Below are 52,056 nucleotides of genomic sequence, written 5' to 3'. Positions count from 1 at the left end.
TGTACGCTTCATAGACGTTTGATATATGATAAACTTTTGCTTGATGATAACGATGAGGGCAGAATAGCACAAGAACATTAAATAAATGTGTGTCGCTGAGTTTTACCTAATAAACAGTAATTGCCTTTAATTTCTTAACTACAACAACAGGTCATTATTTTAATTTCCTTTAGTTTTAACATCATTTTTAAAAATCAGTTCTTTATTTAAAAAATTATATTCATGCATACTTGAATAATGAAAGCAATGGGTATAATATGTATAATATTTTAAAATCATGACACTGAATTTGTTTGATTCAGCAGTAGCTGACTCTCAAAACCTGAAAGTCAATACAATAATACATACATATATATTGATGCTACTGCAAATTGCAAATCCTCTTTTTATACACACCTTAGATGAAAAGTCAATTGTGCATGAAATTGTTCAAACATCAAGGAAACTATCATATACTGTTTTACTTTGTGAAATTAATATGCTGATTAATTTTCAAATGGAATGACTCACAGATGCATATTTTCCAAAATTGCAATCATCAGAGTTGTCTCGACAATGCAAATTGGTTGGTTTCTGACTATAAATGAATTGCTTTCAAAGAAACCACTTGGGCACAAGTGAATGTATGAATAAATCAGCACACAACCCATTAATGCCAGAATGGCACTGATAGCCATCAAATCAAATGTTAGCAGAGGTAGCATAGCATAACAAGTTTGCAAGTTTTATCTTGCAATGTAAATTTCAAAACATTATCAATATCCATTTCTTTTGAAATCTATTGTTTGCACAGTGGATATGCTCCATACACACAGCAAATTTACATAAAATCACTGGTGTATTCACCCCATGTCTTAAGTCCACTTTGTTGACTCTTAAGTTCTCACTTACTGTTAAAATAATAGATCTCAACAGAAATGAAATAATGATGCTCTAAAATTATGGAGCAGGATCACAAATTACAAGCTGGGTATTCCACTTTTAGTCTCACTGCAAAATTAGGCATGTTGAAAGCATCAATGAAAGTTGGTGCACAAGATATTTATATTGCTGAGCTGTTTTAAGTTTTGTATATATGTAAGCTCTAAGAAACCTTGGCCAACAATGAAGTAAAAAATTAATGCATGTTTTAATCCAGAAGAAACAATTATTTTAAGAACTGAGCATGGCAAAACAAACACTCAAATGAATACCAGCTCCCCAAACTGCTGAGATTGCTATATCACTGTTGGGCACAATCATTATGACTCTAAGATGCCATAACACTTCTTGTATTTCGTTTGCAATAAATATTTGATGAACCTACAAATTTTTTGGAAGATACATCAACAAAATATTTTAATTTGTTAACACAAATAATGTTAACAAATTAAAATATTAATATTACTAATTAACAAACTTTACAAATAAATGAGCATGTGATATTGAGAAAAACATACTGAGGAACAGCAAGGTATCATGCCAAAGGTTTTAGTCCCACTATATAATTTTTACATTGACCATGAAAATACCCTTCTTTTTGATGGTAAACAGTTTACAGTTTAGCTTGCCAGATAGAAAATCTTGTACACACTTACATATGTAAATTGTTATAGTTTAACTTGTCAAAGAAAAAATATCTACAGTATCAGATTGACATGTATTTTGCAGGTGATCACAGCAACATGATAAGGGGAAGTATTTAAATTAACTTGAAAGAACTTTCTTTTTCAAAATATAACTCTTTTGGACAAACTTAAGTTACTTAGTATTTAAAACATTGTAATCTTGAAGCTTTTTGTTTCTTACAATCCATATTATTCAAGGTTACCTTAACTTGTGGACTGTTCCTGTCAGTCAGGTGTAGCTAACTAAGCTAAATCATATCACTCATATGTGCATGCTATTGTTAGTTTTGTATAGTAATTTCTATCTGTAAAATAGTGTACTAGAGTTGATGTTTGCTCATTAAGATGCATTGATGACCAAGAAGGGAATGGATAAGCACTCCTGTTTATCTTTTCAAAAAGCAAACTAAGTTTAGGTCTCCTAAAAGGTAACATAGCCTTCAATACATAAATTAGCCACTGGATTGGCCTATGTATTTCAGTATTTGTAATTTTATGACTTACGTATAATGTGTAAAATTACTTACCACTATCATTGTTTTCTTTCATTTCAGCAATAACGCAACTTAATATTAACGTTTAAATTGATTTTTAAAAAAAAAATTCAATCAGAAGAGCATACACTTTACATTAAACGATTGAGGATATCCAAAACTTCGCGGGATAGTAGATTGCGGTAAATGATAGGTTGCGTGGTTGCGACCAGGCAGGCAAGTCACCAGGCCTTTTGTTTGAATGGACGTTTCAAATTGACTTATAGAGTCAATTTGAGGGTATTTTCACAATTAGCGTATAGAGTTAATTTAAAGCCCGCCGCACACTGGTGAACTTGCCGTGCGTACTTGTTATTCGAGACAAGTGTGATCGACAAAAGTTCCTAGTGTGCGGAGAGCAAGCAGCAAGTGCGCTGTAAATGACAAAATGCGCAGATTGAGAAAACAAAATGGCAGACCAAACCTCGGAACCTGTGGCGGACGTTATATTAGAGGTACAGCTTGTTGATATTTGGCCTAAATATCCATGTCTTTACGATGTGAGATCGTCGGAATTTAAAAATCGAGACGCAAGAGATAAGGCTCTGCAAGAGATTGCAGAAAATCTTGGGCAAACAGGTTGTTATTTGTTAATAATAAATATCGATTTTATAAGTGTTTGTTATATAGTCATTCTCCAATCTTTTAGTTCTTTTATTCAGTCCACGCTGTTGAGCAGAAATTTATTTGCTGGAAAATATAATTAATAGTCGCAATGGAACTTACACGTCAATTTCTTACTTAGTTGATTGGGTCAAGGCTAAAATAAAAGCATTGAGAAATGCTTACACGAGTCAAAACCTCCTCCAAGTGGTAGCGCTCGCAAAAATCTTACGAAGCAAGGTAACTGGTTGCTGGATAAACTGAAGTTCCTCTCTCTTTCGTGGAAACAAGAGTTCCCATTTCAAATATTGATACTGTAAGTGAAATTCTTGTTTTTTTTTGATTTTCCAAACAATTAATATTTAGCATAACATATATATATATATATGTTATGCTACCGTACGTCCTGTGTCCCAAGTGCAGGAGTCACCACTTTACTATGTTGATAGCCGGGAGGGCACATTGTTATACACTTTGTATATATATATATATAAGTTTGAAAATTTGTAATCCAGGCATTGAATATATAAAAGATAAACGTTTCTCCGGATTTTTAAATGATTTTTATTGAGCTTTCGACTCGTTGCTTCGAGCCTTCATCAGAATGAGGATATTTATTTACACGTGCTTTTAGCTTGGAGACGTTTAGAGCGTCTAATTGGATTAGTGGGTGGATTAATGTGATTGGATGGAGTGAAATGCGTTGCCATGGGTTTTGGTGTGTTGTTAATATGGTTGGTGTTAATAATATTAGAGTGTAGTGTTTTAGTTTTGGTGTTGTTTGTAGTTTTTTTGTCCTTTTTCTTTAGTTGTGAGTATATGATGGGTATGTCGATATGTCTGTTTATTGTGTCGTTGTCTTCACTGTACCAAGCTTCTTTAAATTCGCGTGCGTGTTTAGGCTGTGTGCGTCCGAGTACTTTAGTTTCTGTCCAGTCGAATGTGTGGTTGTTTCCGTGGGTATGTTCTGCCGGTAGTGAGTTCGGATCTCGTCGTTTTATGGCGTTTTTGTGTTCTGTGAGTCTTGTTTCAATTTTCTTAGATGTTTGTCCTATGTATTGTTTTGAACAGTCTTTACATGGTATCATGTAGATCGCGTCAGTTGTATCATGAATTGTTGTTTTGTCTTTATGTTTGGTGAAACATGATTTGAGTTTTTGTAGGTTTGTGGGCGACGTTAATATTATGTGGTCGAAGAAGTCTGGCAGTCATTTCTGATGTTCCGTTTATGTATGGTAATGTGACGATTTTACTGTTTCGTCCGGTTTTTGTTGTTTTGTCGGTTTGTGTTTTGTTTTGTATTTTGTATATAGTTTTGTTTATGAAGTTTCTAGGGTAATTGTTTTAATAAATGTGGAGTATAAGTACTTGCATTCTGTTTTTTTGGCTTCTTCCGTATTACAATGAGTGTTTATCCTGTTGAAAAGTGTTCGAATGCAGCTTATTTTGTGTTGTGTTGGATGATTGCTGTTGAAATCGAGTATTTGGTCTGTGTGGGTGGTTTTGCGGTATACTTGTATGTTTAGTGTACCGTCATCTGTTCTCGTTAGTAGGATGTCGAGGAAGGTAAGTTGTTTGTCGTGTTCTTCGTCTTTAGTAAAGGTAATGTTCTTTGTGGTATTGTTTATGGTGTGGAGGATTTGTTCAGTTTTGTCTTTCTTGACTATGGCAAAGATGTCGTCGACATATCTTTTCCATAGTCTGATGTTTGTGTTGTTTAAGACTGATTGTGTTTCGAGGTGTTGCATGACAGCTTCTGCGAGGATGGTGGATAGTGGTGATCCCATTGGTGTGCCTGAAATTTATCTGTAGTATGTGTTTTGGAAGGTGAATTCAGTGGAGAGGCAAAGGTTGAGTAAGTCTAGGATGTCATTTTTGTCTAGTTGTGTTGTAGCTTGCCAAGTTTTGTCGTTTGTGAGTAGTTCGTTTGTAATTTGTTTGGCAATGTCTAGTGGTATGGATGTGAAGAGTGATGTCACGTCGTAGGATATCATGATTTCGTCTGGTCGTAGTTTAATGTTTTCAATACTGGCGAGGAAAGTAGTGGCATTTCTGATGGTGTGAGGTGAATTTTTGACTAATGGATACAGAATGTTATAAATATATTTTGAAAGTTCATACGTAGGTGATCCTGGAAGCGATACGATAGGTCGAAGTGGGTTGTTTTCTTTATGGATTTTTGGTAGTCCATAGAATTTGGCGGTGGATGCGTCATTTGGTCGGATTCTTCTGTAGTCGTTTTCGTTTGGTTTCTTTTTGTCTTTTAAATGTTTCAGTTTCTGGTTGATGCGGTTGGTGGTCGTTTTGCTGGGGTCTGTGTGGAGAAGTTCGTAGGTGGTGGTGTCTTGTAGGAGGGTTTTGGCTTTGTCGATGTATTCTGATCTGTCCATGATAACTGTTTTGCGTCCTTTGTCAGCTCGTAATATGATTATTTGGTCGTCGTTTTGTAGGTTTTTAATTGCTCGTAGTTCTTCGTAGTTTAGGGTGACAGGTGGTTTGTGGCAGAGGTTATTTGTGACTTTGTGACGAATGTCTTCTTTCGTTTGGTCTGTTAAGTTGGTGTACTTTAAAGCGGATTCCAGGTCGGCAACGTAGTCAAGTTTAAATGAGATATGATCTTTGCACTTAGCTGGACAATTTAAGCAATCGTCTCAGGACCTGAAAAAATCAGGTGACTCAACGGGATTCGAACCCATGACCTCTGCGGTGCCAAACATTCATATGACATTCATTTCACGAGAAAACATGAGCCCAACAATATTGACCTGCTCACCACTGTGTGACTTCATAGCTCAGTGGTCAGAGCACTGCACCGGCGTGCATGAGTTCGTTTCGTTTATTGAGCGAGCTGAGTTCTGGTTCATTTCCGCATGCCGCCATCGTAAAACTTTAAACACTTACTAACGTCATTAATGTAACACTATATCACCCAAACACTTAATTATTCATCTTTGTGTATAAGTTCCGTTGTGCTATAGTGCTATATTTATTCTCCTGACGAGTGTGGCAAGTTAAACAACTGCCATACGAAACAGTTCTGTAGGGAATAAATTTCGATGAAGTAATTCGTGGTTTATTTTATTTTCAATTATACCGCTCTGCCGTGGCATTGAGCACTCTATCCGTGCGATTTTGTTTGCGATAGTTTCTATCACAAAATCCCATTATATATATATATATATATATGATAATATTAAGGATTCTCTGGATTTATATTTTGAAATTATTATTAAGCTTTCAACTCGGTGCTTCGAGCCTTCGTCAGAATGTAAGAATATATTATTTACAAAGATTTTGTAGGCGTTTGGAGCGTCCGATTGAGTGGTTAGTAGTTGAGTTGATATTATTGGATGGTATAAGATGCGTTGTCATGGTTTCGGGTGTATAGATTGCGATAATGAAATTCGAGTGTTTTATTTTAATCGTTGTGTTATTAGTTTGTTGTTTTGGTTTTGTATTTAGTTGTGAATAGATGATGGGGATGTCAATATGTCTGTTTATTGTGTTGTTGTCTTTGCTGTACCATGCCTCTTTGAATTCTCGTGCGTGTTTTGTCTGTGCGCGTCCAAGAAGTTGTGTTTTTGTCCAGTCAAATGTGTGGTTGGTATCGTAGGTATGTTCTGCTGGTAGTGATTTTGGGTCGCATCGTTTGATGGCATTCTTGTGTTCAGTGAGTCTTGTTTCAATTTTCTTGGAAGTTTGTCCTATGTACTATTTGGGGCAATCTTTACATGGTATCTTGTAGATCGCGTTGGTTGTGTCCAATGTCGTTGTTCGGTCTTTATGTTTAGTGAAGTATGATTTGAGTTTGTGTGTTGGTTTATGTGCGATGTTTATTTTGAATGGTCGGAGTAGTCTTGATGTCATTTCTGATGTTCCGTTTATATATGGTAATGTCACTATTTTTACTGGTTCGTCTGTATCTTCGTTAGGTTTTTCAGTTTGTGGTTTGTTGTGTATTTTGTTTAATACTTTGTTGATAAAGTTTCGTGGGTAATTGTTGTTTATGAATGTAGAGTATAAGTGGTTGCGTTCATTCTTTTTGGCTTCATCTATATTGCAGTGTGTTTTAATCCTGTTAAAGAAAGTTCGTATGCAACTAATTTTGTGTTGTGTTGGGTAATTGCTATTAAAGTTGAGTATTTGGTCTGTGTGTGTATTTTTGTGGAATACTTGTGTGTTTAATGTGCCGTCATGTGATCTGGTAAGTAGAATATCTAGGAAGGTAAGTTGTTTGTTCTGTTCTTTGTCCATGGTGAAGGTTATGTTCTGTGTGGTGTTGTTTATTGTGTGTAGAATGTGTTCTGTTTTGTCTTTTTCGACGATAGCAAAGATGTCGTCAACAAATCTCCATAGTCTGATGTGTGTGTTGTTGGTGACTGACTGCTTTTCAAGGTGTTGCATAACAGCTTCTGCAAGGAAGGTGGATAAAGGAGAACCCATTGGTGTTCCTGAGATTTGTCGGTAATATGAATTTTGGAAGGAGAATTCAGTGGAGAGGCAGAGCTCGAGCAGGTCGATGATATCGTCTTGGTCTAGTTCGGTTGTGATTTTCCACGAGTTTTTGTTAGTAAGTAGTTCGTTTGTGCCTTGTTTGGCTATGTTTAGTGGTATGGATGTGAAAAGTGACACTACATCATAAGATATCATGATTTTGTTTGGTTTTAGTTTTACATTTTTAGTATTGTTGAGGAAAGTTGTGGCATTTTTGATAGTATGATGTGATGATTTGACTAGTGGGTGCAGAATATTAGAAAGATATTTTGATAGTTCATACGTGGGAGATCCAGGAAGAGATACAATTGGTCGTAGCGGGTTGTTTTCTTTGTGAATTTTTGGTAGTCCATAGAATTTGGCGGTGGAGGAGTCGTTTGGTCGGATTCTTTTGTAGACGGTTTCGTTAAGTTTCTTTTTGTCTTTTAGTTGTTTTAATTTCTTGTTGATGCGGTTGGTAGTGGTTTTGTTATGGTCTGTTTGTAGAGGTTCGTACTTGTTGGTGTCTTGTAAGAGGATCTTCGCTTTGTTGATGTAGTCTGATTTGTCCATGATTACAGTTTTGCGTCCTTTGTTGGCTGGTAGTATGACTATGTCTTCGTCGTTTCGTAAGTTTCTGATAGCTTTTTGTTCTTCGTTGTTAAGTGTGACTGGTCTTTTGAGGCAGAGGTTTGTCGTTACTTTGTGGCGAATGTCTTCTTTGATTTCATTACTTAAGTTGGTGAATTTCAGTGTGGATTCTAGATCGGCAACAAAGTCTAGTTTGTCGGCGTCTTTGATACACGACAAACCACAAACTGAAAAACCTAACGAAGAGGTAAAGACGAACCATTAAAAATAGTGACATTACCATATATAAACGGAACATCAGAAATGACATCAAGACTACTCCGACCATTCAAAATAAACATCGCACATAAACCAACACACAAACTCAAATCATACTTCACTAAACATAAAGACCGAACAACGACATTGGACACAACCAACGCGATCTACAAGATACCATGTAAAGATTGCCCCAAATAGTACATAGGACAAACTTCCAAGAAAATTGAAACAAGACTCACTGAACACAAGAATGCCATCAAACGATGCGACCCAAAATCACTACCAGCAGAACATACCTACGATACCAACCACACATTTGACTGGACAAAAACACAACTTCTTGGACGCGCACAGACAAAACACGCACGAGAATTCAAAGAGGCATGGTACAGCAAAGACAACAACACAATAAACAGACATATTGACATCCCCATCATCTATTCACAACTAAATACAAAACCAAAACAACAAACTAATAACACAACGATTAAAATAAAACACTCGAATTTCATTATCGCAATCTATACACCCGAAACCATGACAACGCATCTTATACCATCCAATAATATCAACTCAACTACTAACCATTCAATCAGACGCTCCAAACGCCTACAAAATCTTTGTAAATAATATATTCTTACATTCTGACGAAGGCTCGAAGCACCAAGTTGAAAGCTTGATAAAAATTTCAAAATAAAAATCTAAAGAATCCTTAATATTATCATAATATGCCTGGGTTACCAAATATATATATATATATATACAAAGTGTATATACAATGTGCCCTCCGGCTATCACCATAGTAAAATGATGACTCCTGCACTTGGGACACAGGACGTACAGTTACACATTATGGATTGTATTGTAGAGTCACCACAGTGCTCAAACCTATAAAGGTGAGCTTTGCATATCGCGAACACGGTGAACGTCTCCATATGAGACTCTCTCTCTATATATATAGGAAGTTTTGTTTGTTTGAATCTCCGTAAGTACAGTGCTCGATGCTTAAGAGCAGAGCGTATATATTGATAAGAAGAAGAAAATACACAAAAACTACAATTTCATCCCGACAAGCCTGTTTCGTGATTTCTCACTCTTCAGGGGATAGTATTAAATGAATACAAAAGCATGTGCTAGATTATATATACAAGAGGAAGTTAGGGTAAAAAATTAAGATAGAATTACATAATATGTTGAGTGTACGATTACAAATTTGATAAAAGTGCTTGTGTCTATGGCGACAAGAGGAGATAAGTTCGTTACGTTTGTTGAGTGATGATAGTTGTGGTTGGTAGGTGATAAAGAATTTTTCTTTCAGGCATAGGTTGCATCTTTTGTTGGCGCTGTTGTACGGTTTGCTGTGAGTGATGATGTTCCATGAGATATCGTGAGCGATGTTGTTGTCTTTTAGTGTCCATATGTGTTTGCTCAGTTCGGTGGAGTTTCTTAGTTTTTTGTGGCGGAAAGAGGCAGTGTGGTTCCTGTGTCGAGTCTTAAAATCGTTTTTCTGTAAATCCGATGTATGTCTCAGTTGTATTAGTGTCCAGTCAAACCTATAAAGGTGATATATATATATATATATAATTAAGAGTAAGTGCTACTGCTAGATAATGCTATCCTGCCATGATACATCTCCGCAAGTGTTAAAATATGTCGTCAGAATTTCACGTTGCATTTTGGCACTATTAGAAGGATTTCTGTCTGTGTTGAATGGATTCAAATTTGTCATGCATGCATCTCTTCACCATGAGCCAGGTGTGACAAGATGATTGTCATCCTCTACATCTGCTGGTGCTGTATAACCTGATTTATTCTTTTCTATCATATAGTTATGCAAGCAACAAGCAGCTAGAATTAGATAACCTTGTCAGGACACAATCTTATTGTAGTTAGGAACACACACCATTTGCTGGCAAGAATCCCAAAAGCATTTTCTACTACCCGCCTTGCACGAGACAATCTGTAGTTAAAGAGTCTTTTTTCTTTATTTAAATTCCCGTGAGGGAATGGCTTCATCATTGTTTTGCTCAATGGGAAAGCAACATCACCCACAATGTGGTAATGTATTTTTGACGAAACTCCTGTAATTTCAATTGGTAGTGGTAGACCAAGACTATTTTCAAGATTAGCTTTTTGCAAGCTATACTCGTTATACACGCCAGCATCTCCTGCACGGCCTGCTGCTCCAACATTAACATAAAAAACTTGTAGTTTGCATCTACTAGAGATAGAAGCAAAACACTGAAAAAATACTTGTAGTTGAAAAATTCTGATCCACTACTATTTGGTTGTTGTATGGCTACGTGTTTCCCATCTAGAGCTCCAATGCAGCCAGGATAGTTCCATTTTTTTTTCAAATTGGTCTGCAACAGCCTTCCATTCTTCTGCACAAGATGGAGTCTGTAATTGAAGAAAATAAAAGCAATTACATCATAAATTTGCTTATGTTAAACTAATGCATGTTCATTTATTGAATGCTTCTAGGACGATTCCAATTCACCATCATGCATAACAATTGCTGATGAAGTTGATGATCAAAACGATGATGATGATGACGACAGTTTTAATGATCCAGCAACACCAAGCAACAGTCTTGAGAACGAGGTTGACTGTCCCATTTCTAGTACTAAACAGTCAACACGTATAAAGCCAAATAGAAGAAGGCAGGCAGACGAAGAATACAATCTCATGACTTGTTTGGCAAAAAACATCTCAAGAAAAAGAAACAGAGAAATGTCTCACAAGCAATGTAATAACCAGGATGAAGCATTTTTGGTCATTATATCACGCAGTCGTTGTCTGAACTTTCCCCCACTGTAAGGCACTTGGCACAATACAAAATTAATGAAATACTGTTCCAGGCTCAATCAGGGGAACTTACACACCATAGCACAAGAGCGCCAGTAGCTATGCACCAACATATGTTTCAACCACCTTATGCACAAAACAACATGCACCCCATCAGCAATCATATGACAAATAGTCAACGATACAACACATCTTCCCCAATAGATGGTGGATTGAGCCGTCCTGTTGTTAATATGTGGTCTTCACCAATCTCTAGAGAGCTTAATTCAGGTCAAGACTCATCTGCCTATGATAACATGAGCTCTTAATGAATGTAAACAGTTATTGTTAATTATACTGCCGATATTTGTTATAAATGTTTAATAACTTGCCTCTAAACATGTTTCCTTTAACGAGATATACAAAGTATGGCATGTTTCCTCAACAATATTCGAAATTGTATGCTCGCCAATTCTAAACTGGAATGACAGACTACGAAATGTTTCACCTAAAATGGGAAAATAATAAAACAGTAAGAGAACTGCTTTCTCCGAACAAGTGCTCAATCACTATACGTAATTCTACGTACATGTTGCAAGAAATCGCAGGGTTACTGCCAGTCGTTCGCGAGGTTTTAACGCTGTCCTCATTTGCGTGTCTTGTTTCACAATGTATGGAAAAACAATCTTCAAAATATCTTTAAATGATTGCCTGTTCAATCTATGATACTGACGGAACTGTTCAGGATCTTCTACTGCTCTCTCAATAAATTATCACAGACGATGATGATGAAACTTTATTAAAAGTGGGTAACACGTGACACAACAAGTGTGAAAAAAATGGCTAATAGCAAATGGTTAATGGCAAATGGCTTGCTAAACAGCAAAATGACGTTTTTTACTATCAAAAGATTGTAATTAATAGTACCAACGGCTATATCTGTACCAAGTTACATTATTTCAAGTGAGTATTTGTACATTTTGACAGTGTCAATTAGCAAAGTATAGACTTGATTATTTACGACGCCATTTTCTGTTCTTGACCATCGGAGTGATCGGTTGAACTTTACGAAGGTAATAAATAATTGTGTTAATTCAAGGTTAATGCAACAGTCAATTGAAACACCACAAATGTTAAATTGACTCTCCAGTCTATGAGGGTGAGCTTATGTCAACATTTCCGAGATTTATAGCATGATTTTAAATAGCCAATAAATTAGCAGGTGTTATTTTTTCTTGTTAGTATAGAGGCAGAATCACGAGAAAGAATTTTCAAAATTGCCATCTCCAGCTGCTAACAAAACAGTTGTAAGTAAACAGAATTCCTTGCTCAACATTTTTTTGTTTCAACTTGTTTCATCATTTTTGCATGTGGGCAAAATCAAATATTAACAACAATAAAGCAACAAATCAATGTTCTACTTATGTTTATATTAGATGTGAGGCAAGTTTGATGTTCTTAGCTCTGGTTACAAAAGTTACTTACTCTTTTTATGCATTTGGGCTGTTTGGGTTCAGCTTAGCTTTATCAATGGGATGCATCATGCAATTTGCCACTTCCCAGATCTTGTTCTTTATGACACCTCCTTCTTTATGATACCTCCTTCATCCTCTTTTATCCTACACCATCCTTCATTGTAATTTGCACTTCGTGTGACATTTTGTCATTTATTACAATGAAGGAGGGTTCAAGCTAACATTCATTTCCATGTTCTACAAAACATTTAAATGAAACTGATCATCGATAGCAGATTAAGCATAATTTCAATTTTCCTCTCTGTAAGAAACATAGACTAAGTAATAGTTTTATAATTTGAAACTCAAAGAAAATAAACTTTTAACTAATTTAGTTTTTTGTGTATTACTTGTAAATATACTTAAATATAATTTTTGATTCATCTTATAACCCTTAACTTTTACCTTCATGTTAAAAATAATTTATACATAATTAAGCAAACGGCAGCAATGATATATCTTAATACACCACTCAGTCAATCAATCAATAAATCAATCAATATTTATATTGACCACAGGGTTTATGTGGTAACTGGGAATTTTACTATTTGGTATTGGATTTAGTATGTAGTCTATCTTCATACTCATAGAGACATGTATTGGGAAATGTTCATCAAATAAATGTAAAAATGTATAATAAAAATCTTTGTAGAATATATTCAACAATGTTTGAACCAAAAAGGACAAACTATTACAACTACAAATATGATGAATCTAAACATCAACTATAAATTGTTGAAAGGCAAAGGTTATGCACTCTTAAATATGATTTCCTGCTAATAATCAACTTTTTATTCTTCGTAGTTTTTTTGAAAACTGATTTGACGGACTGTTTTGTCCAGAATGATCATTAACTATTTACCTTGTTGAATTGATTATATTCAACCAATGGTACAGCCACCCTGCATGTTTTGGTCCTGAAAAGTAAATTTCAGTTCATTAATTATCATTACACTTTCTTTGGTAATGAGTAAATGCAGAAAAATTCACAAAGCATGGCCATATTTTGGGGATGGCTATGCTATTATATTTAAGCAACATGGACAGCTCTTTAAAGGCTTCTCAGGCAATTTAGTTTTGCATACTATCGGGTCAATCCCTGAACCCACAAAAGGTATTAAAAAACCAATCACAATTTACATTGGATAGTATTCTAACATGAAAAAATAACATGACTAAATAAAGGAAAATATAAATTATATATACATGTATGCAAAGATGTTAGGCTCACTGTGCACCTGAATATCAACAATATGTGTTACCCTCCCCCTCCCCCCCTTCCCCAAACCTTCAAAGTATGCTCCATCCCAGAAAATGAAAATGCAAAGATTCTGAATACCCCATTATTTAATAGTCAATGACTAATGAGCCAGCTAGTTGTTTAATTAGCAATGAGAACAAGATCAAGGTACTTAAAAAGCAATAACTGTATACTATATATATGAATGTACCTATAATGAAAATAGTTAAAAGCTTATAAAAAGTTGACCACCTAATTCATTCACATGGGAATTATCATGCTTCTTACAGTGTGTAACTATTTTCTGTATATAGCCTTGAGCAATTGGAGAAGTATTTGTATGTTATATACATCTATACTTTTCTCTACATTAATAGTTCTATCTATTTGAGTAACTTATATTGGTCATTTTACATTTGTTAATTGCCGTACAAGATACAATTTTTGTTAACACAATTTTTATATGTTAAATCTTTATAAAACAGCCTAGAGCTACAGGTTGCATCATAATACATAAAAACAGTTCGCAAGCTTTTACACATGATATTACCAACTGTTAATTATTGATGCATTAATTTAAAATATTTTCAACACAAGGCAAAAAGAAAGAATAAAATGCTTTATTTAAAAGTGAATTCCTGGAAAATATATTAATAAATATTCTCGGCCAGTGCGACAATTCCTCTACTGTTTTGACCAACTATAAACGAAATTTTTTTGTTATGAAGTAAAGCAGTGTTATCTCTTACACATAAACAAACTATAGTATCCATTTACTCAAGCTATAAGACAACGAGGCAGAATAAAATTTGATTGTTGTTGTACTCCATCCACATTTAATGAATGTCTTCCTTGTCATTAAAAATATACCTAGTGGATCATGCAGTTAAATACATGGAATAAAGTGTGCCAATGTTAGATATCAAAGTACACAGAAACTTTTCTCCAAAAAATAAAATTTGACATCAATCATGTATCATATTATTACCTCAAGTGCAGTGCATTTATTTGTCGACGAGTAGAGATAAAAAAAATTCCGCCAAGTGAAATGTTTTTGTTGTATTAACTGCTTCACAGCAGGTAGTCAACAGATTTCGGTTTCAACTCTTCAAAATTGCTTCGTCGTTTATGTTGACGGTGAATTGAATACCTTCGGTTATGTCCTATTTATGTCGAGCACAGATGTCTTAAATAGTATGCCAACTCCAAATAAGTGACTGAATGTATGATAAATCAATAAAAGTGTATTCATTTCGCATTGTGCTGCAATGGGATTCACATGATTCACATTAACGTCTTCATTACTCTCGTCGTAAATAAACTAGACATATATTGGGGCTTCGCCCCCGAAGACAAAGCGAACTGACGTGGACCAATCATATGGCCAGAATTATAATTATCTTGTCTCTTTCTTCATGTCTTCATTCCATTACGACTAGCATAAAAGTGATGTAAAAAAGATTTAAAAAAATTGTATCCAGTGTTTCAGGTTTTCGTTTTAAAAATGAACTGTAACTTCAACTAAATTTTTTTATTTACGAACTTTTTACTTCGACTTTGACTCTGCTCTTCTCTGGAATCACTCTTGGAAAAAACATTTTTAGCGATCTTGACCATTAGTAACTTCCTCAAGCGCCTATGTCCCAGCTTCGACCACGGCATCACCAATGATTTCTTGTGTTCTCCTACTGAAATGGATTTCTCATTTCTTTAATTGCTGACACGATCGGCAAAACTTTATTCTCAAAACAAAGGATAAACAACTGGAAATTGTTCATAATGACCTCTTGCACGGTTCTTGCTTCTTATGGGGTGGCGTGTGGCGATCATCAGTCTTCTCAATACTGCCAGATTTTGGTCAGTCTCACATCTCCCGTGTCCCCTTTAAAATATGTATTCATTTGCGCATGTGCGTAGTCTAAAACAATGGAGAGGAAGCTCCTTTGTTCTTGTGAACTACGAGCGAGCCATTGGTGACTTCAAGTTAACAGATGTCAAGTTTTTATATAAAGTATGATGGCTCTGATGAAAAATAAGCATCTCTTTCTGTTGTCACTGCCACAATAACACTGATCCAGCTACAACTATTAAGTCAGTCACCAACAAGCTCTAACGCTGCCTTTTTTATATGTAATTCCCTAATGGCCAGAACAAACTTAGGGCTGTTTTCATGATCCCGGCTAACAGGGATTCAGTGAGGCGTTAAATGATTTTGGTAAATGGAAACGATTCAATACTTATCATCCGTGAAGGTCAGATCCACTGTATGACCTTGGCATTAATTGTTAAGGGCAAATAGTAGTTTATCTAGTGAAGCTCTTTACCTCGGATTGATGGGGATTCTCTGACACTTTAATGCTGACGACTTGTTTCAGCTTATGTTTTGCTGGCTAGCTGATTTGGTCTGATGCTTTTTGACTACACTAGCAAAAATGGTTAATCTCCCATGGAAATAACCTGCCTGCAATACGTAACTAGGCAATTTTTATTAATAGTGTGGAGAATCATTGAGATTAAATGAGTATATTTTATAGTACAACATGAGCAAAGTGATATACTTGTAGGAACACAATGAAATGTTGGATGAAGACATGCATTGAATACTGCTCATTCTTATTCTTAATCTTTTTCTTTTTCTTCTTCAAACTTGGAAGAAACAGGAAAGTTGCAACTTCTTAAGATATCTCTTGATTTAGAAATTGTTTACTAATAGGTTAACTAACGCAATATTTATCCTAGTTACAAGACTAACATAGAAATAGAAAAGTGTGCAAAATTGACATTATATATTTTTCGTAGGCTTATTGTAAAATGCACGAGAATATTAGACCATCAACTGAAGGGTTGAACATGGGAACAAATTATTCGGTATGTACATTTTGCAGTTTTCTCTTTGAATTTTGAAACAAGGACCAACTGTTTCAATTTGAACTGAAGTCAACTCCATGTTTTGCCAGCATTCGACTCATCATTCAAAACCAATAGTTGAAGAAAGTGGTGGACAAGCGATCACTCAGGTGTTGTAAAATTTAAATTCTACAACATAGTCTTTAAAGTCTAAAATGAAGGACCACTTGGCAGAACTGAGGAAAAGCTGTTGTTTTTATTTCCAAACAAAACACGGAGCACTTTTATTTCATTTTTAGATAATTTTATGGGTTCTAGTCGAGCCCATCAATCAATATGCAATTTATAATACTAAATATTGGACAACACCTCAACACAACTTTATGCCGTAACATCATTGTGTTTGGAACTTAAAATAATTGCTTTTTCAGTCCTGGAAATTTGATGATATCCCAAACACACAAGAACCAACGAACAGCAAATGTGAATCAAGCATTGTATTTCGTTTTCATTTTTTATTTTTATGTAGGTTTTTACGGAAACTTGAGTTAGTATTTTCTACAATAATCATTTTTACCTGTAGTTCGATGTGTTGAGTGGTGAGACTGCTATTTTAATACAAGAGGAAGACAATGGTAGTAGTACTGTCAATGATTGTCATTCGAATCGTTTGAGCAGCAATTACGGTTTGCTATCTTCCCTAAATTATGTAAAGATTTTCCTTACGGTAATAGCATAATTTTTAAAACATCTTTTCATACGACATTTTTAGCAGTCTGCTCGTAATATATTTTTTTCATTCCAGAAAATCTTCTGGGCTATTGTATCATTTTTATTAGCGCCATACTTTTTGATTGAGTCAAAACTACCGTGGTGTTCTGTTAAACAGGTAAAGGTTTTGGTTGAACCGACATGATGAAATTCTATTGCATTAAAGTGCATAATTTGGATACTCAGTAGCATCAGTACAATCAATTAAATGACATTCAACATCATTAGCTTTTTAACAAATAGATAATATTTAGCCGTAGTCTCTACAGTTATAGATGCACTGGTATGACGTCATTTGTGATAAGAACTAAATAAGTTAAATGGTTAAATGCTACCTATTTGTTTTATATAATAAAATAAAAAAATTTCCAAATTAAACTGTCAAGCAGCTTGTTTCTTTTTTTACCCCAGCACTTGAAAAAGTTAAAAATCATAATTTTGCAAATATTACTCGTAAATGATCTATAAGTTTGAAGAAATGGTATTGGCTAGCATAGCCACGTGAATTCATTCTTGATGTTTTGGTATTGTGTGCAAGGTTGTCTTTGATGCTCAGATGGTAGCTTCAGTAGATGTATCATTTTGTAGGAAAAAGGAAAGTTTATGCAATGTTTTAAAATGTAGCCAAGCGAAAGCTACTCAAAATTTGATAATTTTTCCCTTGAGTAAATTAGATGGTAAAAATATCCAATGTATAGAAGTGATTATCCTAAAATTTTGACTGTTCAAGAATTTTAAACGTCAAAAACAATTTCTCAAATTTTTATTGCTTACCGAATACAATAACAATTATTGAGCAAACAGTTATTTCGTTGATAAGAAGAAATTAGGCAAGTTACGGATTAATGGATCTACGTAACAAGCCAACAATTTTTTAGTGACATTTTGAAACTTTGACTCGAAACAAAAACCTCAAGAATGAATTGTGGGACAGTATCCACCCTGCTTGGAAAAATTCTTGCCTAATAATATAAGGGAAGGAAGGAGGATTAGAAGGCCTGCCATCTACGAAAAGTTAAAAAAGTTAAACATATTTCATTTGATTTATCGTTTTCATTGATTGTCTTTACATATTCCTGTAATTATAGCTCTATAATGACAAACTTGAGCAGTTATTTTTGACCACAGGTGTATCATACATCATTTTTTAGGTTGCCGGCGTAGTAGATCCTCACAAATTGCTGACGTGTAATCACTTGCCAAATGTGAAAGATGCTCTACTCCTGATGTTGAAACTTGAAAATTGCAATCTGTGTCCAGCAAAAGTGATGCAAAAAATCGGGTTGTATTACTATATTACAAAACTGGAGGAGGCAGTGTTATCAAAATTGGCCATACTATTGGCAAAACTAGCGTTGGGAAAGAAAATAACTGAGGAATTAATCTCTAAAGTAATGAATGATACCAAGGATGAACTGCAAAAACCTGATAGTTTGCTGCAATGTGGTGAAGAACTTTCTGTATTAAAAAAAGAGAACCTTTTAAATACAATATTCCCTAAACCAACTTTGGATGGACGGCTATCGTTGGAATATGCAAAAATTGCTTTTGAAAGTTGTAGGTGTAAAGCAGGAATTTTACTTTATCGCATTGATGAAAAGACTTATTGTGCGAATCTAATAAGGGATGAAAATGGTAACGTGAAAATTCACGACGCAACAAACGGTGGAGATGAGCTTGTACAGTATGAAAATATTCGTGAGGTGCAGGTTGTTGTTTTGGCTAAAGAAGCCGGTAAAGCTGTCATCGTTGAAAAATGGGCAGACTGCTCCTTGATTTTTTGCAAAAAAGAACTTGATGACAGTCATGCAAATAATAGGATGCGTGTTAATAAGAATAAAGACACAAATGGAGAAGAAGCAAGACCTGCAAAGGTAAAAAATTATGACGCTTGTCTTTTTATGTGCAAAACAATAAAACCTGTTTATAAAACTGAAGATTCCGTGATTTTTATAGACACCGTTAGACATGTCTGAATGTTGTGAGCACTCAGTTTGTGCGACAAATATGACAAACAAGTATTTGGTATGTATATTTTGTGTTGTTTTTTTTTACTTTATTAAACAACGACCACCTGACTAAACGGAAGTCAATTTTATGTTTTTGCTACCAGTTGACCGAGAGCTTAAAACCAGTGGCTGTTGATAGTGAAGGAAGCACAATCTCTCAGGTATAGAAAATTGTATAATGTCAAATATGTTCTTTGAAGTCCAAAATAGGGGAATGACACAATTGATGAAAAGTTGTTGACGACCAGAAAATTACGGAGCGATTTCTTGTTGCATTTTCAAATGATTTGTGTGGTCTACGACAATGCAAAAATCATAATATTACTATCAAACAACACCTCAACCCAGCTTAAGTTATTAAAATGTCACGATGTCGTGACAGCAGTTTGTTTACAATGTTTTATTGTTTCAGTCCTGGAACCGCAATCGTACTCCAAACACATTTAATGAAGGAGCGGACAGCCAAGTATTGTAGCTGAGTTTCATTCTTTATTTTTTCATGCTTGTTTTACGGTAAATTGAGTTAGTGTTTTCTGGAAGAATCAATTTTTACCTTAAGGTCGATGATTTGAGTGCAGGCAAAGATTATGCGGATGGTGAGACTGTTGTTTCAATACATGAACTTGCAAATTTTTGTCACGAAGACCTAATTCCAAATGACGAATCCAAAAGGAAATATTTGTGGTCGACTGGTAAAGTCAATAATTGTCATTTGATTAGCAATCACCTCTTTCCATTACTCCCGGATTATGCAAAACGTTTCTCAGAGGTAAATAAAGTGTTTTTGAAATATCCTTTCACATTCTTACAATTTTACTCTGCTATCTGTCGTGGTATAGTTCTAGGTGAAGTGTTGTTTTTTTTTTCATTTCAGAGCACTATGTTGTTTTTACAATGGTTATGGACTTTGATTATGTCAAATCTACCAGGGCGCTGTAGTTGCAAGGTAAAGAATTTTCTTTAAAACGTTTGAGAAGCAATTACGGTTTGCCATCTTCCCCTCATTCAAGTTTAATCTGCAGTCCTTTTCATGTAAAGAGTTCTATATGACATTTTTAGCAATATGCTCTGCCACTTGCCATTCGTTGATATTTTTTCATATCAGAACATCTTCTGGTCTATTATATCTATTATATCTACGCTATGCTTTTCAATTATGTCAAAACTACAATGGTGTTCTGTTAAACAGGTAAGTGTTTTGGTTAAACCGTTATGATGAAATTCTATTGCATTAAAGTGCATAATTTGGATACTCAGTAGCATCAGTATAATCAATTAAATGACATTCAACATCATTAACTATTTAAATAATAGATAATATTTAGCCGTAGTCTCTACAGTTATAGATGCACTGGTATGACGTCATTTTTGATAAGAACTAAAAAAATTAAATGGTTAAATACTACTTATTCGTTTTATATAACAAAAAAACTCCCAAATTATATTGTCAAGCCATTTGTTTTCTTTTTCCCCCAACGCATGAACAATTTAAAAGTCATAATTTTGCAAATATCACTTGTACATGATCAGTAAGTTTGAAGAAATGGTATTGGCTAACATAGTTTTAGGTTAAGTGTTGTTGTTTTTTCTTTTCAGAGCGTTTTGTCGTTTTTAAAATGGTTATGGACTTTGATTATGGCAAAAATACCAGGGCACTGTGGTTGCAAGGTAAAGGATTTTCTTTAAAACGTTTGATGGAGTTTTTTACGTTTTTCAGCTCATGAGTTGGATATGCACTAGTATCAAAATCATCAATTACATGATATTTATGATCTTAGATCTCTTCATCGATAAAAAGCAACTTTTTTTAAGTTAACTCATTAACGCATCTGCAATATATGTAACAACTTGCGTTTTCTTTTCGGAATTAAACTTTCACCAGGGAGGAGAAAAAACTCAACAGCAATTGATACTCGTCTTAATCTTTTATATTTATCATTTAATTTGTGCGTTGCAATACATTGTGCTTCCATATAAACCCTGATCATAAAAGTACTTAACCTGATTACGTATAGACAGCGAGACTTAATAGCAATTAAAATGGTTGGCATAAATCGAGCTACCTTAAGGGTTACTACATTTAACTCCTAGTCAGTGACGTAGCCAGAAAAAATACTAATTCCTGCCCATGTCACGCGGGCGGCGCGACCCACACTAGGGATTTATAGACGATCTGAAAAGACTATAATTTTTTTAATAGTATCTTTTATGCAATCGAAATAGTAGTTTTAGATGATTTGAGGATCAGTGCTTTGTTGGCGTTTGTTATTTGTGTTGCTCTCTTTGCAAAAATATTGTACTTTCACCGAAGACATACTCTAGGGGAAAAATTCGACGCGCACGGAAGTAGCGAATAGTTTTAGCGATTTTAAGTGTTAGTTAACTGACTTAAAAACGTCATATTTTTTGCCATCAGGCTGACTGATGTTAAAATTCTTTTCATTGCAGGACTTTATCGCAGCACAGACCTTAATATATGAATACACAAACCCACCTCCTTCAGTTTAAATTTTAGCGACGACCTTTTTTGTCGCCTTTTTCATGTTGCTAACATCAAGGGGTGGGGTGGGGCAAATGAAATGAATAGAGCAGACTGGCAAGTTGCAAAACCTAAGCTATTTCACATTCATAACATATGCCAAATGGTCACTTATTTCTAACTGAACTCCTAGAGTAGAGGTGCGGAGGTTAGTCTCTACGGCCTAAACCAGATGGCATAAATTCTAATGGCTATCCTGCCGAAATAATATTGTTTAAAATTAAATTATTCATGCTTCTTAGCATGCTGATGAGCTGTGACTTTAATCAAAACAACCAAGTATTTCTGCTTGATAGTATATCTGAAATTCGATTAGGAAAACGTAACCCATGCAGAACTTCTTTTTGCATTTGTAAACCTTACCCAAGTATTGGTGCCGTTGAATTGGTAAGAAGCATTCAAGGCGTGTTGTTCAGAATTTTTTTCTCCTCGTCAATTTTTAAATTACCGTTATACAGCTGAACTTCCAAATATTTGCGTTATAAAATGGAACATCTCGCAGTTAATTCGATTGTGTTATACCTAAAATACAGTAAATATTTTTATAGGTTTTACGCGTAGATCCTGAAAAAGTACTTACGTGTAAGATCTCATCATGTGGAATAAATGCGATACTCGTGGCGCTAAAAGATGAAAATACAGGTTTATGCCCGGCAAGGGTGTCCCAGAAAATTATTCATTATTTGTTCGACATGCGATTGGTGGAGATAACATGGAAAAAATTGAACTCTGGATGGAAGCAGACAGAGGATTTGCTCTCTAAAGTAACAAGTGAACTGGCAGATGTGTTGAAAAAAGAAGTTGTTTTATTGTCATGTACTAAGGTGCTTTCTTTGCTAGAAAAGGAAAAATGTTTAGATGTAATATACCCAAAACCGGAAATGGATGAACAAATTTCGCTTGAAAATGCAGAAAAAGCTTTTAAACTTTCTGGGCGCAAAGTAGGCATTTTACTTTATCAAACTGACGAAATCTGTCATTGTGAAAATCTTATCAGGGATAAAAATGGTGACGTGAAAATTTACGACGCGACTACCGGAAGAGATGACTTGATACAGTTTGAAAATGTTCGTGAGATGCAGGTCGTTGTTTTGGCCAAAGAAGATGATAAATTTGTCATCGCTGAAAAATGGTCCGATTGCTCTTCGATATTTTGCATAAAAGAACATACTGACGTTTATGACAAAAATATAATTGGTGATAAAAATCTGAAAGAAACAAGTGAAGAAGAAACAAGGCCAAAGGTACAAAATTTTTAAATTGTGGAGCTTGACCTTAGATAACACTGAAGATTCAATAATTTATTTTGTAGACACCATCAGAAATGAGCGAGTATAGTGAATCCTCTGCTCAAGAGTCATGTGGGGGAAACACCGCTTTGGTATGTTGAAATTAAGGTTTGATTAATAAAGAATTGGGAGAAGAGTAGTCTATCTCTCTACGTTACAATTTGTATGTTTTCTAATGCATTCTTTAAAGTTCAAAATTTAGAAACATTTGACGCAACTCAAATGAAACTGTTGATCTAAAGATTAGACAAATACGGAGCACTTTCTGCTAACATTTTCAAATTAGTTGAGCGATGAAGTGTGATTAGCATTTCTATGATACTCTAACTATTGAAGAACACCTCAACACAACTTTAGTCAGCTGAATGTCACCATGCCTTAATATCAGGGAACTTTGGAAGTTGTATGTCCACCACTACAACCTGTTTCCAGACCCTTGCGCACACAATGTTCCGGAAACATTAAGAGTAGAATCATTACACATGCGCCCATGAGCAAAGAGTCCTAACACATGACATGAAGTATAAGATAACTCGTGAATAATATTTGAATAATTTTCGTTAAATATAATGCAATTTTCATATACAGCCAGTGGAAAACTTTTTCAAGTGGAATTCAGTCATACCACGTGGTTGTTATTCATCGAGCACACCTCCTTGTAACCAAATATTGTTTGATGACCCTCAACAATTTGGAATGCATGGTAAGCTTGGTAATAATCAAGGTCATATGTATTATATATAGTTAACTTGTTTCAGATATACATTGTCTACCTCCTTTACTTAAATTTAGCCCCTCGAGGACAATCCAATCTTCTATCTCCTCTTCATGGACTACTGAACTCTGACCAACCACCTTCGACTGCTCAAATCACTCCATCTTCAAGATGGCAAGGACAACCAAGTATGCTCATTGAAAAATGTATAAAGTGCACATATTCATTTATTTATAACATCTTTGTTGTTTTAGTCCCATGGCAATTACATGGATATACACCTCAACCTCCACCTTCCGTTTTTAATTTTCAAGATGCACCACTTACAAGGGTAGGTCGGATAAGTCTTAATAATGAACCACTCAACCATCTTTGATAATGGTAACTGTGTAGTTTTTTTTCCAGAACCAAACAATGGTGCAAGCGTCACAGCTACCACCACGTCAAACCTAATATATAGCTTGGAAAATGTTGAGGATCATATTACTAGTAGGAAATGTATGAACTGTAGTTTACACACGCACATGCACATGCACACATATATAGTTCAACTTTTAGTCATGCACGTGTTCTTTTTATAATTACTTTACACACTTGTACTTACTCATAAAGTGTGTCTTGTGCTATTATATATTTGCTTTTGCTGAGGAATTTAGTTTAATTTTATTAACATGCACGGAATGCTTGGAAACTTCTTCTTTGACTTCAATCATTTTAGCATTCAACCTTTCCCGGTTTAGGAGTAAATTGCAATTAGATTTGTCTCAAGTTGTCACATTTTCAAATATTATGTCGTATTCACATTCAGCTAGGCCTCAGCAAGAACGTAAAGATTTTTTATATTAACCTCAAAAATCTATGTAATTTGAGCAGAAATTTCATCGGAGAGCAACCTAGTTAGGAAAACTAAATGGTTTTCTTACTCCCTTGTGCAATGTGCACGTAGCTGTACTTACATGTCTGTTGTCTAGGTTTCGGCTTGGCCTAGCTGGTTTAACATTCTTTGAAAGTCAAAAAATTCTTGACCTTGCTGTGGAGATGGGAACATTCACAATTAAAATAATCTAGAAATTTCCCAAAAGTGAGTCAGAAATGTGTAAAAAGAATAAGGCCAAAAAAGTCTGATTGTTTGAAACAAGTATAGTGATGTGGAACAGATACTTCCCGCGAAGGGTTGAATGCTGTAAACAAAGGAGGCAACTTAATAATTTTTGTTTATTGAAAAGTCTCTTGCAGTACTAACCACTGAATCAAAAAGTTCAAGAATAGTTAATTTTACATAAATACCTCTTACATACTTGATTACATACGAGATCAATCTATAACATGATCTTCAAACCGACCTATAAACTAAAAGCGACTAATAAACCTCTTCTTTAAAAACAAATAACTCGTTTGGCACTTGTTGATTTGTGCCAGAAGGTAATAGGTTTGTGAAGATTTCTGTTATAACCAAGAAATGACCGTTAACTTTATGTGCAGTGCTAATACCTTTATATCTCCATTGTCTCTCAAGAATTGACAGTACCACTCCTGTTGCGTAGTTCCGACCCATTAGGTTTTTAATTTGTTTCCACCTTTTACTTGTGTTGTTCTGAGGAATGCTGCAATTTCATGAGTATAATAATACGATTTTGCTGTTTTAATTCTCTCTTTGGTTTTATTCCTTCATTATAGATGATTCCTTGCCTTGTCATAGGAATGGCATTTGTCGTTTATAACTCATATCTCATTTTATTTTTCATCTATGGGCTGTAAATTGTTACAGTCTTCTTTGATAGATTAGGGTCAAAAGCTTGCATAAACTCTGTGCGAATTCATTCACAAACAGGCTGACCGATTTAACCGATCTTTATTGATATATGACATTGATAGATTTAAATCATTATATTAACATTACTTCGCAGCCCAAAGGCTGAATTACATTATTTTTTAAGAAACATTTTAGTCTTTAGTACCTTAAATTCTAATTCTACCTCTTCTCTGGTTTTCGACTTTGCAAAATAAATCATTTGAAATTTTGTTATCTGGATGGAACAGCATTAAGAAATAAAACTTTTTTAACTCACTTGACGAGTGTTCCTTCTCCGAGTCGCACACACACACATAGTTTTTTTATAATTTTACGTTGTACAAATCTTTTTCTGTTTGCTTCAGGAAATTTATTTATGTTTTTGTGAAATTACTTTTAACAATGCGTTGCCTTGTAGTCAAGACCATTTTTCCAAATCTTAACATGTAGCGAAACTTGGATTTGCCAGATTTGGATTTTATAAGATAATTTGGTGTTACATGTTTGTAGATGTAAATCGTCCAGGTTAGTAAAATCCGGAGGACTGTTGATGTTGACTGAAATTTCGACAACCTAAGCGGTACTTTATCTTCAAAACGTCAGTCAACATGAGCATCTAAAGTCTTTCTCAGGTTTCTACTAACCTGGACGATCTACATGTAAAAAAAAGAAACGATTGTCCTGTGCTTAAACCATATACTTCATTAGTATCGAAAATTCCACCATCAATAATTACAATGCATCGAGCTAAAAAGTAAGCGTGCGGGGGCTGATTTCAAAAAGTAAAACGTCGGCAACATTAATAAGGGGCGGGGGAGGGGAATAACCCTCCTCTGTCTCTGCTGGATTTGATGAGAAATTGTTTGTCTGATTCCTTATCTTATGTATCACTCGGGTCGTTATATTCACAAGTTTCGTCTTAACACTACATCATTCGAACACGAAAAACGAAACGAATAAGATCTAGAAGGATACACCTCGGGAAACACTAAAACTACAGGATACAATAAAATACTCTCAAAGAAATAGGATTCACTAAAAATATATCGAGTACACAAGTAATAAGTTACACTTTCCAGTTTTAAAGAAATAACATCATTGAGAAAATGAAAAGCAACATGAAATTACTGCTACTGCTGTTTGTGTTGGACAGAACTTCGAGTCAGGTGAATGGTAAGTGCACCTAAGAGTTTAGCACGAATATTGTCTTAGAATAAAAAACTAGCTTAACTGAGAAATGTTTAAAACAGTTAAAATTCTCATATAGGTTGGGAAAATGTACATGGAAATTGTTACTATTTCAGTAATCACACGACCAGCAGGCTTAATGCAAGAAAGTATTGTCAAGATAAAAGTGCTGACCTTGCAGTTCCCTTTTCAAAGACAAACAATGACTATCTTTATTAAGAAATGAGTAAAAAAGGGATAAATAAGGCTTTTATTAGTTTCTTCAAGACGGCTCCAGTTTTTGTTGTTATTGACTGACGTTTCGACAACCTTAGCGGTAATCATCTTCAGAGTCAAAACATTCCCGGGTTCAAACCATTTACTTTATTATTGTCTATCATTATGGTTTTTATGTAGGTGGCATACATAACGATCTGCCATGTTTATATAAACGCCATTTTATTTGTCATATAATAAGCAGCAAGAAAGCTGGTAACTAAATATTGTTACGTCGAATTGCGCGGGTAACTATATGATTTTTAGTCTTTGTGTGAAACTTTATGTTATTCTTAAATGCGTGGCACAATTTAGACGTCATTGCTACCTTTTTCTCGATAAAAACATAGTCAGCACATGCTGCTGTTAAATAAAAGAAGAATCACTGTAAGTTTTTGAGTTTTAATGTCTGCCTTTTTTGACGATTTACGGTGATATCGACATTTATTACGCTTAGCGTACAGAAAGCTGCGAGAAAAGTTGATTTTTAGCCACGTCGTTTTTTTTAAACTGAAATGAAAGTGAACTGAATTGAAATAAACACCAATCATCTCGATTGTGATAAAGAGTTTAAACATTTTTAAAACTGGCTTTATTTCAAATACTTGGCTGTAAAGTCTTTTTGGATGTATTTGATATCGATGTATCTTTTGTGTATGTATTTTGGTCTCGTGCTTGTACTTATCTGCGCTCAAGTTCTCCCTCGGTTTGCATAAGTCTTATCAAACAATAGTAAACATCTTTTAAAGCTTTTCATCAAAACTTGAATCAATGTAGTTTCACGCAGTTTTAAATACTAAATGTAGCAAAAATCGATACAAATGGGTTAGATGGTAAGAAAAAAAGTCAATTAAAATATTTTTCGTAGATTTAGCCTTCTTCAGTAAGTAAAGAATTACCTTAAGATGACATGTTTACATTCCACGAAACTCTTCAATTTTTCAGCAATTATTAATGCGCATTTAATATACACGACGAGTTTTTTGAGAATAGACATGTTTCGACATCTCATGATGCCATCTTCAGTATGAATGAAATAATAAATGATACAAGGTTTAAAAAAAAACTCGTCGTGTATATTAAAAGCGCATTAGCAATAGTGCTTTTACGAAATTATGTCAACAATTATTATTATAATTTATTTCTTTAATTTAATGCAGCTTTTTGTAAAGTTGGAGGCCATGTTGTGCTCTAATCAAAATTTTCGCATACATATTATAAGCTTGGTGCAATAGATGCTAACATCGAGATGGTTCGTAGAATCACTTTATTGAAAGTAACTGTTTGTTTTTCTTTCATCACTGTCAAAAAAATCCCTTAAGTATTGTCCTTAAAGAAACTTAAAGGAAAGAAGTAAGTACTTGATAATCCATTACTTTTTGTATCGTCGTTTTATCCCAGGTGAACTGTGAATTAGTGCTGCGCAATTTGCAATTTGTGTTTCCAGTTTGTTGTAATGTCGCATGAATTTCTAATTCTGTCGATCGCGTGTTAAAGACTTTATTCATTAATCAGCAAACAACTTCACAAAGCTAGATGAACTAGAAAGTATTTTCGTCTTTTGAAGAAGCGGAAATCATTCTCTAGCGATTTTGGGTTAAAGACCATGAGAAACAATTCACTCTGAAAAATCTTATTTCTACATGCTATCTACAATCCACAATCGCCTTGTTTACAACTTCAAAATTGTTCATTAACTGAAATTGAAAATTTATTAAAGCTAAGCATGAAATATGTCAGGCAAAACTTTTAATGCCAGTAAATTGTGTATACCATGAATAGTATCTGGACAAACCATATGTAATGGAAAATGTCTGATCCCCTAAATTTCCCATGGAGCAATTTAATCATATAACTTTGCCTTTCAACTTTATGACACCAGTAACACAGAATATCTTTGTCTATATAATCATTTGGAAAAATCAAATGAGCATCAATAAAGCTTCAAAACAATGACTACATCATGTTATGTTTATCTTCAATATGAGGTAATGTTTGATGTTATTTTTCTGGGTTGTAGCATTTTCTTATCCTTCTGAGGCTGTTGGGCTTTCTATTTTAAGCATTTTGCTCAACTTCACCAATGTGAAGCATCATTTGATTAGTCACGTTCTGAATACTGTTGTCTATGAGTTTATGTTTTACACAAAGTGTAAATTTTTGTCATAAATGTCGATGAAGGAGGATTTAAGCATACACTCACTCTCTTTGTTTTTACTGAGTTTATGTAGTGACTTGGTGTTTTGGGATCTGGCATTGGATACGTAGGTATATACTTTATCTTCATAACACCTGGAGGGAGAAAAAAATGAAATTGAGAAATCAAAACAGCCTATTCTAAAAATTTGGAATTAAAAAATGGATTTCAAAAGCAAAAAAATAAAATTGAAATTAAAAATGCTTTAACCACAAATACATTTTTACATTTGGTAATGTTGTGGCCCTAGTGATTTTTACATTTTACCCATAAATTCTTTGACTGCAAAAGAATTCTGAAGTAAATACACTTTGCAATGCAATTTTATGCAATGTTTGAATCCTTGTCTTTAGATAAGAATCACTTTTCTTTTCTTATTTTAACATTTGCAACCAGCATGAAAACTCTTTTAAAAGGCTTTTCCAACAATTTATTTCAACTTAAGTTTCAAGCCATCCCAGTTCATTCTAATGGTCTACCTCCATCCCAGAGCCCCCATTATGTAAACTAATCACAGTGTACATTGAATAGTATCACTATAACATGAATAAAAAATATGACTAAATCGAGGAATAAATGGATTATGAACCTAAGTTTCTGTGTAAAAGCTGTGTAGCTCAACTTAAAATGAATATCAACAATGCTTTGTTGCACCAGAAACTAGAAATTTTTAATCCGGGTGAGCTAGTTATCTAATAATCAATGACTTATGAGCCAGTAGCAATAATATATATGTAATATATATATTCTTCTTTGAATTTTTTCATTGTCTTATTACATCCAAACTACATTTATTGTCTTTTTTCATTAGATGTGCTGTGGGATGAGGAAAATTTGGTATTCTCAAGCATAGATGAGCATACGATAAACACACTTGCAGTCCTGCACACACATTTGCAAACAAAACACTGAAACAGAGATTTATGATTTATCTTAAAAATTATCACCTTTCTGAACTTTGCTTGCTGGTAGATACAAAAATTTTCAAAATCTCTACCAAGAGAAACTTTTTTTGTCATAATCATGACTGCTGCCCAGCTGTTAACCAACAGACGCTTTAATCGGTTTCAATTCAATTCAAGCGTGCACTTGATTCTTTAATGTCGACTATGTCGTTCAGAAAATGACTATCCTCGACATACATAAACACTGTCGTACGTAGATATTTTAAATATCATAACATCCAGTCAAATAATTGACTGAATGTTAAAAAAAATCATAAAAGGCTATTTCTGTATTGCACATTTCAGATTAAGGGCCTGTTTATATGGAGCCGAGTTACCCGGCTGAGCGAGCTACTCGCCTAGCCGGGTTTGACAAAGTGATCTGTTTATATGGCACCGGGTAACTCGGCTAGCACTTCCGTTTATTAATCTTAAATGAAGTTTTGCTATGCTAACTTCTAGTTAAGGCGGCGAGATTTTAAAAAGCCTCACAGTTTCGCTGCAAAAATGGAATGGGTGAATATAAAATTGAAATGTATGTTTTGTTTATAATACTGCAAGTACAAGGCTTAGTACGCATGCGTACCAACAGAGACAATTTTCTCGCCTCGCCGAGTTACCCGGCAAATGCGTTTATATGGAAAAATTCATCCCCTAGCCGGGTAACTCGCACAAACCGAGTTACCCGGCAAGGCGAGTTACTCGGATGTGTCATATAAACGATTCACCGGGAAATGCATTCATTTTATATAAGGGCCGAGTTACCTGGCTAGGCGAGTAACTCGCTCAGCCGGGTAACTCGGCTCCATATAAACAGGCCCTAAGAGTGTGTCACTGTGCCTGCCATTATTGTTTAGTTTTATACCCCCCACGAAGATAAGCAAAATAATTATCATCACACCGTAAATAAATTTGTGTTCTCGAGTTGCGAATTGGCAGGGGGGTTTGCGGTACAGGAATTAACTCGTAGTAGTGACAACCACTCAAAAACCTAAGTTTTGAGACAAACCTTCGGCTAGTAAGTTTTTTGACGAATTATTTACCAACATAGGAGAAGAAGGGTCGTTCTCCAATGTTGGTAAAGCTACATCGAAAGAGCTAGAGGACGATAGTATTAGGTTGGCATTGATCGAGATTTGAGAGTCGTATTTTCAGTGGAACTCGAGATGTATAGTTTGGTTTGAAGTCTTTACCAAATGAATACAACAACGTAACACTTGAAGCAAAGGATTGGCTTTTTTAACAGGCGCAGTTTTATAAGCAGCATTTTCTATTTGCGGAATGGAGAGGATTGTTACAAATTTTATGTGCATAGGAACTTCACAGTTAATTTTTATCTACTATTTCGGACTATGCAAGCTTTTTTTGAACGTACATTCGGTCAGAACATATTAAGGGTCATTCGCATGGTTAACTCAGCAGAAAAAATGATTGGAGGCAACATACCATGTGAAGATCATAATTGCAGTTTTTGAGATTGCAAATTCAAGTTAAGCTAATCCTGTCTGCTTTGTCTCTTGCTTCCGCTGTCCCTGTGGCAAGTCGCTAGATCTTTTTTATACCAACATATGCATGCTGTGTAAGATGTAGCTAACACTGACTTGGTCCTTTAAAATATCAGTTTCTGCAATATATCATAATATTAAACCGCTAAATCTTAGATTGCAATCACTTACTATCTACTGCTATCAATCACTCGAAAATTACTATGCCAAGCTTCCCAAATCACCAAAATCAACAAAATATTACCAAAAAACAAGCATCTAAGGCACTTTTCTCGCACCCTCGTTTGTAAGATACCCTATACCAAGTATAGATACTTGTCGATATTTACAAAATGTCGATTTTTACACGAAGTATCGAAAAAATTGGATACTGTTATTTGCAGGCCTTCCATAGATTAGATTCACAATTCAACCATTTTAGAGCATAAGTTTCTTTAGATTAGATTTATGTGCATTTCAATTCACTCTTTTATAGTATAAATTTCACTTGTTTGGATTCAAAATTTTCATAAAATTAACTGCACGAGATTAAATGGACAAATTGACATGCCCGAAAAATTGACATCTCAACAAATTTGACGGGGGTTTAGGTGGCTGCTCGCCCATAAAAGTTGTTCCTTGTACCAAAAATCTTGAAAATTCTTCTATTAAAGAATAAAATCATATAAGAATGCCTTTTCAAATTAAATAAAACCCCGCATAATAATCCAGACATAATGACGTAATGGTACGTTCGTTCACTATGATGTACTGCTTATACTCCATGCAATAGAGTACATTCTCTACGTGTTCCATATCATAGGTCTTTATAATTTATTCCGATGTTTGAAGTTGAAATACGGATATTTAGAATTTTTTACGACAAAATTTTTTGATTTTCTTTATTTTTTACTCTTTTTTGCAGCTGGGCTTGAAATTCATTCAATATAGTTGGGAAGATCTACGAAGTAAAAAAAATCAAAGTGGTAAAATCTTAATTTGTTTACATGTTTACATGGCCAAGGCGCAAGATACAGACTTGGACAGTTTTGAGGTATACATGAAAAGTTGAGAATAAACAGAAATTTGATGAATTGTTGGGGAAGATAAAATAAATCAGCAGTAGCATTGTACGACTATTTTTGCTAGAAGATGAACCATGACAACAAACATTACACATTTTTAAGAAAAGGGTATAGTTTAGTTATAGGTTATGCAACTCCAAATCAATTTTCCGTTTTTCTTACAATTTTAGGCTGTTAAAGGGTTTTAGTACTCTTCTTGACAGGAATATGGAGAAAAAATTGTACTTTACTCCGCCATGGCATATTATGTTTAAAAACAATGTATTATTACCCGTATGAGCTTGATCCTTTTTCTTTTTTACGCATAAAAGCGTACGTTTTATACCATTTTCAAAGGCTTCTTTTGTAATTACGAAAGTGGCCCATATTCGTCATTGTTAAATTTCAGTCAGTGTATTTTTAAATAGATTCCTTTCTCTCCCTAATGAATATCATTAAAATACACATACATATTTTATCATTTCTTAGTTATTTTTTTATTGTATCGAAAGATCGCGTACAGACTAAATAAACCTAGAACATGCAATAAAGTATGCTCATACATTATTATGTTATAAAACCATGTGCATTATGTAAATAATGGTTAGTAAATATAAACACAAATAAGTTTCACTGAATGACCTGTCAGTCGTGTGTTATATTTCTCACAAAACAAGACACCTATCAGGCATTTACTCGGGCTACTCGAGAACAGTATTTGGTTATATTTGTGTATTATAATGATTTCAAATGTGGCAACATATTGTTAACATGCAAGTAAATCATGTTTTATAATAATACGTGCCATAAGTGACACTCGTGCGTTTTGGTCAATTGCTGGACGTCAATGGCCTATTGATATATTCATTTGCGATTGTCAAAATTAATTAAATGTTAGGACTCACACTCGCTAAGGACTTGTTCATATGAGTGGGGCTGGCTCGCTTTGCCGGGCCAGTTTATTATTTGATTCATATGAAGCGGCTGGCCCTTCAAGTACAGAAATAATTAATTACGAACGCAGGATAAAAGTCCAAACCCCGATATTTCATATTACTTTTATAAGCTGAAAGAAACTCAATGATGTTATGCATTATTCTATGGTTCACTGAAAGTTGTCCTTATATGTGCCTCGTATTTTGCACCAAAATGAATTTTTGAGCATGCGCACTAGTGCAATGTTTGGCCCGGCGTGCCGGAATAGCTCGTTTAGTGCATTCACATGAGCCCGTTTATTATGAGATCTCGCTCAAGCGAGATTCCGGCATTATGGGCCAGCCTGCCTCTCATATGAATCAAATTTGAAATTATATATAAGTACTAATAGAGGCGAGATCTCGCAACTGGCAGGCTAGCCCGGTAAGGCGGGCTAGCGCGGCTCATATAAACAGGCCCTAAGTGGGGTTTCAAAATCATCTCACTATTGTTCGAAAAGGGCATTTTCACTTGCTTCATTTGAAATCTTTTAGAGAAAATCCTGCCATACATGGACAACTATTTGTTTTTATAGTGCCCCGAGTAACACTAAACAAATATTTAATACTCCTAACATTTTATTTTTTTAAATCATTGAAGTCGCGTCCGGACAGTTGTTCCATGTAGAAACATTAATAGTTGTCCTTTTTCAGGAAAATTTAATCCATTGTGATACAAGTAAGATATCCAGTCACAATGAATGCAAAAATAGTTCCTGCATCGCTTCTCACAAAAAAACATGAAGATGATAAACGGAGATTGGAGTTGCAACTCAGCACAATGAAGCAACTCAGCAGACAAAACTCAGCGATGTTGTTGCAACTCAGCCGTGAAAATCGGATATTGAAAGAAAAATTAGAAAAATATGAGGAAAAAGATCGAAATGTGCCCGACAAATGTGTTCAAGTCAAAGAGGTGATTTTTCTCGGTCTTATATCCCATAGTTCAAAAAATTCCTGTTCAATAACAAATTTCATCCTTGTATAGTTATTTTTTATTTTTATGAGTTTTAATTTGGATGACCTAATTTATAAATTTCCTTTCACATAAAAGGTGTGTAGGAAACTGTTTCATTCAATGTTTGTTTATTGTATATAGCGGCCAGAGGGGCAAGAAACATTACAACAGCAAGCACTAAAAGAAATTGGAGAACTACAAGATCCAACAGTATGTCAATTTATTTTTGCATAGAATTGTGTATGGTGTTCTAATTTCACATGACATTTAACAAAATCCCCAAGAAAGTAAACATAAGTACACGATAGCTGAGAAAATTTAGTCTATTTTAAAGGACAATGTGCAGCATGTAGTTGATGAGGTTGTTGATTGGTGAAAGGACTGAAAGCTATAAACATTGCATGAACTATACTCCCCAATGTAATTTAATTCAAATCCTAAGTCTTAAAAGATCTCAAATTCCTTAAATTCCCAGTCTCCTTGAAGCAAAAGTAAATCACTACACTCAATACACACATTGTCACTTCTTTCATTAAAAATATGGTCCTATGTACAAGCCACAGCCTTCTACCAGTTGAGATGTACAGCTAACTGGTTAGACAGCGTATTTTATCTTTATATCGTGTGGCACAATCGTTTATAAGTCGAAATAATTTCACAAAAAGCACATCCGTAAATTTCAATTCCCTTATTCATAATAGAAAAAATCCCGAAAATAACTAATCAAAATAAATTCATAAAAAAAGAATCCAAACAATTTCACTTAAAAAACCCAAGATCGACTCTCTTAATGGCAGCAGTTTACAATATCTAGAGAATTATTTTAAGTTCTAAATGTAAATTGGGTTCAGAAAATTCAAAGAAATAGATATTCAATTGCAAAGGCAGAGTATAAATATTCTTGTTGAAATTTATAAGGTTTTACTTCTTCAATCTCAGGACAAATGATTTATTGTAATGTTTTTCATTCTTTTTTAAAATGCATAATTTTATAAAAAAATGTCAGCAGTCCAATTTTTGATATTCTACATGAATCATTGTTTACTTGTAGGTCAGTGGAATGAATGGTGAAGAATCTTACGTAGATGATTCTGCTGTTTCAAAGTATGAGAATGCTAAATCTTTAACTAAAGAAGGAGTCAACGGTTTGGACACAAGTTCAAACGCAAACCAGATAAAGGCTTTGGTAAAAACTTTATGATGAACTTATTAATGAATTGACTGCATGAATTGTGATTGCAAACATTGCGTTAATATTTTCTACGAAACTCATTGCTCACTTATGGTCCATGAAAAAATAAAACAAATAATAAAGTATTTGGTTATTTAAATTTTTTAAGTGCATTTACTACATATACGTACTGGCATTAACATTATTACAAGATATTCATCGTCAATGGCTGTTATCATTTGTACAAATATTGTAACAATACATTGTATATTAAATTATTACTTAATTATTTGTTCATTGTAGCAAGAAAATGGGCGTGAGAACTCCAACGAAAAGGTATGTTTATAAGTTTATTTATTGCTATGATGGAATAAAAAGTATTTTTAAATTGGGCATTCCTCGTATACGAGATTTTCTAGACAGTGCTCATGAGCTTAGATGAAGTCAGATGGGTAATAGTCAAACAGAGTTAATGAAAAGATTGATATTCAAAAAGTTAAGTAGGATTTGACGAATGAAAGAAATTAAGATGTATTTACAACTTTTGAATCGCAAATTTTTATCCCCGACCAGTTGAGTATAATATTTCAGCATGTCGATTTATCAGCACTACTTTCATTTGGAAAAAAAATTTAATTGTACTCCATTTCAAAGGCTCATGTTCGTCGTTCTTCCAATATCAGTCAGATATAGTTTTCATACCCAATATTCGTATAAATATCATTATTGTATACAAATGCTTATTTTGTCATTGCTTTGTCTTTTGTTTATTGTAGCCGCAAAAGGAGACCGCAGGAGAAAGCTCTACTAATGAACACGATGGACCAAGCGACAAAGTATGTTAAAATATTAATGTAAATGGTTTGAGCCTGGGAGTATCGCTACATGTTTTTGGATATGGATCATCCAGATTAGTAGAGTCCTGAGAGGGACTAATGTGTTGACTTGCCAGTCAACAGTCAACACAACAGTTCTTCTCAGGAGATCGTTTACCTTCTCAGGACTCTACTAACCTGGACGATCTTTATGCACAAACATGTATTTGAAAATCCTTTTAAAGATCGCAAATGCCATCGTGAATGGCAAAAGTAAAAAGTTAATAATTCTAAAAGAACTGTTATGAAACTAAACGACACGATGCATTTTGGCAGACTACATTCTGATCAGGTGTCAACGTCTGCTAAATGAAAAATTAAATCTAACGATATTTATAATGTCAAGAAAGAATGTACGTCATCTCTAAAAGAGAAGATTGCGTTCAAAACAGGGATAAATTGAACACATAATCTATAATGCAATGGTCAATTCTTTACTAGTATTCATCGGAAGGCAACTCTTAAGGGTTTGTACACACGCTTTGACTCTTTTTCTTCACACAGAGAAAAGATTTCTTTAGTAAGGTGTTTAATAAAGCAAACGCTTAGACTATCATAAGAAGAGTTCATTGAAAGTGATCTCAACTCATTGAAAAAGATATTTTTTTTCAAATGAATATCCGGGAAAAATGATGGATAAACATTTCTCACCCAAAAAGTAATAATTGGGATTGGCCTCTTAGACGAGCTAAATAAGATTTAGACGATTAAAGGACGTCTCGGAGGTGCATTGAAAGAGTATGATTATTTCGGCAGGAAAAGGTTCACAGGTTAAAATATATATGTAAAAGCACGATTGCAAATATATTGCTTTTAAGATAAGGGTACGCAAATCACTGTTTGATCTAACTACCATGGAAACCCTCCCTCGTTTACCCATGTACTTGTTTTAGCTTGACCTGAAACTTCCTTATTATCAGTCAGTACTTTGTGAAAGGGTTTGTTTTCCACGAAAAACCTTAGTGTCGTGACTCTTGCACATCCAAGTACTGTTGATATATGTGGATAATAAAGTAAATGGGTATATTTTATCATGGCTTGGTTATGTATGTTAATTTTAGCCTCAAAGCATGCAGGAGATCACAAATGTACATAGCAAAAGAAATTGAATCCTGAAATGACAGCGAGCTTGCATTTTATGAATAGGGTATTATGTGAAGAACCGTTTTTCTAGTGTGGTAAATCCTCAGAATTTGTGTATTCTTATACTTCCTTTATAAAAAGAGCAGTTAGTTAATCTTCTGCCAGGAGATTCTAATAAAATAATTTTCTGTTAGCCAGAAATATATCATGAGGGCACAGGTTTATGGAGGGAACTGACCCCGCCTCCCTCTGAATACGTCACTGCTTTAAAAATTCATCACAATATCATTTGTTGCAAAGGTGTTTGAGTTTGAAATTCAACTAGTTTGACCACAACTAAGTGCATATAGAAGGAAATTGTGCTTTTTGTGTTATACTTTCATCCAACAGACGACAACTCTGTAAAACAGTTTATTTATATCTCTTTTGACTTTCAAGATAATGAAGTTTTTAAAATCAACCATTTAGTACAATCAGTGACATGATATTGTATAATGGTTGCTAAACAATTTCAACAAAGTAGCTATAATGTCATAAATATATTTGACAATTCATTTTGTAATTTGACGTCACTGTTTGTAAAAAACTGGCACATTTCTACCAAAAACATCACCGACTGACAAATCACAACATTGACTGGGACTGGGCAAAATGCATTACTTACAACACTGACTATAGACAATGACTTACGTTAGACAGTTGGTTTACCAATTTGGAACAAAACCCACTGAACAGATCACAGCAACTACCGGCACCTTACAAACGACTTATTCACAATACAAACAAATGATCAACTAAAAACATTACACTTCACACTAATCCACAATGACAATACCCATGGACACCCACACATTTCCTGTACACACAATACGATGACGTAAGAACCAGATAACAAATACGGCTAACCTGACGTTTACTCCTCGTTTAACTCTGAATATGACTACCAATAAGGTTGTCGAAATGTCAGTCAACGACAACAAAAACAATCCTTCTCAGGACTATACTAAGCTGGACGATCTACATCTACAAACATGTAAAGAATTATTTTAAGTTTTAGATGCAAATTGGATTTTGAAATTCAAAGAAATAGAAACTCATTTGCAAAGGCATAGCATGAATGTTTATGATGGAACTGATAAGGTTTTACTTCTTCAGTCTCAGGACAAATGATGCATTGTAATGTTTTTCATTCTTTTTTAAAATAATTTTACAAAAAAAATGTCAGCAGTTCAATTTTTGAGTTAATATATATTCAACATGAATCATTGATTACTTGTAGGTCAGTGGGTTGAATGGTGAAGAATCTTACGTAGATGATTCTGCTGTTTCAAAGTATGAGAATGCTAAATCTTTAACTAAAGAAGGAGTCAACGGTTTGGACAAAAGTTCAAACGCAAACCAGATAAAGGCTTTGGTAAAAACTTTATGATGAACTTATTAATGAATTGACTGCATGAATTGTGATTGCAAACATTGCGTTAATATTTTCTACGAAACTCATTGCTCACTTATGGTCCATGAAAAAATAAAACAAATAATAAAGTATTTGGTTATTTAAATTTTTTAAGTGTATTTACTACATATACGTACTGGCATTAACATTATTACAAGATATTCATCGTCAATGGTTGTTATCATTTGTACAAATATTGTAACAGTACATTGTATATTAAATTATTACTTAATTATTTGTTCATTGTAGCAAGAAAATGGGCGTGAGAACTCCAACGAAAAGGTATGTTTATAAGTTTATTTATTGCTATGATGGAATAAAAAGTATTTTTAAATTGGGCATTCCTCGTATACGAGGTTTTCTAGACAGTGCTCATGAGCTTAGATGAAGTCAGATGGGTAATAGTCAAACAGAGTTAATGAAAAGATCGATATTCAAAAAGTTAAGTAGGATTTGACGAATGAAAGAAATTAAGATGTATTTACAACTTTTGAATCTCGAATTTTGAATCCCCGACCAGTTGAATATAATATTTCAGCATGCCGATTTATCAGCACTACTTTCATTTGGAAAAAAAATTTAATTGTACGCCATTTCAAAGGCTCATGTTCGTCGCTCTTCCAATATCAGTCAGATATAGTTTTCATACCCAATATTCGTATAAATATCATTATTGTATACAAATGCTTATTTTGTCATTGCTTTGTTTTTTTGTTTATTGTAGCCGCAAATAGAGATTGCAAGAGAAAGCTCTACCAATGAACACGTTGGACGAAGCGAGAAAGTATGTTAAAATATTACTGTAAATGGTTTGAGCCTGGGAGTATCCCTACATGTTTATGGGTGTGGACTATCCAGATTAGTAGAGTCCTGAGAATGGATATCCGGAAAAAATGATGATGAACATTTCTCACACAAAAAATAATAAGCGGAATAGGCCTCTTGGATGAGATAAATAAAATTTAGACGATTAAAGGAAGTCTCGGAGGTGCAATCGGCAGGAAAAGGTTCACAGGTTAAAATTTGTATGTATCAGAAAGATTGCAATATATTGTTTTTAAAAAAAGGATAGGCAAATCACTGTTTGATCCAACTACCATGGAAACCCTCCCTCGTTTACCCATGCACAAGTTTTAGCTTGACCGGAAACTTCCTTATTATCAGTCAGTACTTTCTGAAAGGGTTTGTTTTCCACGAAAAACCTTAGTGTCGTGACTCTTGTCATTAATGGTTATCACTATTAATATAGATATTTTAACATTGCCTGATTATTTGTTCATTGTAGCAGGAAAACATGGGTATTAACTCGATGTATGGGCTTGCAAACAAAGCAAGTGTAAGCGAAAAGGTATGTTTATCATTTTATTCATTATTATGACGGAGCAAAAGTTTTTTTCAATTGAGCATTTCCCTGTGAATGACGTTTTCCGGCAGTGCAAATATGTTTAGATGAAGTCAGGTGGGTAACAATTAAACTGCGAAAGTTTGAATTTCAGATACTTGGAAATGCCATTTTCAGCGTTTTAGAGCAATACAAAATGTATTTTGTGGGCATCGTTTTTGCGTATAAATAACACATTTTACTTACGTTTTTTTCAAAAAAATCTGCAGTGAACATTACTTGAATGTTTTACCAAATATATGGCTCATTAGCATGTCTAGGAACGTAAAATTGATTTTACAATAATGCTATTCCAAAAAAGATATTGTCTTTAAAAATTTCTACCCAGTTGTCAGCAATATACCCCTCTAGAGACCCCTATACAAACTTCTATGTAATGAGTTAAGTTAGAAATTTGGTACAACAAGGGACAGTTCATAGATGTAGAAAACCTCAGACTTCAAACCACGCAAGTTCATTGTAACCCTTTACCCATCTCAAAATATATTTGCGAGAATATAGGATTTCGCTGCCATAAAACGGCCATGAATCCCCAAGCACTAAAGAAATCATAGCTAAAAATCCGGCAACAACAATTTTAGAATCATCAATCTGCTTGCCATACGCCACATTGACATAAATCGCATCACATACTCGCATGAATTGACTTTGATATTTTACATTCGTGCATGCACTTCTGCTGTCCTTTACGTACGATTTTGGATGTAAATTTCTGCTGAGAAAACTCTAAACAATGATGGCATGCTTTTGAACATCAATGACTGAAATGTCGCTCGCGAGATCGTCTTTGCCAAGCATTTACAATTCATCCGTAAAATTTTCACCCTCTTGAAAAAATTCACAGTTAGAACAGCAGCATTCATGTCAATATATGAATTTGTAAAAGATTTCCATAAGTTCCATCTGATTGTAGTTTAGTTTCTATCATGCTTTAGAAAATTGCTATGAAACGAGCAAACATTCAATTCAGACAGTGAGCTTGACTACGTTAGTTCAGTTGGCTATCAGTCGAAATCGGTCAAACCAATCACAGTAAGACAAAAATTTAAACGAACCAATTACGCGATAGCAGTTTGACTCTCTTATCTGTCCGGCCACCCCGCTTATCGCTCGAGATTATTCCCGATTGTCCACTGATCTGGCTATTGACCAATGGAATGGCCTAAATAAGAGTTTTTGAACTCCGTTATCGGTCGAACCAGTCGAGCCACCACGCTTATCAGTCAGCCAGTTAATACAATTCTAGATATGTTTTTATCCACTGATCTGTTTACTAAGGTGGTATTTGTATGAGTTTTTGGATTGTAGAAATAAAATGTCCTATCTGTTGCCTTAACTTATCAAATATAAAAAACCATGTAAATATATTATCACAAGTATACTACAAGACTAAGACTTAAAAATCTTCAACAGTTTTCAAGATACCAAAGAAACAACATGTGACTATACTACTGCAAATGTAAAGTTTGCCAAAATCACTTTTCTTGTGCGTTTATACGCATCATGCAATTTGTAATAATTCTTCCTTTGGGAAAGAAATTTATTAACCAATACTCGATCCTTAATTGTAGCTCTCCTCCAGTAAGGAATGTTTGAATGAACAAGCAGAGCACAAACATTACAAAATAAATGCAAATAAGGCGGTAAATCTTTATAAATTTTCAAGAAGAATTATAGATATGTTTCACAGTAATTCAGTTATCATTACTTTTTAGGTTGAGCCGATGACATCTAAGAAACTACTCGATAGAAGCGTTGAGGAGGTAAGTTAATTGGTGAAAGCACGTGGACAACCGTCGGTCTGCGATAGCTAAGGCAAATATAAATTAAGTGTAGACTATTGAAGAAAATCTTAGTGGTGCATTAAAAGAGTATGATCAATTTGGCATTAAAGGTTGAAAAAAGTAAAACGTTATATGAATTAGCACGATTGTAAACATATTGTTTTCGAAAAGGGTAGGCCATTGACAGTTTGATCCAACTACTACCAAAATCCTTCCTCGTTTACCCACGTAAGTGCTTTACGTTGACCTAAAACCTCTCCTTGTGAGTAATCTCAAATTTTCAATTTATTCATCCTATATCTCACGGTGTCGAATATTTTATCAACGTGACTTTTGTTTTTGAAAAAATGTACATTTTTTGAACAAATATTCGTGACTCCTTTAATATCATTAAGCGCTTTGTGAATATGTTTGTTTTCCAAACGTGACGTGTCGTGACCCTTGTACATCCAATAACTGTTTATATGTGTGCATTATAAGTAAATGTGTATATTTTAATGCAGGTGATTACAAATGTACATAGCAAAAGAAGTTGACTGCTTGAATGTCAGTGAGCTTGCATTTTGTGTGTAGGGTACTTTTCCAATGTGCTAAATCCTTAGTCTTTGTGTATTTTATTCTGATACTTCTCGTTTGAGGAAAGCTATTGGCTGCATGTATGTGTAAATTACCTTAAGTGCTTGCATTTGATTTAAGTTTTCCCCTCACTGAACCTTATTTACTACAATAGTCTATTAACATTATCCCATAATACAAATTTTGTGCGGATCAAACAACTTAAGGTGATAAGTTTTCTGATAGTTCAGATTTTGTTTTTTCTTATAATGCAATAAACATTTTAATTCGTTGTACTAAAGTTTAAAGGAGCACTTCAACACAACGCTACTTTGTAGAAAGTCATGATGCAGTAGCAGCAGTGTTTTAGAATATTATTTGTGCGATTTTTTAGTTCCCTGAGGCAAGCTTAAATTGTTCAACAGATAAAGACAACAGTTTTAGTAAGTTCACTTCCAGCCCTACTGACACAACGTCATCGAAGACACACAAGTTATTGTAGTATTTTTTCCAGTATGTTTTACATTGTATATTTTTATGAAAATCAATATTAAAATTTTCATTTTTCTATCTTCTTTAATTTGTTTTCATTTAATTTCATATATCATTGGTAGCATTTCATATAATCAATGGGAGCTTTTTTTTTAACTTAGATATGTATACATAGCAAAAGTGATTGAATGACAGGCATCTTGCATTTTTCAATAGGGTATTATGTGAACAGCACTTTTCCCAATATGCTAAATCCTCAGCCTTTCTGTATTTAATTCTTCCTATCTAAATATTACTACTAATTTTTAATAAACACATCGAAAAATCGTATGGAGGATCAATTATTGTTTGGTGTGATAATTTTGTTTGGATTGAGCAACATTAGGTGATAAGTTCCTGTTTACAAATGAACACTTTATTTATTATAAAAAAATTTAGACTTTCGAGCTACTTTAAAGTTTAAACATGTTCTACTGAAGAAAAAGACTAGTATTCAACACACATATTGAATGACTGTTAGGTTAATTGGGTTTTCTTAAAAAGGTTGCACCTAGTTTCGCCTCACATCTATTGATGTTCATATGCATATATGTAAATATATACAATGTATATATTATCATTACTTAGTTATTTTTGGCATTAAAAGTGCTCATAGTGGGTGAGTTTTTACTTGGTCTTTATTTCAGAGCATAATTGGGTATTTATCGAAGATCAGAAACAGATTTCCGAACATGGGGAAACAACAACAGGTAAATTTTTTTGGTATAAAACTTTGTGACGAAGTCTTTCATATTTTAACTGTTTTCTACCACATTCATTACTCAACCGCATGTATTTTTTAACCATCAATTTCTCCTAATTAGTAGGTCAAACAAAGAAGTAATCATAATGGCCAATCAAATAAAACATTTCACAAGCGGGAAAGTTTGATTATTGTAGACAATAATTTTGAGTAGTTTCTCTTTGTCGACCGAGTCTATAGCTCAACATCAGGAAGAAATTTTCTAACTAGAAATACTACCGAAAGTAACTTGTTTGAGCTTCGTGTTAGGAAACTATGCTGATGTGAAAAAATATCTAGGTTCTGCGAAATGTGGGGCAAAAGTGTTGTTCACCGGTGGTTTTTTTCAGTAACGGCGGAGCATTTTATGAAGTGGGGTGGCTTAGTCTTCAATTCTACTATAACATCTAATTAAAAAACAGTTCCAAGCAATAACTTCAGCTCAATCTAAATATCTTTTTTGTTTTGATATTGGAAAAAGGGGGCGGAGGGCTTCAGCTTCCCTAGTTCCCACCTATCACCTAGTTTCGTCTCACATGTATTAATGTTTATATGCATAGGTATTGTAATAATGCAATGTATATATTATCTTTACTTGATTATTTGTTGATTGTAGCTGAAAGACGCGCACAAAAATTCGACAGAAGGGCCTGCGCACGAAACAGTTTTCAAAGATAAGGTATTGTATTTTTACATTATGATATAACAAAAGTATTTTACAATTATGGTTTGTAAATTATGAATTATGTAAATTATGACAGCAGTATTTCAATGTATTGTGAAAGGAAGCCAATGTAGGGGAGTTTGAAAAAGTAAGCTTGTCAGGTTGGGTAGGAATGAACTCGTCGAAAAATTGTCGTTTAATTAAACTGTGTAATGATCTCTATGCTTGGAATTATGAAAAATTTTATTTGGCTCAACATTTGGTATCATTAAAAAACGTGCTCATTTTGGGTGACTTTTTACGTGGTATTTCTTTCAGAACAGAAAGAGTTCCTTATTTTCGGAAACTTTTTTTGGAACAATTGGGAAAAACAACAGGTAAATTTTTTGGTGTAAAACTTTATGATGATAATTTTCGTAATTTAACTGAGGTCTATCACATTCATTACTCAACTTGATGTGTTTTTTCTACCCATCAAAGCGACAGTCCTGAAAACAACCCTTAAACGTAATGTATGAAAATATATTATTTACAAAACTTGTCAGAGATGCTAATAAAATAGTTTTCTATTAGCCAGAAATATTTCAGAAGGGGACAGGTTTGGGGAGCGATCTGTCCCCGCCTCCCTCTGCTCTGGATACGTGACGGATAAAATTCATTGGAGAAAGCGTGCTTAAAGTTAATAACCAGTAAATCATTGTATAATTTAGCATAATGCATGCAGTTTTAACTAAACTCAACTGACCATTATTTCTTTATCGAAATTCAGCTAATTCCGTGTTACTATAATATATCAAATATATTATTAGGTCATCAAGATCGACTTTTTCAAAGTCTTTTTTTGCAACTTTGCCCCATGCGGCGTCGTTGCTTTTCGTTTGATGTTGCTCTTGGAAGGAAAAAATTTGTGTCCTGAAATGGTGCCACGGAAATTGGAACAGATTTTGGATGGAGAAACTGTTGACGATGAAATAACATTCATAAATGAAAAAATAAACGGTTATTCTTATGATAAAAAAGAAGACTTTATAGCAATTAAGAACACAGCAAACAATGGTATGATAATGATTCAAGGAGCTTTGGAAAGATTGGACATGGTGCGATGTCCACATGTGCTAAGTACTCTAGAAAAAAAAGGGTACTTAAGCAGGGAAGTCATCAAAGATTGTACAGAGAAGAGTGCGAAAAAGAAGTTCAAAAAATCGAAACGTAAATGCGGTATTCTCTGTTATACGACAAATAAAGAGAGTCATGCTGTCAACATGGTATTGTCAGGTAAAGAGGTTCACCTTATCGACCTACAGCAACGTACCCTAGAGCCCATCAGTACTGAGGGCAATATTCTAGAGTTATATATATACGTATTAAAGAAAAGGAAAAAGGATGGAAAATATGTCATCACTATCGATTGGGAAGATATCTCTTCGAAAATATGTGACGAGAAGTATAAAGACAGTCATCGCGAAAATTTCAATAGATGCGTTTGTACAAACTTAAATGAATAGGCGAACAATGGCGAACAATACCGTTCTGTGTGTTCGTATGATAACTACAAAATAACTCAGCCAATTCGACCAGTTGGCTTAGCATGCGATCGCAAATCATCAATTATATTTTATTCATATGAACATAAACACAAAGAAACCTCTACTTGTATTTATTCTCATTGAAAACTTGTATTTAGTCTCGTTGAAATTTTGTATTTAGTATAGTTAAAAGCTCATATTTAGTCAAGTTGAAAGCTCGTATTTAGTCTAGTTGGAAACTCGTATTGAGTCTAGTTGAATCTTTGTATTTAGTCTAGTTGAAAACTTGTATTTAGTCTAGTTGAAAACTTGTATTTAGTTTAGTTGAAAACTTCACAGTAAAGGGGCCAAAAGGGGCCAAAATATTGACCCCAGAACGGCCCTATAATTTAGAGCCAATTTTTGCCCTTTAAAGAGGGGCCAAATTTGGCGAAGTTTATTTTGCTAATTTTCCCAAAAACGTAGCTGAAACAGCCCTAGGTACAATGACTAATTTAGCCCCATAGCGAGCTATTTTGCCCCTTTAGTGTGAAATTTAGCTCTAAGAAGAATAGCCAATTTAGCCCCATTATCTCATCAAATCGGCAATGTCTAAAAAGCAGCCCCTTGCTCTGGAAAGAAAAGAAATTACTGAAAGCTTACAACAAACAAGTTCGTATAATATACGTAAGCACATAAGTGCTTGACATCTTCATTAAAATACTTTACATGCACATACTTTCATCTCACTCAAATTAAACTTCACAAAAAAGAATTGAAATAAAACATAATCTATATAGCCATGTGCATTCATCCTTAGTTGAAGACATTTGATAACACTCCAACTAAACGTTTCACAGAATATAGGCATTTCTCTGGAATAATTCCCTTTTAAGTCATGTCAAGAAAGCTAGACATTCTTGCCCATAGTATATAGTACATTGTATATAAAGTAAGTGGCCAACAAGGCAAGCAGAGCATCATTGTTGTTATTTTTCACAAAACTTTCTCTTCTGCAACGTCATATACAACGTCGCCTTTATAGAGGTCATCCACAACAATAATGTTAGATTTGCTTTTCATCAAGGAAAGCGTCGTTCTACGATAAAAAGACATTGCACAAAATTTAGAAATTTAGCTTGAGGCTGAACAATAATGCCTTCAACGCCTATGCTTTTATTTGGTGCACAAGTTACTTTCGGTTATGTGAGAAACAAAAATGGAGTAGTATACATGGTAATACTCATTTTATAGTAAAGATATAGTGCAAGTCTTACCTTAACAACTATGAATAACAGCTCCTTTAATAACATAGGGCCCCACATTCTGTTTGACTGCTTCAACACATCTATAGCAATTTTGATAGCGGTATAAACATTGCATACTGGAAAGTTTTTACAATAAGGTTGATCTATTAAGTGCTCACGTACTATGCCAGAAAGCTTAGACCAAACTTCATTAGCAGCACGCTTTACTCTTAAAGTCTTGAACATATCACAAAACTCCGCCAAATGTTGAAAACAATTCCCCATCAATCTTTGCAACTGTGAATTAAGGTACACATGTTATGTTTGTCTACACATTGCAAAGCCTAGTTTCAAGCTTGTAGCAAAAACCCTCTTTCAATATTAAACAATCATTGAATGCTCTTGCTTCAAGCTCAAGTTTCTGCATGAACGGTACGATTGCTGTACTACTAGCGGATTTGTTTAAAGCATTTCAGACATTGAGTTCTATAAAAACTGGAGCAGCTAAGTGGACTGGGACCTGACGCCAAAAAAAAGGCGGCTAGTGGACCTATTTCCACTGAAATGATCGCTTTGCAGAAAAATTATATTCTTGACCTCCCCCTGATATCTATAGCTAATTATACAGCATTTTTTAAAAACAAACATGATATCTTTTTTGGCATTTCTTTTGGATATCGTAGTGTCCACAAAAACGAGCATGTCGCTTTCACAGGTGAGATATATTTTTTGTTTGTTCATCAAAAATTGAAAATCAATTAAACTTGAAGCCTGAGCGATAAAATCCGACTGTTGTTTTCCTGTTTTTGTTTTTTTATTATCAACATACTTTTCTACTTACTTGTTAGTGTGTGAAACCGTAAATCTGTTTGCAAAATAGTTTCCCTGACGCGAAAACAGATTCTGCTCATTTTACGCAGTGGGCAGATACTATGAAGAAACAATTACCCTCAAAGAGAACCCATGAAGTAGAGCAGAGTTTGTTCTGATAAATTTTCATGGGCATCTTTGGAAACTATTGATAATATGGCTTTTGTTTTTTAGATGTTTGCCGTCATTACAAAATCTGCTTGAAACTCCAACATATTCTTTTTTTCTTTTGATAACTCAAAGCTTAGTTTTAAAAGCGCTTTATGAAGATAAATTACGAGTTCGAGCTCTTCGAGTCATTGTTTTCATCTATTATTATATTCTCTGGTTTAGTAATGCAAATTCTGTTCCAGTTGACGGCCATCCTCCCTCGTCGTTGTCTCCACATAATTAACCTTCATTTCCTCAATAATTTCGTATAAAATAACTTTTAATTCCTTCTTTGAATATATTTTGAAATACTAGATAAATTAACTGTTGTCTCTCAATCGGTCATGCAAGAGCTTGATTTATAAATATGAAGGGCATCCTTTGCGAAGAAACAAACCAGAGCCAATCCACCCATGCCAGATTGCTAGACATAGTAAACCTATGGCTTTGCGTCAACTGTGGACTTATTTCACAAGCTCGACGTAAGAAGATTCAGACTTAAAGTAAAGAGTTGATTCATACAAAGAAATCTTAAAAAATTATTATGATCTGATTAGATAATCTAATAATGACAAATCAAATGATAATTTTTATAGAAGGAATTATAAAGATCTTCTTCAAAGCTTTGTCAGATTGGATTAAGTCTTTGAAAGGTGTTTAAGTGTTGGGCTTGCATAATCTAGCTAAGTGCGGGGAGGGGTGTGGGTTACTGGTATTTTAGTAGATATTTAAATGATTTGATTGTTTTTCTTAATCAGATCATTCAAGATTAAACTTTTGTAGATGTCTTCAATTCACTTACTAAGTGTACGGATTAACGAGACAACTGATTTATGAATTAACTATAATTTTTGCATGGATGAAAAAAGAAATATAATTTGAAAGCAGCTTGGATTTGGAGATGCCGAGTATGATAAAAAAGCAACTGATATATCATCAGTGGTAAAAGATAAATTGAATCATACTAAAAACCTCAAAAATATACTTTTTGTACAAACGTATGATGCCTTAGTTATGTCGGGTTACCTCATGCTCAATTTAATTTGTCTGGTCATTTCAAGCTCAGCTTCAATTGGCACATCCTTTTGCTAAGTTTGTTTTTATTGATTGTGCTGGTCCATAGACTATATCCTATATTATATTGCAGTTTTAGACTTTGCAAATGCCTCTTACAATGGACTTCATCAACGACTGTAGAGGAAATTTAATTATTTTAAAGTTTGTGAAAAATTACTTGCTTGGTTCGACCGTTTGAGTCTTTTCTTTCACAATGTTATAAGTCTACTGACAAATCTAGCCAAATACTTGTGATGTAATGTGTTCTTCAATGTACAGCTTTGGAACTTTTTGCACATACATTATTATACAGTGTCATTACCAGTGATTCAGATTATGATTATTTACAAAACAATTTAAAGAAATAAGACCAGAGGCAAAGATCAGAACGTTGAAGATAAAGTTTTTGAAAATGATTGCAGTTCACTAAGTATACATGTGGATGAGACAACTGATTTATCTACTTAAAGATGGATTTCAAAATAGCAAATACCATGGTGATTGGTGATAATAACAATGTAATAGTTCTTAAAAGAACTGTTTTAACCAAAACACTAACCCAACAATTCAAATGAACCGTTATTTACAGCTAGAAAGAGACACTATGCATTTCGGCAGACTACTCGTCAGGTGTCATCGTCTGCTAAATGAGAACCTCCAAATCATGCTATATTTATAATGTTACAGAAGGTCAATGTCATCCCTATTTTTAGAGATGACACTTAAAACAGAGACAGATTAAACACGTAATCCTTTTGTCGGCAAAGGACAGGATTAGTCAATATAATTAATACCGACTCCATGACGCGTAGCTGGAATAACGAGCGTCATTTTTTAATAACTTTAAAGTTTTCATCAGAATAAGCATTGGCACAACGAGTGTTGCTTAAACAGTTCTTTTAAGAACTATTACATTGTTATTATCACCATTCACCATGGTACTTGCTATTTTCAAATCCATCTTTAAGTTTGTCAGCACGAGAAAGTCTCTGTTTCATGGTCGTGACTAAAACACCACACGAGTACATACGAGTGCATACGAGTGACATACGAGTACATACAAGTACAAACGACTGACATACGAATATATACGACTGACATACGACTACATACGAGTAACATACGACTACATACTAGTCACAAGTATATATATATATACTTGAGACGAAGAACACGACAAACAACTTACCTTTCTCGACACCTACTAACCAGAACAGATGACGGTACACTAAACACAGAAGTATACCGCAAAACCACCCACACAGACCAAATACTCGATTTCAACAGCAATCATCCAACACAACACAAAATAAGCTGCATTCGAACACTTTTCAACAGGATAAACACTCATTGTAATACGGAAGAAGCCAAAAAAAACAGAACGCAACTACTTATACTCCACATTTATTAAAAACAATTACCCTAGAAACTTCATAAACAAAACTATATACAAATTACAAAACAAAACACAAACCGACAAAAGCAACAAAAAACCGGACGAAACAGTAAAAAATCGTCACATTACCATACATAAACGGAACATCAGAAATGATTGCCAGACTTCTTCGACCATTTAATATTAACATCGCCCACAAACCTACACAAAAACTCAAATCATGTTTCACCAAACATAAAGACAAAACAACAATTCATGATACAACTGACGCGATCTACATGATACCATGTAAAGACTGTTCAAAGCAATACATAGGACAAACATCTAAGAAAGTTGAAACAAGACTCACAGAACACAAAAACGCCATAAAACGACGAGATCCGAACTCACTACCGGCAGAACATACCCACGGAAACAACTACACATTCTACTGGACAGAAACTAAAGTACTCGGACGCGCACAGACTAAACACGCACGCGAATTTAAAGAAGCTTGGTACAGTAAAGACAACGACACAATAAACAGACATATCGACATACCCATCATATACTCAAAACTAATGAAAAAGGACAAAAAAAACTACAAACAACACCAAAACTAAAACACTACACTCTAATATTATTAACACCAGTCATATTAACAATACACCAAAACCTATGGCAACGCATTTCACCCCATCCAATCACATTAATCCACCCACTAATCCAATTAGACGCTCTAAACGTCTCCAAGCTAAAAGCACGTGTAAATAAATATTTTTCATTCTGATGAAGGCTCGAAGCAACGAGTCGAAAGCTCAATAAAACTCACTTTAAATCCGGAGAAACTTTTATCTTTTATATATTAAATGCCTGGATTACAAATTTTCAAACTTATATATATATATATACATACACAGGGTGACCCAAAAAGATTCGTACCCATGAAAATTTCAAT

At 34.2% G+C, this 52,056-nt stretch overlaps 2 protein-coding genes and 2 long non-coding RNA genes across 15 annotated transcripts; 2 read left to right on the top strand and 2 right to left on the bottom strand.

The window, feature by feature from the left end:
- The first annotated feature begins 11,709 nt into the window (after nucleotides 1–11,709).
- LOC124448276 lies at nucleotides 11,710–25,805 on the top strand. 7 transcript variants are annotated; one of them, XM_046999314.1, is made up of 21 exons: nucleotides 11,932–12,014; nucleotides 12,098–12,162; nucleotides 16,409–16,477; nucleotides 16,567–16,626; nucleotides 17,040–17,183; nucleotides 17,262–17,345; nucleotides 18,379–19,101; nucleotides 19,184–19,252; nucleotides 19,338–19,397; nucleotides 19,649–19,702; nucleotides 19,796–20,005; nucleotides 20,111–20,182; nucleotides 20,342–20,425; nucleotides 20,833–20,904; nucleotides 22,324–23,019; nucleotides 23,088–23,156; nucleotides 23,653–23,788; nucleotides 23,857–23,967; nucleotides 24,034–24,110; nucleotides 24,185–24,206; nucleotides 25,297–25,805. In XM_046999314.1, exons 3-21 carry the CDS (start codon nucleotides 16,421–16,423, stop codon nucleotides 25,299–25,301), a joined length of 2,805 nt encoding a protein of 934 aa, XP_046855270.1. In that variant the 5' UTR covers nucleotides 11,932–12,014; nucleotides 12,098–12,162; nucleotides 16,409–16,420; the 3' UTR covers nucleotides 25,302–25,805. The 7 variants fall into 7 exon arrangements, with proteins under 7 accessions (XP_046855249.1, XP_046855242.1, XP_046855270.1 ...); XM_046999293.1 differs by lacking the exons at nucleotides 11,932–12,014; nucleotides 25,297–25,805 and adding an exon at nucleotides 11,710–11,818 and having other exon boundaries at nucleotides 24,185–24,430; XM_046999286.1 differs by lacking the exon at nucleotides 25,297–25,805 and adding an exon at nucleotides 11,710–11,818 and having other exon boundaries at nucleotides 11,955–12,162; nucleotides 24,185–24,430.
- LOC124448585 lies at nucleotides 11,756–12,546 on the bottom strand. Its single transcript, XR_006949157.1, has 2 exons — nucleotides 12,341–12,546; nucleotides 11,756–11,918 (listed from the first exon to the last, which is right to left on the bottom strand). It is a non-coding gene; the product is annotated as an uncharacterized LOC124448585 (long non-coding RNA).
- A 2,693-nt stretch (nucleotides 25,806–28,498) lies between the features above and the next one.
- On the bottom strand, nucleotides 28,499–30,573 carry LOC124448538. The gene is made up of 3 exons (XR_006949126.1): nucleotides 30,159–30,573; nucleotides 29,218–29,306; nucleotides 28,499–28,915 (listed from the first exon to the last, which is right to left on the bottom strand). It is a non-coding gene; the product is annotated as an uncharacterized LOC124448538 (long non-coding RNA).
- LOC124448316 (myosin-13-like) lies at nucleotides 29,013–46,729 on the top strand. 6 transcript variants are annotated; one of them, XM_046999336.1, is made up of 18 exons: nucleotides 29,013–29,282; nucleotides 32,565–32,693; nucleotides 34,332–34,593; nucleotides 34,777–34,845; nucleotides 35,687–35,821; nucleotides 36,110–36,142; nucleotides 36,583–36,642; nucleotides 39,044–39,178; nucleotides 39,467–39,499; nucleotides 39,942–40,001; nucleotides 40,503–40,565; nucleotides 42,191–42,262; nucleotides 42,335–42,382; nucleotides 43,353–43,451; nucleotides 44,848–44,910; nucleotides 45,214–45,272; nucleotides 45,376–45,402; nucleotides 45,469–45,512. In XM_046999336.1, the coding sequence occupies exons 3-17, from the start codon at nucleotides 34,375–34,377 to the stop codon at nucleotides 45,398–45,400; spliced, it is 1,173 nt and encodes a 390-aa protein (XP_046855292.1). In that variant the 5' UTR covers nucleotides 29,013–29,282; nucleotides 32,565–32,693; nucleotides 34,332–34,374; the 3' UTR covers nucleotides 45,401–45,402; nucleotides 45,469–45,512. The 6 variants fall into 6 exon arrangements, 5 of the variants coding, with proteins under 5 accessions (XP_046855292.1, XP_046855286.1, XP_046855298.1 ...); XR_006949028.1 differs by lacking the exons at nucleotides 45,376–45,402; nucleotides 45,469–45,512 and adding exons at nucleotides 44,137–44,199; nucleotides 45,705–45,735 and having other exon boundaries at nucleotides 29,014–29,282; nucleotides 43,353–43,401; XM_046999330.1 differs by lacking the exons at nucleotides 45,376–45,402; nucleotides 45,469–45,512 and adding an exon at nucleotides 45,705–46,729.
- Nucleotides 46,730–52,056: the final 5,327 nt, after the last annotated feature.

Source organism: Xenia sp. Carnegie-2017, unplaced genomic scaffold (assembly GCF_021976095.1).
Source record: "Xenia sp. Carnegie-2017 unplaced genomic scaffold, XeniaSp_v1 HiC_scaffold_13, whole genome shotgun sequence".
In the NCBI taxonomy this organism is placed as follows: Eukaryota; Metazoa; Cnidaria; class Anthozoa; order Malacalcyonacea; family Xeniidae; genus Xenia; species Xenia sp. Carnegie-2017.
Note: the sequence above shows the minus strand (reverse complement) of the source record. Positions and strands in the feature narration are given on the sequence as shown.

Bases quoted from the DNA above. Each gene is read 5' to 3' on its own strand.
- LOC124448276 (XM_046999293.1), top strand. From the start codon at position 16,421: ATGCACGAGAATATTAGACCATCAACTGAAGGGTTGAACATGGGAACA. The intron at 16,478-16,566 runs GTATGTACATTT...ATGTTTTGCCAG, and splicing joins ACATGGGAACAAATTATTCG to CATTCGACTCATCATTCAAA. The intron at 24,111-24,184 runs GTAGGTCGGATA...TTTTTTTTCCAG, and splicing joins AAGATGCACCACTTACAAGG to AACCAAACAATGGTGCAAGC.
- LOC124448316 (XM_046999330.1), top strand. From the start codon at position 34,375: ATGAATGCAAAAATAGTTCCTGCATCGCTTCTCACAAAAAAACATGAA. The intron at 36,643-39,043 runs GTATGTTAAAAT...GATTACTTGTAG, and splicing joins ACGATGGACCAAGCGACAAA to GTCAGTGGGTTGAATGGTGA. The intron at 44,911-45,213 runs GTATTGTATTTT...TATTTCTTTCAG, and splicing joins AAACAGTTTTCAAAGATAAG to AACAGAAAGAGTTCCTTATT.